This window comes from Hordeum vulgare, chromosome 5H (genome assembly GCF_904849725.1).
Source record: "Hordeum vulgare subsp. vulgare chromosome 5H, MorexV3_pseudomolecules_assembly, whole genome shotgun sequence".
Taxonomy (NCBI): domain Eukaryota; kingdom Viridiplantae; phylum Streptophyta; class Magnoliopsida; order Poales; family Poaceae; genus Hordeum; species Hordeum vulgare.
Window position 1 is genome coordinate 392799863 of NC_058522.1, and position 72089 is coordinate 392871951.

The window sequence follows — 72089 nt, forward strand, 5'->3', positions numbered from 1 at the left end:
CCTATATGCATAATCATTGCCTTGGATATCTTCATAATTATTCGCTTTTCTATGAATTGCTCGACAGTAATTTGTTCACCCTCCGTATTATTTTCCTTTATGAGAGAAGCCTCTAGTGAAACCTATGGCCCCCGGGTCTATTTTCCATATTATACATTCAGATCTATAAACCAAAAATACCAAAAATATTTTTCTGCAATTTATTTACTTTGGTGTCCGCAATCATTTATATATATCTCTATCATATCTCATCCTTGCAAATAACTTTGAAGGGATAGACAACCCCTTTTTAGTGTTGGGTGCAAGTGTTTGATTGTTTGTGTAGGTACTACGACTGGGGCCTTGCTTGTTCCTCCTACTGGATTGATACTTGATACCCTCGTTCTCAAAAAACAGAGGAAAATACTTATCTACTTGGCCGCATCACCCTTTCCTCTTCAAGGGAAAACCAATGCAAGCTCAAGAGGTACCAAGAAGGATTTCTGGCGTCGTTGCCGGGGAGGATACATAGCAAGATCAAGCCTACCAAGTAACTATGACAATCTCATCTTTTGCATTTACTTTATTTTCCATTTGCCTCTCATTTTACTCTCCCCGACTTCTAAAACTACTTTCAGAAAATACCAAAAAGATTTGTCGTTTTATTCGCCCTTTTTTCCGTCCGTCTTGTCGTTTGCTTAGGTGTTAGATCGCTTAAACTCATGGCTCGCTTTGCCACTATCGCTAGTATTCATGAGAATGAAGTTCTTAATTTTAAGGAAAGGGAGCGAGAAAATTTAAAAGATGCTTGGTATAGAATTTGCAATGCTCAAAATAGATCTATTCGTAGGCAATCTACTACCGTTCTCCTTTGCAATTTTTATGTGGTTGTCTCTCCTTGGAATAGATATGTTTTGGATACCATTATGAGAGGAAACTTCTTGGGTAGCCATACCTTTGATTCTTATAATGCTATGAAAAATCTGGTAGGTTCACCCCCACTCATGGTTAATGAAACAATCTTAACTTTGGAACATGTGATGTGAAGCCTTGATGCTATTAAATATAAAGTTGCTACCGTTGAGCTCACTGAAATCTTGGACAAAAATATTCATAATCATATTACTCAATATGGATCTAACGTAGGAGTTACTTTAAAAAACGTAAGGGAAAAGCAACCCATAGTTAACGAAAAATTAGATCAAGATTCTTGTAGAATTGGAAAGCTTGAGGACATTATTACCAACGTGGGTTCCGCATTTGCCTTTGTTCAAACCACTCCTCCTCCTAAAATTGACAAGTATGTTTATGTTCCTAAAAATAAGGGTGAATCCTCTAGAAAAGGTGATGAAGATCTTAAGATGATAAGCGTTCACGCCAGCTTTGTTAGGGAACTTATTACTACAAGTGAAATTCTAGATTTTTCACCTAGGAGTATGATTATTGATAAAACCAAAGGATCTCCTAGGGTTCACAAGTGTGCAATTGAGGAGTTGCATACCAAAGATGACAATACCAAGATATGTTGCATTATGCCTAGCTAGGGGCGTTAAACAATAGCGCTTGTTGGGAGGCAACCCAATTTTATTTTTACGTTTTTGTTTTGCTTCTGTTTTTGGGTGCTGCACACATTATTACATCTGTAATAATTGTTTTTTCTTGTTTTAATTAGTGTTTGAGCTAAGTAAGACCTTTGGGATGGTCTACGGTGTTTGCAAGTTGATTTTGCTGAAAAATAGAAACTTTCGCTCTTAGTCCAGAAATTTTGTAAATTTACTAGAACGTGCTTTTGATCTGAAGTTTTTACGCACGATTGGCTTACAAATTTCTGAGCCTGTCCTAATTGTTCCGAATTTTTGGAGTTACATAAGTATTCGAAGTAAACAGATTTCTACAAACTGTTCTATTTTTGACAGATTCTGTTTTTCTTTGTGTCGTTTGCTTATTTTTGATGAATCTATGGATTGTATCGGGGGGTATGAACCATGGAGTAGTTGGAATACAGTAAATATTACATCAATATAAATGAAAAATGAGTTCACAACAGTACCTAAAGTGGTGATTTATTTTTCTTATACTAACGGATCTCATGAGTTTTCTGTTGAGTTTTGTTTTGTGAAGTTTTCAAGTTTTGGGTAAAGATTTTGTGGACTATGAAATAAGGAGTGGCAAGATCCTAAGCTTGGGTATGCACAAGGCACCCCAAGCCATATTCAAGGATACCAAAGAGCCTAAGCTTGGGGATGCCCCGGAAGGCATCCCCTCTTTTGTCTTCAATCCATCGGTAAATTTACTTGAGGCTATATTTTTATTCACCACGTGTATGTGTTTTGCATGGAGCGTCTTATATGATATGAGTCTTTACTTTTTAGTTTGCCACAATCATCCTTACTGCACACATCTTTTGAGAGAGACACGCTAAATCGTGAATTTATTAGAATACTCTTTGAGCTTCACTTATATCTTTTGAGCTAGGCAATGTTGCTCTAGTGCTTCACTTATATCTTTTAGAGCACGGCGGTGTTGTGTTTTATAGAAATTATTAAACTCCCGTACCTCACATATATTATTTTGAGAGTCATATAAACATCATGGTAATTGGTTTAGGTTATGAATTTAGTCCTAATATAATGGGCATCCAAGAGGGATATAATAAAAACTTTCATATTAAGTGCATTGAATATGATGAGAAGTTTGATTCCTTGCATATAGTTTTGAGATATGAAGATGGTAATATGAGAGTCATGCTAGTAAGTAATTGTGAATTAGAAAAAAAATACTTGTGTTAAAGCTTGTGATTCCCGTAGCATGCACGTATGGTGAAACGTTATGTGATGAAGTCGGAGCATGATTTGTTTAATGATTGTCAACCTTTGTGTGCAGGTCAGGATCGCGCGATGGTTAACTCCTACCAACCCTTCCCCTAGGAGCATGCATCTAATACTTTCCTTCGATAACTAATAGGCTTTTGCAATAAGTATGTGAGTTGTTTATGACTAATGTTGAGTTCATGGATTATACGCACTCTCATCCTTCCACCTTTGCTAGCCTCTCTAGTACCGTGCACCTTTTGCCGGTACATTAAACCCACCTTCCTCAAAACATACACCATATATTTTCCTCAAAACAGCCACCATACCTACATATTATGGCATTTTCATAGCCATTCCGAGATATATTGCAATGCAACACCACCGTCTCGTTTTTTATGACACGCACCATCACTTCCATATTGCTTATAGAGTCATACTTTGTTCTAGATACCAAGTTGTAATCTTGTGAGTTGTAAGTAAATAAAAGAGTGATGATTTGCATTATTAGAGCATTGTTCCCTGTGAGAAAAGGATGATGGAAGCTATGATTCCTCACAAGTAGGGATGAGTCTCCGGACTTTACAAAAAAATAAAAGAGGCCAGCGAAGGCCATAAATTTTTTTAAAGAGGCCAAAGAAGCCCACCAAAAAAGAGAAAAAAAGAAAAACAAATGAGAGAAAGAGAGAAGGGACAATACTACTGTATTTTTCCACACTTGTGCTTCAAAGTAGCACCATGTTCTTCACAGAGTGTCTCCTATTTTGTCACTTCCATATAACTAGTGGAATTACATCTTTTGCACAACCACTTAGTTTCCTTTTTGAGCTTCCATACACTTATAGCTCTAGTGCATTTGTTGCATGGCAATCCCTACTCACTCACATTGATATGTATTGATGGGCATCTCCATAGCCCGTTGATATGCCTAGTTGATGTGAGACTATTTTCTCCCTTTTTTGCAACCTCCACCACACTCTATTCCACCTATAGTGATATATCCATGGCACACGCTCATGTATTGCGTGAGGCTTGAAAAGGTTTGAGAACATAAAAAGTGTGAAACAATTGCTTGATTTTCATCGGGGTTGTGCATGCTTTAAATACTTTGTGTGGTCAAGATAAGCATAGCCAGACCATATGATTTTGTAGGGATAACTTTGTAAGACCATGTTATTTCGAAAGGAAGCAATTGCCTTATTAGTATGCTTGAAGTTTTATTGTTTTTATGTCAATATTAGACTTTTGTTATCAATCTTATGGATCTGAATATTCATGCCACAATAGAGAATATTACATGGATAAATATGTTACGTAGCATTCCCCATAAAAAATTCTGTTTTTATCATTTACCTACTCAAGGACGAGCAGGAATTAAGCTTGGGGATGCTTGGTATGTGTCCAATGTATCTATAATTTTTTATTGTTCCATGCTATTATATTATCTGTTTTGGATGCTTTATATGCATTTATATGTTGTTTTATATTATTTTTGGGACTAACCTATTAATGTAGAGCCTAGTGCCAGTTTGTGTTCTTTCCATGTTTTTGAGTATTGCAGATAGGGAATATTAAACAGAGTCCAAACAGAATAAATCTCCGGAATGATTTTTCTTGGACCAGAAGAAACGCAGAAGACTTGGAGTAGGGGGCAGGGCATCTCGCGAGGGGCCACAAGCCTGCAGGGCGCACCCTAGGGGGGTGGTCGTGCCCCCATGGCTTGTGGGTCCCGTGCAGGTCTCCTAACCCTATTCTTTGGCCTATAAATTCCCAAATATTCATGTATCGCGAAAGAGAGCCACGAAAATACTTTTACGCCATCGGGAGCCTCTGTTCCTGTGAGATCCAATCTGGGAGACTTTTCCGGTAATCTGTCGGAGAGGGAATTAATCACGGAGGGCATCTACATCAACTCTATTGCCCCTCTGATGATGCGTGATTAGTTCACCACAGACCTACGGGTCCATAGCTAGTAGCTAGATGGATTCTTTTCTCTTTTTGATCTTCAATACCATGTTCTTCATGATCTTGATGGAGATCTATCCGATGTAATACACTTTTGCGGTGTATTTGTCGAGATCCGATGAATTGTGAGTTTATGTTAAGATTATCTATGAATATTATTTGAGTCTTTTCTGAATTCTTATATGCATGATTTCATATCTTAGCAAGTCTCTTCGACTTATTAGTTTGGTTTGACCAACTAGATTGGTAATTCTTAAAATGGGAGAAGTGCTTAGTTTTCGGTTCAATCTTGCAGTGTCCTCACTCAGTGACATAGTAGGGGTAGCGAAGCACGTATTCTATTGTTGCCATCGAGGCTAAAAAAGATGGGGTTTTCATCATATTGCTTGAGTTTATCCCTCTACATCATGTGATCTTACTTAATGTGTTACTTTGTTCTTCATGAATTTAATACTCTAGATGCAGGCACGAGTCGGTCGATGTGCGGAGTAATAGTAGTAGATGCGGAATCGTTTTGGTCTACTTAACACGGATGTGATGCCTATATGCGTAATCATTGCCTTGGATATATTCATAATTATTCTCTTTTCTATCAATTGCTCGACAGTAATTTCTTCACCCACCGTATTATTTTCCTTTATGAGAGAAGCCTCTAGTGAAACCTATGGCCCCCGGGTCTATTTTCCATATTATACTTTGAGATCTATAAACCAAAAATACCAAAAATATCTTGCTGCAATTTATTTACTTTTGTTTCCGCAATATTTTATATCTATCTCTATTAGATCTCATCCTTGCAAATAACTCTGAAGGGATTGACAACCCCTTTTAGCGTTGGGTGCAAGTGTTTGATTGTTTGTGTAGGTACTATGATTGGGTCCTTGCTTGTTCCTCCTAATGGATTGATACCTTGGTTCTCAACAAACTGAGGGAAATACTTATCTACTTCGCTGCATCACCCTTTCCTCTTCAAGGGAACCCCAACGCAAGCTCAAGAGATAGCAGTGGGGTGTGCATAAAAATGATTCTCACTATCATAAAAATGATATAACATGGGACTCTATATGAACAAAAGGTGCCACTTTGAGGCACAAGTGTGGTAAATGATAGTAGCAAAGTCCCTTCTCTTATTTTCTCTCATTCATTTTTTTGGTGGGCTCATTTGGCCTGCCCCATTTTTATTTCCTCAATGGGACAATGCTCTAATAATTATGATCATCACACTTTTATTTGCTTACAACTCATCATGAAAACTAATAGGATGATATGACTCTGAATGAATGCCGCTCGCAGTGTACCAGGATGTGCAAAGATCTAGCATGACATGTATCAAAAATAGGATGAATAGTGGCTTTGCCAGAAATACCATTTCAGCTCTATATGATCATGCAAAGCATAATGATGATGAACGAACTAGTCATGTGAAGTGAGGATGGCATTTGCATGGAAATATATCTCGGAATGACTATGGAAATGCCATGATAGGTAGGTATGATGGCTGTTTTGAGGAGAATATAAAAAGTCTTATGTGCAACACAGCGTGTCATGTCATGGGATTTGGATGCACCGGCGAAATTTGCACCTATCCTCAAGGTGAGAACGGGCGATGAACGGTATCGAAGAGGCTAGAAATATGAGGAGGTGAGAGTGTGTATGTCCATGGTGTCACATTAGTCATGAAGAACTCATATGTTTATTGAAAATTTTTATTAGTTTTATCACAAATCAAAGTACTACTCACATGGCCCGAGGCAGTGGGTTCGTAGGAATTAGCCATCACGCGACTCGGACTCAAAGCAGCACGCGATTTACAACGAGCAATAGAAATGCTCACACATCATCACCATACCTTTTTAAAAAATTTAGATGAACAAGAAGTTTAAGATCTCTTAATATCGACACCTATGTGAATAAATAATAATTCACTCACACCTTTTCCATATTACCACATTATTATCATTAACCCACAACTTCTCTATATGTGTTGCATAATGGTTTTTATCATCATTCATTGGATACTCGTTATTTATTATCTAGTCTTATGACCCATGCAAATTACCTTCACTTTTTATACAGATCTCAAACAAATATAAGTTAAGAACGAGAGCATAATATTTCTATAAAATCTACATGCCACCGTGCTCAAAAAGATATAAGTGAAGTACTAGAGCAACTGCTAAGCTGAAATAATATAAGTGAAGCACATAGAGTATTCTAACAAATTGTGATGATGTGATATCTCTCTCAAATAGGTGTGTCCAGAAAAAAATGATTGTGGTAAACTGAAAGTAAAAGCAAACAAAATAAAACAATTCTCCAAGCAAAACTGATATCATGTGATGAATAAAAATATAGCTCCAAGTAACATACCCATATATTGAGACGAAAAGAGGGGATGCCTTCCGGCGCATCCCCAAGCTTAGACGCTTGAGTATTCCTAGAATATTTTCTTGGGATGCCTTGGTCATCCCCAATATTAGTCTTTTTCAACTTCTATATCATTTGTCCATCGGGACAATACGCAAATCTTGAAAACTTCAATCACATAAAACTCAACAAAACTTCAGGAGATCTGTTAGTATAAGCAACATATCAAATACTTTCAGGTGCTGTTACATACTGATTCTTATTTTATTTTAGCATAGGGTATTGTAACTTAACTCCTCCATGGCTTATACCCACCGATATAATCCATAACATCATCAAAACATGCAAACTATACATGCAAAAACAGAATGTGACTGAAACGGAAGATTCTATAGTAATCTGTAATGAACCTATCCTTCTATAAATCAAACAAATTCGAAAAATTAGGAATACCTCATAAATATGTATATAAATACTGTGGAAAACATTTGGCTTCAAAATATATTCCAGTGAAATCATAGAAATTCTGCACTGGGCGTCAAATCTTTTGTTTTTTCACCATATCAATTCTACTCATCATGCAAATCATCCCAAAGGCTTTACTTGGCACAAATAGCAACTAAAACATAAGACCACAATAATTACGGAGGCAATAATCATGTTATCATACAAAAAAAAAGAAAAAAGAAAAATTTAAAGATAACTATTGGGTTGCCTCCCAACAAACACTATTGTTTTACGTCCCTAGCAAGGCATATTGCATAGTTTCAAGTGTTGTCATCTTTGTTATCAAGCTCCTTAATAATACAACCTTGGATATTGCGAACACGAGAATACTTGAGAATAGGATCCTTTATCATATCTATGAAATTGGGGTGAACGCTAATTGTTTTGAGATCTTCGTTTCTTTTGGTAGGAGGTGTACTAATGCTCTTAGGGACGTATATGAACTTGGGACTTTTGTCTTGAGAAACACTAGCATTAGTTTTAGAAGGTGTAAAAGCGGAACGTACTTTGTCGATCACCTCCTTCATTTTATCAATTATATTCAAACCTTGTTCCACCCTCTCATCAATAATAATGTCCTTATCCTTTAAATATTTCAAATTCATTACTACACGCGACCCAAGTTGGGTGATATGATTATGCAATTTTTTATGTAATTCCTCAGTTGGTTCGCGAGTAAGAATTTTCCTTTCAATAGCATCAAGTCTTTGAATAACATGTTCCAAGGTTAAATTGGTTTCATTAATGATAATGTGTGATGTTCCAACAAGATTTTCAATGGCTAGGCGTCCAAAGTGTGACACATAAGGAAATTCCCACCAGTGATGGTGTTAAGGACAAACCTATACCAAGTTGTCACACCAACATAAAAATTATGAAGCTAGGTAGTAGCAGATAGCTTATTAGTTGCTTTATTTTGAGTGTACAAAATCCTATACCATGCATCTTTCTGACTTTCTCCCACCCCTTGCTTAAAATTGACAACATCATTATTTGGAGTAACTCAAACAAAGGAAGAACAAGCCATGACTTCAAACAAGTAGAAAGCAAAGATAAATATTTTATATTTTTATATTTGTATGAGACAAACTAAATAAAATAGCAAATAAAAATAGGAACAAGTGAATGAAATTTTGTGAGGAGTTACTTGGTAGTTCGTGATGATATTCCCCGGCAACGGCGCCAAAAATCCTTCCTGGTACTCGTCATCTGCGTTGGGTTTTCCATGAAGAGGAATGGGTTATCATAGCACAAAGTGGGTAATTATTTCCCTTAGTTATGAACCAAGGTTTATTTAACCAATAGGAATATCAACCACAACCGTCTCCAGCGGCTGCACACAAAAGAACAAATAACTTGCACCCAACACGGGGAAGAGGTTTGTCAATCCTCTTATCTTGTTATTTGCAAGCAAGTGAGGTATGTAGATAATTGTAGATAGTAAGATAAAATAAAAATAAGTAAATGGTAGAAAGGTAACAAATTTTCATCAAGTGGTGAATATATCCACTGGCTATAGCTTTCCCTAATGGCATCTCTCATGGAAAAATAGCATACGGTGGGTAAACAAATTACTGTTGGGCAATTGACAGAAAATTGGTTAAACAAATGCGGTATTCATGACAATGCTCATGTGTATATAGGCATCACATCCATCAACAAAGAGGCCGACATTTGCCTGCACCTATTACTATTATTTAACTTCAAGAGTGCTTCTATGCTTGCATATCTACGTATTAAGTTCATGACGAATGAAGTAATGCATGGAGTAAGATGACATGATGTAGACAAAATAAACTCAGAAAATATAAATACACCCCACTATTTTATCCTTAGTCGCAGAAACACAAAGATGCATCTTGTCCCCTTCTGTCACTGGGATACAGAAATTCACCAGGTTGCACCTACCACAACACACCTCTCTCATCGAAGAAATACCGATCTAGTTGGCCAAACAATTTTAATAGATCGGAGAGAATTATGAAGCTATCATAATCATGAACATAACAATCATATAAGTATTCAAAGGTGACTCAAATATTTATCATGAATAATCTGAACATAAACCCATAATTCCTCGGATCCCAACAAACGCAACGCACGAAAGGAATTACATCATATGGATCAAAGCGAACATGCGATGATCATTGTATGAAAGATCAAAGAGAGAGATTGCCATCTAGGTACTGACTATGGACCCATAGGTCGGTTGTGAAATAGGCACACATCATCGTGAGGGCAACAAGGTTGATGAAGAGGCCCTTCATGATCAATCCCCTCCGACAGGGTGTCGGGACGGAGCTCCAGATGGCCTCCTATCATAACAGAGACTTGCGGCGGCGTAAAAAGTGTTTTAGGACTCCCTTTGGTGTTTTTAAGGTACATGAGAATTTATAAGCAGAAGAACGAAGTCGGGAGGGCCATGAGGGGGGCACAAGCTATCAGAGCGCGGCCCCCAGGTCGTGCCGTGTTAGCTTATGGGGCCCTCGTGAGGCCTCTAGCCTTCTTCAGATGCTCATTGGTCTTCTTTTTGTCCAGAAAAAATCATCAAAAAGTTTCAAGATAGTTGGACCCTGTTTGGTATGGAAAACCTGCAAAGTGAAAAACACGCAAAAAACATCAACTGGCACTAGGCACTGGGTCAATAGTTTAGTGCTCAAAAATGATATAAAATAGTAAATAAATACTCCAAAATCATACTAGAATGATAATATATCAGCATGGAACAATCTAAAATTATAGATACATTGGAGACGTATCACTAAGACACATAAAAAAATGCCGCAGTCGTGCTCATGGTGCCCCTATGATGTCTTCAAGTCCCATAAACTATTGGATGCATGCCCGCTTGCTCGAATCCGTCGACCACCACCGTCGAGTGCCACCTAGGTCGTTGCTGTCTGTGTCAAAACCGGTTGATCTCGAGTAGGGGGGGTCCAAACTATGGATCTCAGATCGATGGGTAACAGGGGACAAAGGAGAAGATGTTTTACCCAGGTTCGGGCCCTCTTGATGGAGGTAAAACCCTACGTCTTGCTCTTGTTGTATTGATGAAGTAATAGAGAGTACAAAGTTGATCTATCTCAAGATCGTATGTTGTGGTCTAAATCCTAATCGTGACGAGCTTAATGTGTCCTATGAACTATGGCCCCCTGCTTTATATAGATATCAGGGCTGCTAGGATTACACAAAGTCAGTTACAATAGGAAAGGAATATACCGAGTAATATACAACCTTGGATTGTATGCCAAGTCTTCAGAAGAGTCCATCTTGATTCCAAGACATCTAATGATGATCGAACAAGCCTAGGAGTCCGGCCCATGAGAACAGATAGGCGGCCTGAGGACCCCTTAGTCCCGAACTCCCTAAGTAGCCCCCGAACTACCCTCCAATGCTGAAATCTCCCACCTTTGGTTGCTTCATAAGGACTTTGGCTTGCGAGGCGAGTTCTTCTCTTCCTTTAACCAACAATAGTTCGACTGCTAATGACCTTCCCTCCTTCATATACATACATACATACATACATACATATATACATACATATATATATATATATATATAAATTTCTAGGCCGATCGTCCGACCATGAATAGTGCCTTTTCCTCCCATATCCGAGAGGCCGCGGTTGATTAAGGCCTATAACCTTTTATGAAAGAGTGGTTTGAGGCCGGTTTTACTAGCACGTTCCATCATCGAGATCGTATCCCTCTTTTCCAGGGATATAATTTATGATTTGAATTATCCCACGCCCTCATAATCGCATGATTTCATAGGGAAACGACGGAGTTCACGGCGTAGTGGTGGGGCTCTTGATGTTTTGGCGAGCCATAAAGGTAAAACCGTTATCACAACCCCTTCACGCACCTCAGATCTTGCAACACCTTTGTCATTCCCTGCCTCCAAAGCTCCAGTGCTAAAGCTTTTCTTCTCCTCTCATCCTTTCAAATCCTTCCATCAATCCGGTGATGTGTAGCTCCGGATCCAAGGGAAAGTGGGAGGCCTCCTCCGTTAGTGAAAAGGACATCCTGGAGCTGAAGAGCTCCAGTTACCTGCTAGAGAATATAGTCCGCCGTGGTTCGGAGAAGGGTCGGGTCATCCCCACACCAAAAGATGGGAGAGAGTAAATTTATTACTCATTTTATTCGGGGTTTAGGCATTCCCCTCCACCCATTTGTTCGGGGCTTCATGTTCTATTATGGGCTTGACTTCCATGATCTCCCGTCAACTTCATCACCCACCTATGAACCTTCATCATATTGTGTGGGGCATTCTTGTGGGTCCAACCCCACTTTTCCCTATGTCTGAAGGTTCTCAATGTCAACCCAAGGTCATCAACAACGAGAAGGCGGACTGTGGAGGGGTGATGATGAGCAAGCTTGATGGGGCCAATTGGCCAAAGGGCACATTCATACATATTGTCAAGGCATGGCAGAAAGAGTGGTTCTACATCATCGAGCCGCGCAATGCAGCAAGACAGCTCCTCCAGCGTTCACATCTGGCCCTCTCACACGTCTTGTATCCTGGACAGAAAAGGTCGTGGGTTGGGGGAGGCCACGGAGGTGAAGGAGCTTACAAAGAAGATCACTAATCTGCTTGAGAAGAAGATAAGGCTTACCAATGTAATCTAGGTAATGCGGCATCGCCGCCTTCTCCCCTTCCAGCACCGGTCCGTCCCAATGTGGGAGCACAATCTGGAGGATCCGGATAATGCGGCACGCACTGTGCGGAACTTTTTACACATTACTCACGAGAAGCTGTGGAAGGCGCTTTTCAAGCCGCAAAAGGCTTGGCCCACCGAGGAGGAAGACATAAGCCTTTCCATCCTTAACCCTTGTGATCCAATAAGGTTTTTATAATATCATTAGTTTTCATCCTGTCCTATTAACAAAGTACTCACTTATTCCTTCTCCCATGCTTGTAGGTCTGGCTGAAAAAGTCCAAGCAAATCAATTGTCTGGTGCCTTTGCCCGAAGACAACATGAGGCCACTGTTCGCGGCCATGTTGGTCGAGGGTCGTACATGTCTCCGAGGGTGAAGGAGGAGCAGAAGAAGGGAAGAAGAAGATATGTGAGGGTCTTCGGTCAAAGGGTCCACTGGACATTAGGTCCGAACAGACGCTGGCTCCCTCGAACCTGGAGGGAGAATAGGAAGAAGATGAAGAGGAGGTTAGCGACTCCTCCATACGAAGAAAGGAGTGGCGTCTGAAGACGCCAAGGGAGATCCAGCTCTTGTTGCTCCGAAGAAGCTACTTAGGGCCCCCACGACCCTATTTGAAGATATTCTGGACTCGGACAAGGAGACTGAGGATGAAGCACCGGTCTCCTCGAGGACCCTTAGGGTGAAACCCTGAGCACAAAATTACTTATAGAAAATCCGAACACTCCATTCTTTTAAGTGCCGTGTCTCCAACTAGGCCCATTTTTCGTATTGCAGCCCGCTGCATGACTTCCCGACCAATCAAATGTCGGAGGGGGATTCCTTGCCATCCAATCTGGCTGAAAGCGGGACTGGCTCGCCCAACACACCTCCCCCTGTTGTCGAGGAGATCGGGGAGGTGGTATCTAGAGAGGTCCCCTTGTGCCGAAAACTACGACCTGGGCGACGATATTATGGCTGAGGATGACACCTCGGCCACAATGGACTAGGAGAATGAACCCCTATAGACAAGAAAGGAAGGTGGGTCCAAACCTTCTAGATCTCCTCCGAAGACAACTCCAGAGGGTCCTCCCTCTCCAGCGCTGTTGGGGATATTACGTGCGGTGTAACCCACCCTAGATGGGTTGGGTTATCAGAAGGGTGAATCAACCATTGGTAGTACAACCCTTGGCCCAGAAGCCGGATGGCGGTTCAAGAGCTATGCAGAAGATAGACTGCTAAGGAGGTTTCCAGTCTTGGAAGACAAGGCGACTTAGAGATAGGGAAAGCTACGATTTGTAGCATAGCCAGGACTCTTGTAAACCCTAGGGCCTCGACCTGTATATAAAGGTGAGTCCCTGGGAAAGATAGGGAAAGTTAGATATCATCGAGAGCTAGGTCAGGCAAGTTACACCCTCCTTGTAATCAAAACCGTCATCAATCTACACAAAGCAGGACGTAGGCTTTTACCTCCACACGAGGGGCCGAACCTGGGTAAATCTGAGTCTCGCTTTCATTCACCCCCTTTGAGTCGCCACCAAGGTGCGATGGCTCCATCTTTAAGTCCTTTCATGAGGACATCTGCCGTGAAAAAACCATGACAGTAGGCGCCCACCGTGGGGCTAGCGCACAGTGGAGTTGAGTTCTCAAAGGGAGCCCTACCAGGGTCAGAAAGCTATGCGGTTGGCATCATCACAAAGAGCCGCCCCGGAAGGAACTACATCGACAACTCGTTGTGGGGGGGTGGAAGCCGATTCAGTCGAATTCGGTTATAGAGTCCCCTTCGGCAAGATCAACATCTTCATCGGCATGATTGGAACACCCGTGCCTGAGCCGGACACCTCCACTAACATCGTCGAGCCGGCCAGGTACATCCTCCGCATCACACGACATGACAGGGGTTGTTGTGCTTTCGTCGGTTGTACGCAGGGAAACGACGTACAAGACGAACCGACGAACCAGGAGGTCACCTTCGTCAATTCGGATGGCGAGTCGTCCATGGGCCAGACAGATTCAATTCATCCTCTTCATGAAGGACAACTCGGAGGGCTGTCACTGGCGATGGACCCCGAGATCCTTGAGAGATCCCATCGACAAATCGCCATCTATATGGCACGGGTGGCACAGCCTCAGCAAAACCCGGCCAGCAACAACGAAACCGGCGGGACGTCAAAAACCCTAGCTCAAACCATAGCGGAGTCAGCGGCGGAGGTCGCCAGTCTCATGGCGAACTCCGTCATGCCCGAGAATCATGAGTCGATCAATGCCGAGCTGGCGAAGCTACAGGAGGCGATGGCCAAAGCTCAGGGGGACATGGAAGCAAAAGCCGCCAGGGTAGAGACGCAGCAGGCTGCGATCGCAGCAGAGACCGAACGGCTGAACGCCGAAGACTGGCGGCTCGAGAGACAACAGCATGCGTCCGACGTCGTTCACCAAAGGAGACACCACGGACGCATCCCGGCCGACTTACACCCGACTCGCCTCTTTGACACCCCGCACACCCCTGGGGCGGGTCCTGATCGACATTTACAAACTGTTCCGAGGGGAGGACCGGTTAAACCACCTAACCCGCCACCGCCTCAACCAATGGATGCCCATGCGACTCGTTTCCAGACGCCACGAGGCCACTTCTCAAATCCCGTGGATAATGTGCTGGCGGCAACCCGCCACCTAGAGTCCCTCCCGATTTACGGAATCTCCCCGGTCGAGATAGAGGCGAGAAACGCCATCGAGATGCTAAAGACGGCCGTGGTCCAGCACGCGCAGTATTCTCATAGCCTCGACCGGTTACACTCCACGCCTGAGGCGAGTCACACCAGAAGTCTCCACGAGGATTACCCGCAGTAACCAGCAGGCAACGACGTCTTCCTCAAACCGACCCACTTGGGATGCCCGACACACGATCCCAAGACATCATGGACGCGGGGCGAGCTGCGCGTCAGATAGAAACAGCAGCCGCGGTGGGTCAGGTTTATCCGGCTTACACCCCGACACCTCCCGCGCCTCTCGATGCCGGAGGCAAGCACAGTGGAGTGTCATGTCTTGCGCCTGCTCTGCACAATGAGCGGATGCCGAAAGACTTCAAAGGACCCAGGAAGGTGCCTAATTACTCGCCAGATCTCGAACCAGGGTCATGGATCGAGAGCTACGAGCTCGCGATGGACATGCTCGACGTAAATGAGGCGATTTGCGCCAAGTATTTCACTATGATGCTCGAAGGAACGACACGTGCATGGTTAAAAAATTTACCGCCTAACTCCATCAACACTTGGGCAGAACTAAAGGAGCGCTTCATCAAGAATTTCAGAGGGACTTGCAAACGCCTGATGACCATTGTCGACTTACAACACTGCGTCAGCAGCCGGATGAGTCGGTCCATGGTTGGACTCGGTAAGCTGCAGAAGTTATTCATTCATCAGAGGGCATCTCGGTGGCTCAGGAAGTGTTGATCCTGGAGAAAAACTGTCATTACGAACCTGTGGTGCTGAAATTGGGGCGACTTAAGCGTAAAGTACAAGACATGGGTGAGTTGATGGATAGCCTCACCAGATATGCCGAGTCAGATGACACCAAGGATCCTGGAGAGGACGACGACAAAGGTAGCACCTCCAGGAGGGCGAGTCGTCGAAGGGCCATTCCCAGTTTCAGGGTCAGGGCAACCACCATCATGGTGGGCAAGGCAAAAGGAGACAAGAGGAGGGTCCCATAGATTTCGTCGCTAATACCAATACCGGCAACAGTAACCAGCGCCAGAAGAAGCGGGGTTTCAGTGGGAAGAAGCCGCGCAATTATCATGAGATGCTCAAAGGCCCTTGTCCACAGCATGCTACGACTGAGGGGCCGGCGACTCATTCTTGGGAGGATTGCTATGTAATGCAGGAGTTCCGTGTCGAGGCACTCAAAAAATGCCAGGGTGGCGATCATGGCCAGCAACAAGAGCAGCTCGGCACGCCTGGATCGCGCCAAAACCCGTCCGACGGCTTTCCTAACCTGGGTCCAGAGGGCGGGTCGCAACCCAACAGTGGACAGTACCAAGTTCACAACCAACACCAGTACAACCCGCGAGGAGTGTTTCAGCAACCACCCCCGCAAGGGGATCCCCAACGACAGGATGATCGTGGAGGTTTCCAGAATAACCCTAAGCAACTGAACGGTGGGCAGTATCACATGTTCACCACCAGCACCTGCAAGCAGGATCAGAAGGTGAAGCATAGAACCTTCAGCGTAGTCAAGCCGGCGCTTCCCGTGTACCTTCACTGGTTTGAACAGCCCATAACCTGGAGCAGGGAGGATCACCCGCCGCGAGGAGATAACCCTGGCGACTTGGCTTTGGTCGTGGCTCCCCAAGTCGGAGGATACACCCTTTCCAAAGTCCTCATGGATGGAGGTAGCAGCATTAACATCTTATACTTCAATACTTTCTGACAGATGAATCTCTTGGAGAAAGACTTGATGCCATCGTCCACGGTCTTCCATGGCATCGTCCCTGGTAAGTTGGCATATCCAATTGGGCGGATTAAACTTAACGTGGCTTTTGGCATAGAGTCCAATTACAGGAGCGAGTATCTCATGTTTGAGGTGGTCAAAATCAAAAGCCCCTACCACGCGTTGTTTGGGAGGCTGGCTTACGCCCGATTCATGGCTCGTCCATGTTATGTTTATCTCAAACTCAAGATCCTGGCCCTAAGGGACCTATTACAATCAGTGGAGACAGTAAGATAGCCTAAGAATGCGAAGAGGGAGACGCGGCTTATGCCGAGTCGGCTTGCGCGGCCGAAGAGCTCAAATTTCACCAAGCCAATGTTGATCTGACTGACATGACGCTGCTCAAGAGGCCAACGATCGACTCCGAGCCGCCCCTCAAGTTTAAACCAACGGATGATACCAAGGTCATAGACTTCACGCCTGGCGATTCCACCAAGCAGTTCACTATTGGGACGGGTCTGGATCCCAAATAGGAAAGCGCGCTCATCGAATTAATCCATGAGAATCGGTACATCTTCTCATGGAAACCTTGTGACATGCCAGGTGTACCGAGAGAATTCGCTGAGCACCATCTTAATACCGACCCCAAAGTAAAGCCAGTCCGGCAGTACCTTCTCAGGTTTAATAAGGAGCGTCGTAAGGCGATTGGAGAAGAAGTTGCCTGGCTTTTGGCCACCGGGTTGATCATCGAGGTTTTCCATGCTGAATGGTTGTCTCACCCAGTCCTGGTGCTCAAAAAGAACGGCACTTTCCACATGTGCATCGACTACAGTAACCTCAACATAGCCTGTCCAAAGGATCCCTTCGCCCTTCCCCGCATTGATCAAATCATTGATTCAACGGCGGGTTGCGAGCGTTTGTGTTTCTTGGATGCTTATTCAGGGTACCACCAGATCAAGATGGTGGTGGCGGACCAGGAGAAGACATCCTTCACAACCCCCTTCGGAGCCTTCTGTTACGTGTCTATGCCTTTCGGGCTCAAGAGTGCGGGGGCGACGTACCAGCGTTGCATCCAAAATTGTTTGCTTAACCAGATCGGTCGTAATGTCCACGCTTACGTGGACGACATTGTGGTCACATCTTAGAAGAAGGAGTCGCTCTTGGAGGATCTCAAGGAAACTTTTGACAACTTTCCCGTCTACCAGATGAGGCTTAATCCCACCAAGTGTGTGTTTGGTGTTCCTGCAGGAAAGTTATTGGGTTTTTTGGTGTCGGAACGAGGCATTGAAGCTAACCCGGACAAAATTGAAACAATTACTTCGCTGGGGAAGCCGGTTAACATTAACCAAGTCTAGCGCATGGCGGGTCGTATCGCAGCCCTAAGCCGTTTTATAAGTCGCCTCGGGGAGAAGGCCATCCCTCTCTATCAGTTTCTCAAGAAAACTGATCAATTCGTATGGACAGATGAAGCCAACGAAGCCTTGAAGCGACAATTAGTTAACCCGCCAGTATTGGCGGCTCCGATGGACAAAGAGCCTATGCTCCTGGACATCGCGGCCAATTCCAAGGTAGTTAGCATGGAAGTGGTTGTCGAGCGAAAGGAAGAAGGAAAGGAATATACGGTCCAACGTCCAGTCTATTTTATCAGCGAGGTCCTATGCCTCTCCAAACAACGCTACCCGCATTGGTAGAAGCTGGTCTTTGGGGTGTTTATGGCAAGTCGGAACCTGAAACACTACTTCCAGGAACATCCCATCACGATCGTCAGTTCTGCTGCCCTTGGCGACATCATACAAAATCGAGAAGCAATCGGGCGGATTGCTAAGTGGGCCATTGAGTTAGGGCCCCATCACGTGCGGTATACTCCCCGTACGGCAATTAAATCTCAACCACTGGTGGACTTCATCAATGATTGGACCGAGTTGCAAATCCCAGAGGATAGGCCTGATCATACTTATTGGACCATCTATTTCGACGGATCCAGGCAGCTGGAAGGCTCGGGGGCTGGCGTGGTGATAACTTCGCCTCAGGGTGACAAATTTTGCTATGTCCTCCGGCTCATGTTCCCATGTACCAACAATGCAGCAGAGTATGAAGCTTTGCTCCATGGATTGCGACTCACCAAAGAGATGAATCTCACACGAGTCAGATGTTTGGGCGACTAAGATTTTGTGGCAGAAAAGGTTTCTGGCACCTGGGATTCAAGAGATCCCTTAATGGCAGCTTACAGGCGAGCTGTGTCAGATGTAGCGGGTCAATTTCATGGCTATCAGGTGGATCACATCAACCGGCAACTTAACAAAGCAGCGGATTCTCTTTCCCGTCTTGGTTCACAGCGTAAGCCGGTTCCTCCCAATGTCCTTTTGGATGTATTACATAATCCTGCGGTAAGACTGCCTTCAAAGGAAGACTTGGCGGTGTCGGTTCTCGAGTCTCAACTCGTGGCGGCTCTCCGTGCTACTCCGGATTGGGCGGCTCCCTATATAGCTTATCTCACCCGAGGCGAGTTACCCGCAGATGAATTATTGGCTCACCAAATCGTCCGTCGGTACAAGTCCATGGTCATACACAACGGCGAGTTGCACAAACGAAGCACTTTAGGGGTATTTCAAAGGTGCGTCTCTCCTGAAGAAGGATGTATGATCCTCAATGAGACTCATGCAGGCGGCTATGGTCATCATGTCGGGTCATGATCTTTGCTTTCTAAGGCCTTCAGACACGGGTTCTATTGGCTGATGGCTCATGCAGACGAAGAAGAGATAGTTCGCCGATGTGATGGTTGCCAGAAGTTTGCACGTCAGATGCACGTGTCGGCTAAGGAGTTGCGGATGATTCCAATCACTTGGCCGTTTGCAGTCTGGGGGCTTGACATAGTTGGCCCTTTCAAGATGTCATCCAATAAAAAGACTCACCTCTTGGTGGCGGTTGACAAGTTTACTAAGTGGGTCGAGGCAGAGCCTATTAGTAGCTGTGATGTAGACACGGCTGTCAAGTTCTTGAAAAAAATTGATTTTCCGGTTTGGATACCCTCATAGTATCATTACCGACAATGGTACTAATTTATCGAAGGGTGCAATGCAAGAGTTTTGCAGTCTAGAGAATATCCGGCTTGACGTTTCTGCACTCGCACATCCTCAGTCTAATGGATAGGCAGAAAGGGTGAATCAAGAAATATTGCGGGGAATCAAGCCCCGACTCATGGTACCTTTGGAACGTACTCCAGGATGTTGGGTGGAGGAATTACCCTCAGTGTTATGGAGCATCAGGACTACTCCAAATCGCTCCACGGGTCTTACTCCTTTCTTTCTGGTCTACGGGGCAGAAGCGGTGTTACCAAGCGACATGAGACATGATTCACCGCGAGTCGCCGCCTATGTGGAACAAGAAAACGAGTTAGCACGACAAGACTCGTTGGATGCTATGGGGGAAGAACGTGACTTAGCCGTGTCATGATCGGTGATCTACCAACAAGATTTGCAACGCTACCACAGCCGCCGTGTCAAAAGCCGGACTTTTGAAGAGGGTGACTTAGTGCTCTGGTTGATTCAAGATCACACTGGTATGCACAAGCTATCACCTCCATGGGAAGGACCGTTTGTCATCAGCAAGAATCTTCGAAACGGCTCATACTACTTGGTGGATCTTCGCCCAGATCGGCCAACTACAGAGGTTGAGACAACTCGCCCCTGGAATATAGCCCACCTGCGGCCTTACTACACCTAGAGACATTGGCTCCTTTCTTTTTTCCAAAATTTCAGAAATTGTAAACCATTATTTATAAAAGCAATAAAGCCGGCGCCCACGAACTTTGAGGTCTTTTGTCGTTTCAGCTTCTCGAAAGCATGAGTCTTTATTGTTCTATGAGTCGTCCAAGCATGGACGCTATTAGGGCCAAAGAGCATATGTCGCCATGCTGCACTTATTTCAACACTGGGCCCTGGTAAGCCAAAGAGGACCAGTCGCCACGTTGCACGGTTCAATCATAGGTGCCTTATATGATTTTGAAAATTAAGCCAACTTACTTGGGGGTGCTATCCCACCGATAATAGCGCCAGAAGTTGACACGTTGACAGAGGCTGGGCTTGCGTTGGTTTTTCCCTTGAAGAGGAAAGGGTGATGCAGCACAGGAGCAGTAAGTATTTCCCTCAGTTTGAGAACCAAGGTATCAATCCAGTAGGAGAATCGCGCCAAGTCCAGAGTACCTGCGCAAACACAAACAAGCTTGCACCTAACGCTTCAAACGGGTTGTCAATCCCTTCAAGATTGTTTGCAAAGTGAGATCTGAAGGCGGAAAGTGCAACGAAGTAAAAAGTGTAAGGCTGAAAATATGGTGTGGTGTAGACCCTGGGGGCCACAGTGTTCACTAGAGGCTTCTCTCAAAATAGAAAGTATTACGGTGGGTGAACAAATTACTGCCGAGCAATTGATAGAACCGCGCAAAGTCATGATGATATCTAAGGCAATGATCATACATATAGGCATCACGTCGAAGACAAGTAGACCAATACTTTCTGCATCTACTACTATTACTCCACACATCGACCGCTATCCAGCTTGCATCTAGTGTATTGAGTTCATGACGAACAGAGTAACGCTTTAAGCAAGATGACATGATGTAGAGGGATAATCTCAAACCAATGATGAAAACCCCATCTTTTTACCCTTGATGGCAACAACACGATGCGTGTCTTGCTACACCTTCTATCACTGGGTGAGGTCACCGCACGGTATGAACCCAAAACCAAGCACTTCTCCCATTGCAAGAATCATAGATCTAGTTTTACCAGACAAAACCCACAACTCGAAGAGAATTACAAGGATATGAAATCATGCATAAGAGAGATCAGAAGAAACTCAAAAAAGATTCATAGATAATCTGATCATAAATCTACAATTCATCGGATCTCGACAAACGCACTGGAAAAGAAGATTACATCGGATAGATCTCCATGAAGATCATGGAGAACTTTGTATTGAAGATCCAAGAGATAGAAGAAGCCATCGAGTTACTAGCTATGGAGCCGTAGGTCTATGGTGAACTACCCACGCATCATCGGAGAGGTCATGGTGTTGATGAAGATGCCCTCCATGTCCGAATCCCCCCTCCGGAGGGCACCAGAACGTGCCCCAGATGGGATCTTGCGGAGACAGAAGCGTGCGGCGGCGGAAAAGTACTTTCGATTATCTCCTGATTTTTTTGGGATTTGTAGGGAATATATAGGCGCAATCCCTAGGTCAGGGGATGCTCACAAGGCCCACAAGCCTGGATGGCACGGCCTGCCCCCTGGCCACGGGGTGGGGGCTTGTGGGACCCCTGGGGCTCCCCTGCCTTGGCTCCCAAGCTCCCCGATCTTCTTCCGTTCAGAAAAAATCTTTTCGGGGATTTTCTTCCGTTTTGGACTCCGTTTCAAAATCTCCTCTGAAAGGGGTCAAAAACATGGAAAAAAACAGGAACTGGCACTTGGTACTGAATTAATAAGTTAGTCCCAAAAAATATATAAAAGGCACGGAAAACATCCAAAGTTTGACAAGATAATACCATGAAACCATCAAAAATTATATATACGTTGGAGACGTATGAAGCATCCCCAAGCTTAACTCCTGCTCGTCCTCGACTAGGGAAGTGATAAAGAATGATTTTTTGATGTGGAATGCTACCTAGCATAGTTGTCCTATGCAACTTCTTTCACGTGACATGAATGTTCAGATCCGTAAGATTGAAAGAAATAGTTTGCTATTGACATAAGAACAATAATACTTCAAGCAAACTAGCAAAGTAATCATGAACTTTCAAAATAACAAGGCTAAAGAAAGTTATCCCTACAAAATCATATAGTTTGGCTATGCTCCCTCATCCTCACACAACTAATGTAAATCATGCACAACCCCGGACTTGGCCAAGTAATTGTTTTCGCACTCTTACTTTCTCAAACTTTTTATAACTATCACGCAATACATGAGCGCGAGCCATGGATATAGCACTATAGGTGGAATAGAGTGTGGTGGTGGTTGTGAGACGATGGTCACATTGACTCGGCGTATCAATAGGCTATGGAGATGCCCATTAATAGATATCAATGTGAATGAGTAGGGACTGCCATACAAAGGATGCACTAGAGCTATAAGTATGTGAAAGCTCAAAACTAGAACTAGTGGGTGTGCATCCAACTTGCTTGCTCACGAAGACCTAGGGGAATTTTGAGGAAGCCCATCATTGGAATATACAAGCCAAGTTATATAATGAGGATTCCCACTAGCATATGGTAGTGACAAAGCAAGAAGCTCTCAATCATGAAGAGCATGGTGCTATCATGAAGCACAAGTGTGGAAAAAGATAGTAGCATTGTCCCTTCTCTCTTTTTCTCTCTCTTTTTTGCACTTGGGCTCTTAGGCCTCTCTTTTTTTATTTTCTTTTCTCTTTTTTTTGTTTTTGGGCTCTTCGGCCTCTTTTTTTTATTTCCTCACATGGGACAATGCTCTAATAATGATGATCATCACACTTTTATTTACTCACAGCTCAAAGATCACAATGATGATGACTCCATAGGAAATGCCTCCGGCAGTGTACCGGGATGTGCAACGATCTAGCATGGCGTATGACGTTGAAACATCTCGATAGCTATCTTACGATCATGCAATGGCAATATGAGAGTGATGGCACAAGTCATGAGATGGAACGATGGGAGTTGCATGGCAATATATCTCGGAATGGCTATGAAAATGCCATAGTAGGTAGGTATGGTGGCTGTTTTGAGGAAGGCATATGGTGGGTTTGTGTACCGGCGAGAATTGTGCGGCACTAGAGAGGTTAGCAATAGGTGGAAGGTGAAAGTGCATCTATACCATGGACTCACATTAGTCATGAAGAACTCACATACTTATTGCAAAAGTTTTTATTAGTAATCGAAACAAAGTGCTAAACGCATACTCCGAGGGGAAGGGTTGGTAGGTGTAAACCATCACGCGATCCCGACCTCAACACAAAGGATGACAATCAATAGATCAATTATGCTCCGACTTCCTAACATAGCGGTTCACCATACATGCATGCTACGGGAATCACTAACTCCAACACAATTATCTCTATATTCACATCACACTACTAACATAACTCTCAATATTACCGAATCCACGTCTCAAAACAAATTGAGAGGAATCGAAACTTCTCTTTCTACTCAATGCACATGAAGATGGAGGTTTTTGCATCCTCTTTGGGTACCTAGCACATTTGGGACTACTTTCATAGCATAAGCCAACTACCAAATCACGCACCGCCGTGCTCTAAAAGATATAAGTGAAGCACAAGAGCAAAAGTATCTAGCTCAAAAGATATAAGTGAAGTACTAGAGCAAAAGTATCTAGCTCAAAAGATATAAGTGAAGCACTATGAGCATTCTAGCAAAATCACCATGAGTGTATGTCTCTCTCTCTCAAAAAGATGTGCAGCAAGGATGATTGTGACACAACAAAAAGAAAAGACTCCTATGATACAAGACGCTCCAAGCAAAACACATATCATGTGGTGAATAAAAATATAGCTCCAAGTAATGTTACCGATGGATTGAAGACGAAAGAGGGGATGCCTTCCCGGGGCATACCCAAGCTTAGGCTTTTTGGTGTCCTTGAATTTGGCTTGGGATGACTTGGGCATCCCCAAGATTGCGATTTTTCCACTCCTTATCTCTTTGTCCATGAGAACATCACCCAAAACTTGAAAACTTCACAACACAAAACTTAAACAGAAACTTGTGATAACATTAGTACAAGAAAACAAGCTACCACTTCTTTTGGTACTGTAGCAAAATTGAGTTCCATCTATATTGATGATGGGCTACTGTATTCTCACTTTTACATGGCTAGTACCCCCCGATACTAACCATAGTTTCATCAAAACAAGCAACCAACTCAACAAAACAGAATCTGTCAAAAACAGACCAGTCTGTAGCAATCTGTATACTTCGTATACTTCTGTTACCTCAAAAAATCTGAAAAATTATGACGGCCTGGGAAAAAAGCATATCAATCAGCAGAAATACGAATCAACTCAAAATATATTTCTGAATAAAAATGAAAAATCATCTCGTGAGCAAAAAGTTTCTGTCTTTTTCTAGCAGGATCAAAGAACCATTACCAAGACTAGTCAGAAAGGCTTTGCTTTGCTCAAACACAAAAAACACAATCACAACAGAATTATGAAAGTGTGGACGCAAAAAAACAGAAAGAAAAAGATAAATTCATTGGTTTGCCTCCCAACAAGCGCTATTGTTTAACGCCCTTAGCTAGGCATAGAAGCGATAGAATCATGTATCGTCGTCTTTGGTGCTCAAACCACAAGTGGCATGATCACTAATCATCTTAAGGTTTTCATCTTTCTTGCTGGATGATTCACCACTACTTTTAAGGACAAAGACATACTTGGTGATTTTATTGTGAGCAAAATTTGGAGTATTCTGCACAGCGGCAAAAGCGGAACCCAAGTTGGTTATAACATCCTCTAGTTTGCTAATTCTAGCGGAATCATGACCTAGCTTTTCGTTAACTGTGGGTTCCTTCTCCTTTAAACTTTTCAAAACCATTCCCACCTTGGATCTGTACTGAGATATTTGATTGTGGATTTTTTTATCCAAATTATGAATAAGTTCAATCGTAGCAACTTTATTTCCAATAACGTCCAGCCTACGCATCACATGTTCCAGAGTTAAGGTAGTTCCATTAACCAAGAGTGGGGTGAGCCTACCAAATTTATCACAGCTCCGTAAGAATCAACAGTATGGCTACCTAAGAAATTTCCACCTATGATGGTGTCAAGAATATACATATTCCAAGGAGAAACACCCACATAAAAACTGCGAAGCAAGACGATACTGGATTGCTTATGAATAGATCTACTCTGAGCGTTGCAAATCCTATACCAAGCGTCCTTTAAGTTTTCTTCCTCAATTTGTTTGAAATTGAGGACTTCGCTCTCGGGAGTATCGTTTGAAGTGGTGGATCTAGCCATCAGGATAGACTATCCCACATAGACGATCAGTAAGCAAACGAGAGAAAAGGGCGAAAGATTCATAGATAATTTGATCATAAATCCACAAGTCATCGGATCTCAACAAACACACCGCAAAAGAAGATTACATCGGATAGATCTCCATGAAGATCATGGAGAACTTTGTATTGAAGATCCAAGAGAGAGAACAAGCCATCTAGTTACTAGCTATGGACCCATAGATCTATGGTGAACTACTCACGCATCATCAGAGAGGTCATGGTGTTGATGAAGAATCCCTCCGTGTCCGAATCCCCCCTCCGGCAGGGCACCAGAACGTGTCCCGGATGGGATCTTGCGGAGACAGAAGCTTGCGGCGGCGGAAAAGTACTTTCGATGATCTCCTGATTTTTTTGGGATTTTTAGGGAATATATAGGCGCAACCCCTAGGTCAGGGGACGCTTAGGGGGGCCACAAGCCTGGATGGCGCGGCCTCCCCCCTGGCCGCGGGGTGGGGGCTTGTGGGGCCCCTGGGGATCCCCTGCCTTGGCTCCCAAGCTCTCCGATCTTCTTCCGTTCAAGAAAAAATCTTTTCGGGGATTTTCTTCCGTTTGGAGTCTGTTTCAAAATCTCCTGTGAAAGGGGTCAAAAACATGGAAAACAGTAACTGGCACTTGGCACTGAATTAATAAGTTAGTCCTGAAAAATATATAAAAGGCATGCAAAACATCCAAAGTTTGACAAAATAATACCATGAAACCATCAAAAATTATAGATACGTTGGAGACGTATCAGGGGGCTACAAGTTACCAAGTCGTTTTGCAGTAAGAGCGTACATGCTTTTGCAATCCTATGCCCGACTTTTCCTAAATCATAGGTCACTTGGGGGCTTCCACTCACTGAGTTCAGCCTGAATACCCTCTTGGCTAGTGAAAAATTACCGCATTACAAATGGTTATACTGGACTATATGTTGGACAAGTCGCCACATGGACCTATGTACTCTGGGCGAGTCAATCCGTCATTTGGACCCTGAACTCGCCTTGGTTAAAACATAAAAGGTACCGGACGTAGCCACACATGGAAAATAGAGAAACCATTGGTTCACTGAAGCTTGACTCGCGCCTGATCATCCGGTCTAAACAATATGGGTTGTTGCAAAAGCCTTCTAAGGGTAACACTAGAGTTTTGCAAACTCGTCTTGTCCTCTCGCAAATTTGAAATCCTTTTATTTTCATCTATTAAAGAGTATTTAAGTTCTTGAAGTACTTGGAAGGTTTGTTTCAAATTGTCAACGAACAAATATTTTTTTAGCAGGATTTTATTATGCGTTAGTAAATAGTAAGATGAAGAAAAATGCGATATACTAGCTACAATAGCCCCTAAGGGCCCAAAAATTCAGCTCATTGAGCCGACGAATTTTATTCCTTGATGGCACAACCATAAGGTTTCATAATATCATTAAGTCGGCTTTTGTTCATAACTCGCCGTCACTCATTGGGACAGTTTGTCAACTGCGATTGGCCATAACCGAGGAGGCTGGTTTATTTTCTGCCATAATTCATAGAGTCCGCTTATGTTTTTCCTGACACATAGGTTGAAGGCTTTTCTGTCAAACTGTGACACTCCCTCTCTTATGAAAGCCGAAGAATTTTAAAAGGGCGATTCATGAATACACTAGAAGGGATAAGTTATTCAGGGATGTCGATCAACAGGCACGAGTGACAGATTGTTTCCCTACAAAATCTAACAAGCTATTACATGGCTCGCATGGCCAAGTCGGGTGTCATCCCCCAATAAAGAAAGGATCAGATTGTCTTTCAAAGGCAATGATTACATCTTGAGAAGACTCAAGCTGCCTCCGGGTCACCTTGCCTCGAGCTCTCCCCACCTTCAATTTGTAAGTCGCCTAGTTTCCAGTTACACTTGACTAGGGCGACGAACTCATCTTCATCATTAAGGAAGAGAGATAGATCTACGTCAAGATCAAAGGGATTCTTGGGTCGGCGAGGAGCCAAGCTAGTAATTTCGAACGAGGGAGGAGTCACCTTCTTGTTCTTCTCATCATATGCGGCTTGGTATTTGTTTAAATCCAAGCCGGCTACCAGCTGAGTCGCTGCAAAGCGGGATTCCTTGATCACTCGTTGGTATACCTACTCGGTGAACTCTGACCCGTCCTCTTTTAGTTCAGGATAGCCGGCAGCTACCTCTTCTGGTTTCAGCTCCAGAGCATAGGCCAAACACCGGCTTAGGGTATTCAGGACTCCCTACTGGGTGGCTGATCTCTTCAGCTCCTCTATTTGAGTAGGCAAAGTGGACAGGTAGCTGAGCATGTTCTTGATGGATTTCATTGGATCTTTGCTGCCCATCACAGCTTTAATCGTCAGCACACCCCCTGTATATAACTGCTCGGTGAAGGTATACATAGCCTTTAGTTTTAGCACGCAGTCATCTTGGAGATTGGCGGCTCATGAACCTACAAAGGATACATCCGTGTTTGTTGGCCTTGGGAAACTAGACTGATTTTTCCATGAAGAAGTTTAATACACACCAAACATGGCTAGAGTCATGTTGGAGATGTGCTTTTTCAAGCCGGAGAGCTCTTGCTGGGCGGCTTCCAGTTTTCCCTCGGCTTGTTCAGCCCGCTTCAGGATGGCGGCTTGGTCACCTTTGGCTTTCCTCTCCAGTTTCTGGTGATCGGCTTTCATTCTTTGTAGTTTAGCCAGAACCAAGTGATATTTCCTCTCAGACTCAGATCGTGCATTTTGGTTTTCGGCTAGTTTCTTCCTGAAGTCGGCTAAGGCTGACTCCGTCTGGGTCACAGATTCCTACAAAACAAAATTTGGGGAGACAAGTTTCAAAACTATTGCAAGCAATATTCCTCACACTTGGGGGCTTGTCGGGGGGATAACCCCGGGGTAGGCTCATCGAGCCTCCTCCTTCAATTCCTGCCCAAAGGGAATGACCAAGTACAGTTTCCCAAGGCACAAGTCTTCTGGCCGGCTAGGCTGCGCCTGCCGGCTGGAGGACGAGGCGGCCAACTTTTTGGCCGGCTAGAAGCGAGACGGCTACCTCTTCCTGGCCGTCTTAGTCGGCTAGGAACGAGGCAGCCGTGCCCAAGCCGGCTAGCCAAGCAGGCTAGCTGGCTGGGGATCTCAAGTCACATCAGATCGTAGGTCATGACGAGACCTTACGATTAAAGGTAGCTACGCGTCAGCAAATGTACTGGATCGGAGTGCCCGACAGGTACGAGCGTCGGCGGCCACGCCGCTGACCTACCCCGGCTCTGATCCATCACCTAGCATAGTGTCGGACCGTCAAACTGTCACTCCATTACTGCACTCGGCGTGGGGAACAGTGGAGGCGGTCGTACTACCTGCCCATGACGAATCTCGCTGGATGACGCTCGACGTACAGCGCATGCTCGGAGTCAACCTTGCGCGAGAGCTTCATTGGCCAGCCGGCGGGTCCCACTGCCACACGAGACCATGCAGCCGGCGGGCTCCTCAAGCGACAAGACAAGACCCTCGTGGGCCCCCTTGCCAGTCGGCGAGGCTGCTAGCTGGGTCCCACTCGTGTACCCTTTATCCATATTGTAGGCCGGTGGGTTCGTCTATAAAACCCCCCGGTCACCCTCCATACAGAGGGTCGGTCGAACAACACTTCACACCCACCAACCACATAGAGAGAGGCAGAGACGAGCCGGCTGCTCCCCTCTTCCTCCTCCTCAACACAGCTCCAGGAGCAACCTTGTAATCCATCCATATACATCATACACTCCGGCAGGATTAGGGGTCTTATCTCTACGGAGAGCCCTGAACCTGGGTACATCGTCCATTCCATCTGTGTACCAACCTCGTCCCCAGCGCCCTCCTTTGTCCCTTCGGTTCTCACCGACTTTAGCCTAGCTATGGCATATGTTGCAAGTATTCACCGACATTTGGCGCCCACCATGGGGCCGATCGCGGCATCGGCTAGCTTTACGCGCTGGGCGGGGGCCCGCACCTACACCACCGGATGCATCGCGTTCGGATCGATCTGCATGCCCGTGGAGCCGGCTTTCGATGAGACAACACCGACGATGATCTACGTCCCCGTACGCCATGCAGATTTGGACAAAGATTCTGATGACGAGGCGCTATCCAGCGTCGTCGTCACTGCTATGGAGAACCTTAGCGTTCTCTTTAGCGACCTGCGTCTCAACGATGGTCCTCGCTACTTTGGCGAGGACTTAGACGTGGAGGCGCTATGCGCCAGCTTCAGCAGGCTCTCTATCGCTGATATGCCTGCACATGACGTGTACCCCAGCAATGTACTCGTCTTCGACGGCCCTCCGCTGTCGGTGGGGTTCTTCACCCAATACCATGTCGCCGCCGTCTCCAACATCGTGCAGGTGATGGTTGTCGGCGCTGGCACCAGCGCGGCTCATGGCAAGGCGTCAGCAGACGCTGGTGAGCGTGCTGTTGCCACCGCTGACACTCTTCAGGACGCTATCGCCAGCCTGAAGACATCCATCGCTGCTTCCGCAAACCCTAACGATGCCCGAGCCTCACTGGAGGAGGCTCGCAAGCATATCTTGGAGGAGGGCATTGCCGTCGCCTCAGCAAAGCGTCGGATGGAGGCCACGCAGCGTGGGTATAACTCCGCATATGGCCTCACTCCGATTTCCGAGGCCCCTATCCATCTTGTATCGGTCCGTGGCTGCGGCCGGTTCATTGCTGAGATCTTAGGCGGCAACCAGCCCACCTACGAGGCCCCTGAGGCCAACTTTCGAGCGGCCCAAGCGGCCATGGAAGAAATGACAATCTTGGAGGGCGAGGAGCGCGCCTTCCAGGAGAAGCGGGTCGAGGATCTCCTTGACGCCGCCAATGAACAGCAGACTCGGCTTGACCCCGGTCAGGCCCAGTCAGAGTCTCTGGGACCCAACCCCGGAGCACGCCGCAACCCTAGCAGTCAACACCACGTGGAGGGATCTTCCTCGCATCGCACCTCCGACCGGAGTGGCGAGGGAAGTCAAGATCGGCCCTCCCAGCGCCAGAGCGAGCACACCTCGAGCAGGCGTCGCGGAGGCGATAAGAGAGATTCGGCGTGTGAGGTTCCTCGCCCGGGAAGGACTCATGTCTCCGGTTCGCCAGGTGCCTCTCCTCTCACTCATCGGATCGGCGCTCGCACTCCCTAGGGTGACCAGGACGCCCGCAGGCGCCTCATCACCCTGGCCCAGTCAGCCCTCCTGGAGGAGGATGGTCCCATCGGTCCGACCTACTTCGGCCCCCAGATCCGAGGGGAGCCATTCCCCCGAGGCGTCACCTTCCCTCGGGACACGCCCAAGTACAATGGCACTGCCAAGCCAGAGGACTGGCTGATCGACTACACCACAATCGTCGTCATTGCCAGGGGCAACAAGCGCGTAGCAGTCCGCTACGTGCCACTCATGTTGGCCGGCTCGGCCCGGACTTGGCTTAACAGCCTTCCGACCGGTAGCGTCAACTCCTGGGTGGACTTCGAGGAGGCGTTCGTCCGCAACTTCACTGGCACCTACAAGCGCCCTAGCCGGCCTCTTGAGCTGGCCATGTGTGTCCAGAGGCCCGACGAACCCCTTCGCGACTACGTCACCCGGTGGACGGAGCTTCGCAACTCCTGTGAGGGGGTGCATGAGGTACAGGCCATCCAGTACGTCATCGACGTTTGCCGAGACGGCACCCTCCTCAAGCACAAGCTCATGTGCTCCGAGCCCACCTCTCTGGCAGTGCTCATGGCCAAAGCGGACAAGTACGCCAGGGCCGACTCGGCGATGCGCGTCAAGGTGACCACCTCGGACAAGGCTGTCCCCATGCCGGCTACTCCCAAGCCGGATGGAGACGGTCGAGGCGGCCAGAAGAACAACAAGCGCAAGGCGGATCAGATGGATTCATGCTCCAACAACAAGTTGGTAGCCAGCATGGAGGACGAGACGTCGGCTCCTCAAGCCGGCCCTCAACGAAAGCGTCCCAACAGGAGCAACGCCAACTGGCTGCCCAAGCAGTCTTTCGAGCAACTGCTTGACGCCCCCTGCAAGATACATTCTATGGTGCAGCCGTCTAACCACACCCTTCGATAGTGCAGCTTCGCACGCCGGCTGTCACAAGGGGATGGCCTACCGGCTGCCCCAGGTGCGCAGGCTGCGCCTCATGCACCGGCTCCTGGCCCTGCTCCGGCTCCACCGCCGCCGCCTTGCGACGACGACTGCCTCCACGACGACTACCCCCATCAAGAGGGAGCATTCGTCGTTTTCACCAGTGAAGGCGATGACAAGCATAACCTGCGCCAGAGACGGCGTGAGGTGAACGTTATGGTTCCCCGGTTCACATGGAGCCGAGTAGACCATCCTGCGGTGATGCCCAACCCGGGCTCATACGCGCTCGTCCTCGACCCCACCTTTGCCTCCAAGAGGCTCACCTGTCGGTTCTCCCGGGTGATGGTCGATGGCGGCAGCAGCATCAACACCCTCTACCTCAACACTCTCCTCAAGCTCGGGCTCAAGGAGACGTACGTCCTGCCGACCAGCACTGCCTTCCATGGCATGGTGCCTAGGCAGTTCGGCTCTCCTATCGGCAAAATCCAGCTGGACGTCCTCTTCGGTGACAAGGCTCACTTCCGCCGAGAGTCCATATGGTTCGAGGTAGTGGACCTCAGCAGCCCGTATCATGCGCTGCTGGGCAGACCGCCTCTAGCCAAGTTCATGGCTATACCGCACTATGTCTACCTGAAGATGAAGATGTCAGGTCCAAAGGGCATCATCACCATTGCTGGCGACTACAAGAAGTCGCTCGAGTGCGCCCAAGATAGCAGCCGCCTCGCCGATGCCCTGGTGATCGCTGAGGAGAAGCCGCAGATCGACCGGCTCGTGTCCCAGGCTACCGAGAAGCCGGCGATTCCTTCTCCTCCGTCCCAGTCCGCCGGCGAGGGCTCCTTCAAGCCGGCCAAAGATACCAAGCAGGTCCCACATGACCCTGCCAATCCCAAGCAATGTGTCACCATCGGGGCTGGCCTCAGCCCCAAATAGGAAGGCGAACTCGTCGACTTCCTCCGTGAGAATCGGGACATCTTCGCATGGTCCCCCAAGGACATGCCGGGTGTTCCAAGAAAGTACACCGAGCACAAACTTCACGTGAGACCGGATGCAAAGCCGGTGAAACAACCTTTGCGCCGCTTCACCGAGGGGAAGCGGTGCACAATTGGAGAAGAGATTACCCGGCTCCTTACAGCCGGCTTCATCATGGAGGTTTTCCACCCGGACTAGTTAGCTAATCCAGTCCTGGTGCTGAAAAAGAACAACACCTAGCGAATGTGTATCGACTACACTAGCCTGAATAAGGCCTGTCCGAAAGATCCTTCCGCGTTGCCTAGGATAGATCAAGTGATCGACTCCACTGCAGGCTGCGAGCTGCTCTCGTTTCTGGACGCTTATTCAGGCTACCATCAAATCAAGCTGGATCCAGCTGATCGCCTGAAGACCTCCTTCATCACGCCCTTCGGGGCCTACTACTACACCACCATGACGTTCGGTCTGAAGAACGCTGGTGCGACGTTCCAACACTGCATGCAGCAGTCCCCACTGCCACAGATCGGCAGAAACATCCATGTCTATGTGGATGACATCGTCGTCAAGACGAAGCAGCACTTCAGCCTCCTCGACGTTCAACGGGAGATGTTCGCCAACCTGCGCGAGTACAAGATCCGGCTCAACCCTGAGAAGTGCGTCTTTGGGGTTTCAGGCGTCAAACTCTTGGGGTTCTTCGTGTCCGCTCGCGGCATCGAAGCGAACCCCAAGAAGATCGGCACCATCGAGCGGATGGTGCGGCCGGCTCGAATCCTAGATGTCCAGAAGTTCGTCGGCTGCCTGGCGTCCCTTAGCCGATTTGTCAGCCGGCTCGGTGAGAAGGCCCTTCCACTCTACCAGCTCATGAAGAAGACGACGAAATTTGAGTGGAATGACCACGCAGACGAAGCCTTCCGCGACCTCAAGCGGGTCATCTCGAGCCTGCCAATGGACATTGCCACGACCACTCGCGTGGTTAGTGTAGTGTTGGTAGTTCAACTCAAGGAGGAGGGCAAGGTACTGTTGGTACAACGCCCTGTCTACTACCTCAGTGAGGTCTTGTCCGCCTCCAAGCAGAACTATCCCCATTACCAAAAAATGTGTTATGGTGTTTACCTTGCTGAAAAGAAGTTGAAGCAATACTTCCAAGAGCATGCTATCACTGTGGTGAGCACTGCTCCACTTTCAGAAATCATGGGCAACCATGATGCAACAGGCAGGATCACCAAGTGGTCCATCACCATGGCGGATCACAATATCCTCTACGAGCCTCGCACCGCCATCAAATCTCAGGTGGTGGCCGACTTCTTAGTCGACTGGGCCGAAACACAGTTCGAGCCGCTGCCTCCAGACACTATGCATTGGCGGATGCACTTTGACGGCTCAAAGATGCGGACCGGTCTGGGAGCCGGCATTGTCTTGATGTCTCCAAAAGGAGACCAGCTCAAGTACGCTCTCCAGATCCACTTCGCAGCCTCCAACAACGTCGCCGAGTACGAGGCACTGGCTCACGGCCTACGGCTCGCCAAGGAGATTGGCATCCGGCGGCTCATATGCTTTGGTGACTCAGACTTGGTGGTGCAGCAAGTTTCTGGCGACTGGGACGCCAGGGACGCCAACATGGCAAGATACCGCTTCCTCATCCAGCAGCTCAGCGGCCCCTTCGAGGGTTGTGAGTTCCACCATGTTCCCAGAGCAGACAACGAGGAGGCTGATACACTGGCCAAAATTGGCTCCATGAGACAGGCTATCCCAGTCGGCGTCTCCCTCGAGCAACTCCGCAAGCCGTCTATAAGGCCGTCTCCAGAGTCGGCAACGATCTTCGTTCCAGCTGATTCTACGGTGCAAGCGCTGTCGGCTCCATCAGCTATGCGGGCTACAGCTCCTGTGCCGGCTATGCTGGCCATGCCGACTCCAATAGCGGCACCGGCTGAATCTATGGTGCAAGCGCCGTCGGCTCCACCAGCTATGCCGGCTACAGCTCCTGTGTCGGCTACGCTGGCCATGCCGACTCCAATAGCGGCACCGGCTACAACAACAACTCCGGCTCCGCCCTGCTTTGAATATTGTCATCTCGACACCCATTGGGTGGACGTCATGGAGGTAGACGATGAGTCAGCTGCTGCAACAGCACCACAGACACCTCGTCTCGAGCCCATGACCGATGCTTCATCAAGTGAGGGGGCTGCAGAAGCCCCTAACAGTCAGGTCGAGGCGGAGCCAGCCCTTGTGTCGGCTCCGTCATGGGCTCAACCTATCCTGGCCTTCCTCCCTCGCGGCGAGCTTCCTCAAGACGAGGCGGAGGCAAGGCAGATCCAGCGCCGATCTGCAGCCTACGCCATCATCAATCGCGAGCTGGTGCGGCGTAGCGTGACTGGCGTGTTCCAGCGCTGCGTCGAATCAGAAAAGGGACAGGAGATCCTCAGAGACATTCACCAGGGGGAGTGCGAGCATCATGCCGCCTCTAGAACCCTGGTGGTCAAGGCGTTCCGCCACGGATTCTACTGGCCCACGACCCTCGAGGAGGCCGTGGACCTAGTCGATAAATGCGAAGGCTGCCAATTCTTCAGCTCAAAGAGCCACATGCCGCCTTCGGCCCTCAAAATCATCCCCCTGTCATGTTCGTTCGCCGTCTAGGAGCTGGACATGGTGGGGCCCTTCAAGACGGCTCGTGGTGGCATGACCCATCTCTTGGTAGCCGTCGACAAATTCACCAAGTGGATTGAGGCCAGACCTATCAAGAAGCTTGATGGCCCCACGGCTGTCAAGTTCATCACGGACATCTCTGTTCGATATGGCGTCCCTCACAGCATCATCACCGACAACGGCACCAACTTTGCCAAAGGCGCTCCGGCGCTCTACTGCTCCAAGGTAGGCATCCAGCTCGATTTGGCATCAGTGGAACATACCAAGTCAAATGGCCAAGCGGAGAGGGCCAACGGCCTGATCCTGGCCGGCATCAAGCCAAGACTAGTGGCACCACTTGTCAGATCGGTCGGCTGCTCGATCGAAGAACTGTCGGCTATACTATGGAGCCTCCGCACCAAGCCCAACCGGTCCACCGGATTCACTCCGTTCTTCCTTGTATACAGGTCCGAGGCTATTATTCCTATGGATATCGAGTTCGACTCGCCTCGGGTCACCCTGTACACGAAAACGGAGGCGAAGGAGGCAAGAGAAGATGGTGTGGATCTCCTCGAAGAAGCAAGGGACTTGGCCTTTAGCCGGACGGCCATCTATCAACAGAAGCTGAGATACTACCACAGCAAGAAGATCAAGTCCCTCTCTTTCAGAGAGGGAGACTTGGTCCTCAGAAAAATCCAGCGCACCGCCGGCTAACACAAGCTCTCATCCCCATGGGAGGGACCCTTCATCATTAGTAGGGCGTTGCACAACAACGCATACTACTTGATCGATGCCCAAAAGCCAAGGAAGCACAAGAGGGACGACTCCGGCCAGGAGACGGAACGTCCATGGAATGCGGCGTTGCTTCACCCGTTCTACTTCTAGAAGGCAAGTATCAAACACGGAAAGAGCATGCACATATGTATCTTTCTCCCTCTTCAGGGATGCCCAATGAATCCAATAAAAAGAGCATGCCTCATGCTTATTTTTAAATTCATATCTAGAGTGCTCACTCTACGACGCCCCTTGCTAGCTCTGATAATCTCAGGGGCTCGCTAGCCGCCCGGACGCCTTCCTTATGTTGTAGAAGAACACACAGTGTACGCCGGACTGATCCCTGGTCACCTCGTAACAGCTTGCAGACCGGCTCCGGCCGTCCGGCTAGCGAGGCGACCACAGGTAAGGCCAGATGCATGCAAAGTTCGACTACAAAAAGGTCGCCGGCTTGGGTTGGCTCGATCTATTTTACGATCTCATTCAAGCCGGCCTCTGCTGGTTTATGTCTGAATCTTTAAGTCTTGATGGCTTCGAAAAATCTATGTCTTGTGTTCTAAGGCCAGAAACCTCGACCCAGTCACAGACCGGATCCCAGCTGTCGGGTTGACGAGGTGGAAACTTGGGGATACAGGGATTGGAATAAAAAGAAGTCAACCAGGAATCAAAAGATAAAGATATAAAACAACACGCATGGCAATACAAATATAATACTGACTACATACATTCAAAATGCATTGGCCCACGGTCGAGGTTCATTACACCCCCTAGTGGGTGGAACTGTTGGACTGACAAGAAAATTGCAGACAACAAAACAGGACACCGGCTACGGGGCTGCGGCCTCATCGGTCGCCCCGGCTACTGCTCCTGAAGTGGTGACTTCACCATTGCCGGCTGCTCCCGAGGCGGTTGCGTCGTCTCCTCCGCGAGGGCTCCCAGCTCCGTCCGCACCGGAGTCGGCATACGCCGCACCGCTGGAGGCGGCAGCAATATCGACTTCGTGGGTCGTCTCGTTGGAGCTGCCATCGGCGTCATTGGGCTGAAGGCCATGTAGATCTTCAGGGATCACATTGCCGCCTTCACCCGCTCCAAGTTGAGCTCGTCCCAAGCGGCATACTCGGCGATGTCGTTGGCCCTCACGCGCAGCGCCTCCTCCACAGCCTGCAGCTCCGCTTTCGAGCCGTCGTGCTGAGCGACGAGCTTGCCCAAGTCCAGGTTTCGATACGAGGACTTGGCCAAGCGCAGGGCCATGTAGGCGCCAGTACGTGCAGCCGAGGTGCGCCATGCGTCAAGGCGATCCTTGCCAGCCGCAAGCCAGCGGGCAAGACGGCTCATCGACGTCGGCTCCACGCCCTCCGGCCACATGGCCGCCACCAACGACGAGCCTGCGACCTAGAGCCGAGCCACAGACTCGCCCAGGGCACGCAGGTGGGCCCTGAGGCCCACTCCGATCTCCTCCATGCTCTTGCCGGAGGTAGCATCTACCTCCTGCCCAGCCGCGCGGCGCTCCTCAGGGCTCACCTCGACGGCCGTGTCAGCTTCCCCGTGTGTCTCACGAAAGAGGCGTGAGACGGCAAAAGGGGTGCAAAAACAAGTAAGAAGAGGAGACGGCCAAGGAAGTTCAAGACAAAATAAAAAAGAAGACTCATGATGGAAGGCGCCATCGGTCTGAGGAACGCTCTCCAGGACCTCGAGCTCTCGCACCTTGCTCGCTTGAGTAAGGTGGGCAACTTCCTCCTGGAGGGTCGCCGCAGATTCCACGGCCTTGGCCAGTTGCGTCTGCTTCTGGACAAGGGCATCCTCCTTCTCCCTCAAGGTGGCGTCCTTGAGCTTCATCTCCTCGAGATGAGCCGATATGAGGCGTTCCATGTCGGCAGAATGGGAGGTGTCCTTCTCCTGCAGCGTGCCACGCAGCTGCTCCAACTCGACTCGGTTGCCCGTCTCGAGCTCCTTCTTCTCCGTCTGGAGAAGAGCCAGTTGCTCCTAGAGCCGGTCGCCTACATCACGCAGGGCATCCCGCTCCATGTCGACTTCACCCAGCCGGGCTTGGAGCCCGGCAACCTGGCCATCGGCCACCTGGTGCTGAGCCCGCAGCTCATTGTAAGCCTGCACTTGGGCACGATAAATATCCTGTGAAAGCAAAGAAGAAGCAAAAGTAAGATTCGGCCTGGTTAAGTCATAACCAGCCCGATTCTCGGGGGCTACACCCAGTGGATGCGCTAGCGCGCCCCCACTAAAGAAGCAAAACAAGAAGAGAGGCTCAAAGAGATTCGGCCCGGCCGATGCTCGGCCGGCCCGATTCTCGGGGGCTACACTAGTGGGTGCGTTGTTGCGCCCCCACTGACGCAAGAAGAAGAAAAGGAAAAAATTCAAGACTAAGATAACACACTTAACCTGGTGCGCTCCTCCAGGCGCTCCAAATCGATGGCCACCATGCGGGCCGACTGCTCCACCTTGGACCGACTGCTGGAAAACAACGACACCAGCTCCGGGACACTAGTGAGCGCGGTGCCGGCGGGCAGTCGCGCGCGCGCCGAATTGGCCGCCTGCCACGACTTCATGGGCCGGCTCCCGACCCGGCCACCAGCTCCCGACGCAGTGGGACCGTAGTGGGGGACGACGATGGTGCCTGCTCTAGGTGCCGGCGCGGCGGCCGGCTCCGCCGATGTCCCGGCCGGCGTTGCCTCCTCGACAGGAGGTGGATGGGCCGCGTCCGGCGCATCCATGGTCACCCCTGGCACATCACGGGCCACGTCTGGCATGTCCAGGATCAGTTCCTGCACGTCAGGCGCCGCCTCGGCCCTAGGGGAGTCAGGGATCGTCTCCAGGTCCACCGGCGCAGAAGCGTCCGGCTCGGAGGGCTGGGCCCCCTCAGCCCTCGGGGCGTGCCTCGAAGCCGCCTCGCTAGCTGGCTCCTCCACGCGAGCATGCGCGGAGGGGTCATGTCTAGCCTTCGTACGCTTCTCCACCGACTTCTCGGCCCGGCTGGGGGGAGACTGTCCCTCGGCCGTCTTCCCCGCGGCCGCATCCCACCGGCGCTTGGATTGCTCCTCAAGCTCCCGCTGGGCAGCATCGACTGCTATCCTGCCGGCCCGGTCGGCTGCGGAGGCGGTGTCTTCCTCCACATCCTCCGCCTCCCTGTCGAACGACATTCTTGAGGAACAAGGCTTCCTACAAGAGAAATGAACAAAAGGGGTAGGAACCCTTACCCCGCGACCATGGGCACCTGCCTCCTGCCGGCACCACGGCGCTTCTTGGCACCGCCTGCCCGTGCCCCGGTTGGAGGACCCGGCGTCGGGCGCTTAGGAGCCGGCCTGGATGTTGTGGCACCCTTGCCCTTCTTCCTGGCCGCCTCATCAGCAACGGTCGCCCCGGTCCTTTGACGCCGACCGCGCGTGAGCGGCGGGCTGGTGACCTCCTCCACTCCGTCGGAGTCTTCCTCGATGGCTGCATCAGAGGGGAATGAGGAAATCTCATCGTCATCCGTCCAATCTGCGATGGAGGGCCGCGGATACTCACCCGACGGCTCCATCCCTTTCGACTCCAGTGCGTTCTCCGAGCCTGCGGAGGAGTCCGAGCGGGATTCGAGCATGCCCTCATCCTCGATCTCCGAGGCATCAGATGCTGCCACATCGGGAGCAGGCGGGCGGAGGGCTACTTGCAGCTTCTCGAACATCTGTGCAAAAGATTTGACATCCGGCTTAGCGAGACGGCCTATCGCGAGACAAACATCAAAGAACCAAAAAGAACACTTACCACCGGAGGCGGCCGGGACTGGTTGTAGGGGATCATCCCCCATGTCCATCTCCCGCTGTCGTCCATGCGGGCGGTGGAGATCAGGTTCACCCCTCGCGCCACCGCGCTGGGGGTGAATCTCTTGGTGGATGTCCTACAAGGGTCATGCCGTTCGCTCATCTGGCAGACCAGGTGTGGCCGCCTCTCCAGCGGCAGGATCCTGCGGGTCACCATGGTGGTGAGTAGGTCGCGGCCAAGGAGGCCGCCTTTCTCTAAAATCTAGAAGCGGGCGCTGATCTGCGCCACCTCGGGAATCAGCTTGGGGGATTTCACCGCCCAGTTCAACTTCGTCGGAGGATTGATGTTGAACGGGGGCATGTTGAGGGCTGATACGTCCATTTTGCATCATGCTTTCATGTTGATATTTATTGCTTTTTGGCCTATTATATTACTTGTGGTACGATATTTATGCCTTTTCTCTCTTATTTTGCAAGGTTTATTTGAAGAGGGAGAATTCAGGCAGCTGGAATTCTGGACTGGAAAAAGGAGCAAATCCTAGTCCACTATCCTGCACATCTCCAAATGCCGTGAAAAGTTACGTGGATTTTTTTGGGATTGTATCAAAAATACTGGGCGAAAGAACTACCGGACGGGGGCTGCCAGGGCGCCACAAGCCCTGACACCGCCACCCCCCTGGTGGCGGAGTGGGGGCTTGGGGCTCCCTGACGGCCCACTAGCCCCCCTCTTTAGCTATATGAAGCGTCTTGGTCCAGCAAAAATCAGAAGGGAGCTTTTTCATGGTTTCGCCACCGCCACGAGGTGGATCTTGAGCAGATCCAATCTAGAGCTCCGGCAGGACGATCCTGTCGGGGAAACTTCCCTCCCGGAGGGGGAAATCGTCGCCATCGTCATCACCAACACTCCTCTCGTTGGATGGGAGGCATCTTCATCAACATCTTCATCAGCACCTTCTCCTCTCCAATCCCTAGTTCATCTCTTGTAACCAATCTTCGTCTCGCAACTCCGATTGGTACTTGTAAGGTTGCTAGTAGTGTTGATTACTCTTTGTAGTTGATGCTAGTTGGATTACTTGGTGGAAGAGTTTATGTTCAGATCCTTGATGCTATTCATTACACCTCTGATCATGATTATGATTATGTTTTGTGAGTAATTACTTTTGTTCCTAAGGACATGGGATAAGTCATGTTAATAATAGTCATGTGAATTTGATATTCGTTCGGTATTTTGATATGTTGTATGTTGTATTTTCCTCTAGTGGTGTTATGTGAACGTCGACTACATAACACTTCACCATATTTGGGCCTAGAGGAATGCATTGGGAAGTAGTAAGTAGATGATGGGTTGCTGGAGTGACAGAAGCTTAAACCACAGTTTATGCGCTGCTTCGTGAGGGGCTGATTTGGATCCACTAGTTTAATGCTATGGTTAGACTTTGTCTTAATTCTTCTTTTGTAGTTGTGGATGCTTGCGAGAGAGGTTAATCATAAGTGGGATGCTTTCCCAAGTAAGGGAAGTACCCAAGCATCGGTCCACCCACATACCAAAGTATCAAAGTAACGAACGTGAATCATATGAACATGATGAAACTAGCACGATAGAAATTCCCGTGTGTCCTCGGGAGCATTTTTCCTCCTGTAAGACTTTGTTCAGGCTTGTCCCTTGCTACAAAAGGGATTGGGCCACTTGATGCACCGTTTCTACTACTTGTTACTTGTTACTCTTTCCTTGCTATGTTTCACCTCGCTACACAATCACTTGTTACCGCTACTTTCAGTGCTTGCAGTTATTACCTTGCTGAAATCCGTTTATTAGAGCCTTCTGCTCCTCGTTGGGTTCGACACTCTTACTTATTGAAAGGACTACGATTGATCCCCTATACTTGTGGGTCATCAAGACTCTTTTCTGGCGCCGTTGCCGGGGAGTGAAGTGCCTTTGGTAAGTGGAAATTGGTAAGGAAACATTTATATACTGTGCTGAAATTTATTTTCACTTGTCACTATGGAAACTGTTCGTTTGAGGAGTTTGTTCGGGGTATCTTCACCATGAACGGAAGCACGAGGAGTTGTTCCTCAACCTGAGGTACCTACTGAAAATACCTTTTATGAAATTCCTTCGGGTATGCTTGAGAAACTGCTGGCTAATCCTTTTACAGGAGATGGATCTTCACATCCAGACTTGCATCTAATGTATGTAGATGAAGTTTGTGGTTTATTTAGGCTTGCGGGTTTGCCCGAGGATGAGGTAAAGAATAAAGTCTTTCCTTTATCTTTGAAGGATAAGGCATTGACATGGTATAGGCTAAGTGATGATACTGGATCATGGGGCTACAATCGGTTGAAATTGGAATTTCATCAAAAGTTCTATCCTATGCATTTAGTACATCGTGATCGGAACTTTATTTATAACTTTTGGCCTCGTGATAGGGAAAGCATAGCTCAAGCTTGAGGGAGGCTTAAAACAATGCTATATTCATGCCCCAATCATGACCTCTCGAGAGAAATCATCACTCAAAACTTTTATGCTCGGCTTTCTCATGAAGATCGTACCATGCTTGACACTTCTTGTGCCGGTTCTTTTATGAAGAAGGATATTGATCACAAGTGGAATTTATTGGAGAGAATCAAACACAACTCTGAAGATTGGGAGCTAGAGGAAGGTAAGGAGTCAGGTATGAATTTCCAGTTTGATTGCGTTAAATCTTTTGCTGAGACAAACACTTCTAGAGATTTTAGCGCTAAGTATGGACTTGACTCTGAGATAGTAGCTTCTCGATGTGAATCTTTTGCTGCTCATGTTGATCTTCCCAAAGAGAAGTGGTTTAAATATCATCCTCTTGTAGAAATCAACATAGCCAAAACCAATCTAGTTGAGGAGAAATCCATTGCTTTTAGTGATCCTGTTGTTCCTTGTGCTTACACTGAGAAACCACCATACCCTGCTAGGATAAAGGATTATTCTAAAGCTCCAACTGTGATAGGTAGGCGTTACATTAGACCACTTGCACCCCCTGAGGAGATTAGTGTTGAACCTAGTGTTTTTATTATCAAAGATCTCTTAGCCGAAGACATAGATAGGCATGTTATCAAATTCTGTGAGGACTCCGCTAGAATTGCTAAACCTCACGCGAAAGACAAATACGGACCTGTAGTTGGCCTGCCCGTTGTTTCTGTCAAGATAGGAGATCACTGTTACCATGGTTTATTTGATATGGGAGCTAGTGTTAGTGCAATACCCCGTTCTCTATATGATGAAATCAAATATGAGATTGCACCTGCTGAGTTAGAACCCATTAATGTCACTATTACGCTAGCTAATAGAGACACCATCTGCCCTCTGGGAATTGTGAGAGCGTAGAAGTCCTGTGTGGTAAGACGAAGTATCCTACTGATTTCCTCGTTCTTGGTACTGCACAAGATAGCTTTTGTCCCATCATATTCGGTAGACCCTTTCTCAACACTGTCAATGATCATATTGATTGCATTAAGCAGACTATCACTGTAAGTTTCGAGGGTGTGTCTCATGAATTTAACTTCTCCAAGTTTGGAAGACAACCCCATGAAAGAGAGTCGTCTGGTAGAGATGAAATTATTGCTCTTGCCTCTATTTCCGTACCTCCTACGGATCCTTTAGAGAAATATCTTCTTGAGCATGAAAATGATATGCATATGGAGGAGAGAGATGAGATAGATAAAATTGTCTTAGAACAATATCCTATTCTCAAGAATAATCTGCATGTTGAACTGCTTGGGGATCCTCCCCCACCAAAGGGTGATCCTGTGTTCGAGCTTAAACAGTTGCCTGATACTCTTAAGTATACCTATCTTGGTGAGAAGGAGATATATCCTATCATTATTAGTGCTATCCTCTCAGAGCACGAAGAGAAGAAGTTACTAAAAACTCTAAGGAAGCACCGTCCTGCTATTGGATATACTCTTGATGATCTTAAGGGTATTAGTCCTACTCTATGTCAGCACAAGATTAAAACCAATCCTGACTTCAAACCAGTTGCTGATCATCAAAGGAGATTAAATTCTAAGATGAAAGAGGTCGTTAGAAAAGAAATATTAAAGCTTCTCGAAGCAGGAATCATTTGTCATGTTGCTCATAGTGATTGGGTAAGTCCAGTACATTGCGTACCTAAGAAGGTAGGTTCCACCGTCGTTCCTAATGATAAGGATGAACTAATCCCACAAAGGATTATTACCGGCTATAGAATGGTGATAGACTTCCGGAAAATGAATAAGGCAACCAGGAAAGATCATTATCATTTGCCGTTCATCGACCAAATGCTAGAAAGGCTATCAAAACACACACACTTCTGCTTTCTAGAAGGTTATTCAGGTTTCTCGCAAATACCTGTTGTGCAATCTGATCAGGAGAAAACCACTTTCACCTGCCCTTTCGGTACCTTTGCCTATAGACGTATGCCTTTTGGCTTATGTAATGCACCTCCACCTTTCAAAGATGTATGATGGCTATATTCTCTGACTTTTGTGAAAAGATTGTTGAGGTTTTCATGGATGACTTCTCTGTTTACGGGTCTTCCTTTGATGATTGCCTCAGCAACCTTGATTGAGTCTTACAGAGATGCGAAGAGACCAACCTCGTCTTGAATTGGGAGAAGTGCCACTTTATGGTTAATGAAGGTATCGTCTTAGGACACAAAATCTCTGAAAGAGGCATTGAAGTTGATAAGGCTAAGGTTGATGCAATTGAGAAAATGCCTTGCCCCACAGATATCAGAGGTATACGAAGTTTCCTAGGTCATGTTGGTTTCTATAGAAGGTTCATTAAAGACTTCTCTAAGATTTGTAGGCCTCTTACCAACCTCTTGCAGAAGGATGTTCCTTTTGTTTTTGATGAGGATTGTGAGGAAGCTTTCGAAATACTTAAGAAGGCTTTGATAACTGCACCTATTGTTCAACCACCTGACTGGAACTTGCCCTTTGAAATCATGTGCGATGCTAGTGATTATGTTGTTGGCGCTGTTCTAGGACAAAGAGTTGACAAGAAGTTGAATGTTATTCACTATGCTAGTAAAACTCTAGACAGTGCCCAAAGAAACTATGCCACTACGGAGAAGGAATTTTTAGCAGTCGTGTTTGCATGTGAAAAGTTCAGATCTTACATAGTTGACTCCAAAGTCACTATTCACTCTCATCATGCTGCTATTAAGTACCACATGGAGAAGAAGGACGCTAAGCCTAGGCTGATCAGATGGGTTCTCCTGCTACAGGAATTTGATTTACACGTCGTTGACCGAAAGGGTGCTGATAACCCTATAGCAGATAACTTATCTAGGCTAGAGAATGTCCTTGATGACCCACGACCTATTGATGACAGCTTTCCTGATGAGCAATTAAATGTCATCCGCACTTCACATAGTGCACCGTGGTATGCCGATTATGCAAACTATATCGTAGCCAAATACATACCACCCAGTTTCACCTATCAGCAAAAGAAGAAGTTCTTCTTTGGTTTGAGACACTACTTCTGGGATGATCCTCACCTTTATAAGGAAGGAGTAGATGGTGTTATTAGACGTTGTGTGCCTGAACATGAACAGGGACAGATCCTGCAGAAGTGTCATTCCGAAGCCTACGGAGGACACCACGCTGGAGATAGAACTGCCATAAGGTATTGCAATCAGGTATCTATTGGCCCACTCTCTTCAAGGATGCCCGTAAGTTTGTCTTATCTTGTGACGAATGCCAAAGAATAGGGAACATCAGTAAGCGTCAAGAGATGCCTATGAACTATTCACTTGTCATTGAACCATTTGATGTCTGGGGCTTTGATTATATGGGACCCTTCCCGAGTTCCAATGGGTACACTCACATCTTAGTTGCTGTGGATTACGTTACTAAGTGGGTAGAAGCTATCCCCACTAAAAATGATGATCACCACACCTCTATTAAGATGCTTAAAGAAGTCATATTCCCAAGATTTGGAGTCCCTAGATACTTGATGACTGATGGCGGTTCACACTTCATTCATGGTGTTTTCCGCAAGATGCTAGCTAAGTATGATGTCAACCATAGAGTTGCATCTCCTTATCATCCTCAGTCTAGTGGTCAAGTTGAGTTGAGTAATAGGGAGATCAAGTTGATCCTACAAAAGACCGTCATTAGATCTCGAAAGAACTGGTCTAGCAAACTTGACAATGCACTATGGGCTTATAGGACTGCCTATGAGAATCCCATGGGCATGTCGCCGTATAAAATGGTTTACGGTAAGGCATGTCATTTACCTCTTGAGCTGGAACACAAAGCTTATTGGGCAATCAAAGAGCTCAACTTTGATTTCAAACTTGCTGGTGAGAAGTGGTTGTTTGATATCAGCTCATTAGATGAATGGAGAGCCCAGGCATATGAGAATGCCAGGTTGTTCAAGGAAAAGGTTAAGAGATGGCACGACAAACGAATACAGAAACAAGAGTTCAATGTAGGTGATTATGTCCTGCTATACAATTCTCGTTTGAGATTCTTTGCAGGCAAGCTTCTCTCTAAATGGGAAGGTCCCTATGTTATTGAGGAAGTATATCGTTCCGGTGCCATCAAAATCAATAACACGGAAGGAATTTTTCCTAGAGTGGTAAATGGGCAAAGAATCAAGCATTACATCTCTGGTACTCCCATAAATGTTGAGACCAATATCATCAATGTCATAACTCCAGAGGAGTACATAAGGGATGTTTATCAGCCTGTTTCAGACCCTGAAAATGAAGATGTATCTGTTTCGGTAAGAAATTGGACTCCGATGCTTTTCCAATAGGAAATTTCCTCCGTTTTGGAATTTTTGGAAAATTAGAAAAATAAAAAGCAGTCGGAGAGCGAACGAGGCGGCCACAAGCCCTACCACCGCCCCCTACCCCCTGGTGGCGGAGGGCAAGCTTGTGAGCACCTTATGTGCCTCCCGGACCCCGTTTCTTGCGGAGGACTCCGTTTTCTTGCGGAGGACTCTACATCGCGTAGTTTTCCTCTGTTTTGGTTTCGAGCTTGTTTTCTGCCGTAGATTTAGAGCAAATATGTCTCAGGAATCTGTTGGGGAGGATGATCTTCACCAAGTTCATGAGGAAGTAGATGCTGATCTGAAAAGAGTAGAAGTCACGAAAGCCAGGGACCAAGCTCAGGAGAAAACCCAAGCTAGGGAGGAAGTTCAACCTATGTTCAACATTGAAGACGTTGAAGGACTAGATTTTCTCCAACCCTTCCTCCACGTGCTGTCTCCATCCTTGATTGAACTCTAGAGGTTTTGCGAAACAACTCGTGCTCGCAATATTTCTCTTTCTCGTGAAGTTGTTTTGCTGGAAAACCATGTCACAGATCACAAAGGTATAAATCAAAGATTGATAGCTCTCTTGGAATCAAAGGCAACAACAATAACACCATCACCACCAAAGGAAGACAACTAAGCATTGGTATGGGCAATCCCCTTGGGTTCTACCAAGCTTGGGGGAGTTGCCCTGGTATCGTATCACCTTTATATCTTTTGCTTTTACCTTTGTTTTAGTTCTTTCCTTTTCAGTTTTTATTTCTTCTCATAGAGGAATAAGTCTTTAGTTTTTAGTTTGAGTCTTTTGTTTTTGTCTCTCCCCCGATGTATTCGAGCTTATGAGCTATATAATAAAGAGTGTCTTAGTCAAGGGCTTTGCTTTGTGCCATGATCAAAAGTATGAAAAGAACGATAGCATGAAAGATCATGAGACGATCTTATGGAAAGTAATAAGTTCACCCATGACACGTATGATGATTGAAACTTGTCGAGAATAAATCAACATAGACCTCAGTCATTGTTGCAATTAATAAGAAGTAATAAGTAAAGAGAGGTTCACATATAAATATATCATCTTAGACACTTTTTACAATTGTGAGCACTAACCAAACTATTGCATGCCTAGGAGTAGATGTTGGACAAGGAACACAACATAATGAATTGTGTTTCTTGGTTCCAAACAATGTTATATGATTAGAGATACCTTAGCATGTGACGATTGCTTGCACCTCATATTAGCCAAAACTCCCGCACCTAGTAGAGATACTACTTGTGCATCCATAAACCTCCAACCCAGTTTTTCCATGAGAGTCCACCATACCTACCTATGGATTGAATAAGATCCTTCAAGTAAGTTGTCATCGGTGCAAGCAATAAAAATTTCTCTCTAATATGTATGATCTATTAGTGTGTGGAAAATAAGCTTTGTACGAACCTGTGATGAGGAAGACATAAAAGCGACAGACTGCATAATAAAGTTCTTTATCACAGGAGGCAATACAAAGTGATGTTCCTCCGCGCTAAGAGGACACGCATTCAAACCTCAAAAGCGCATGACAACCTCTGCTTCCCTCTGCGAAGGGACTATCTTGTACCTTTACTTTTTGCCCTTGTAAGAGTCATGGTGATCTTCACCAAATCCCTATTTTGCCTTTGTCTTGGCTACCGTCACATGCTTGGGAAAGATCTATATTCATATATCAACTTGGAGTTGAGTACTTATGCTTTATTGTTGTTGACTTTACCCTTGAGGTAAATGGTTGGGAAGCAAACTATAAGCCCCTATCTTCCTCTGTGTCCAGCTGAAAATCTGAAACCATGAGTACCACGTGAGTTGTAAGAATTGTGGAAAACAAAAGAGATGATTGAGTATGTGGATTTTCTTTACAAGCTCTCACTTGACTCTTTCTGATGTTGTGATAAATTGCAATTGCTTCAATGACTATGGTTTATTGTTGGTTACTTCTCGGTAAGGTTTTTGCTTCATGCTTTGCTTTGTGAAGGAATTGTTACTTTCCCATAAGAACCTTTATGATGTATTGCTGTTCTATGTGTGATCATGATGCCCTCATTGTCCGTATTATATTTTATCGACACCTTCATCCCTCAACATGTGGACATGTTTGTGGAACTTGGTTTTCGCTTGAGGAAAAGCAAGGTCTAAGCTTGGGGGAGTTGATACGTCCATTTTGCATCATGCTTTCATGTTGATATTTATTGCTTTTTGGGCTGTTATATTACTTGTGGTACCATATTTATGCCTTTTCTCTCTTACTTTGCAAGGTTTATTTGAAGAGGGAGAATTCAGGCAGCTGGAATTCTGGACTGGAAAAGGAGCAAATCCTAGTCCACTATCCTGCACATCTCCAAATGCCCTGAAAAGTTACGTGGATTTTTTTGGGATTATATAAAAAATATTGGGCGAAAGAACTACTGGAGGGGGGCTCCAGGGCGCCACAAGCCCTGACACCGCCACCCCCCTGGTGGCGGAGTGGGGGCTTGTGGGCTCCCTGACGGCCCACTAGCCCCCCTCTTTTGCTATATGAAGCGTCTTGGTCCAGAAAAAATCAGAAGGGAGCTTTTTTGTGGTTTCGCCGCTGCCACGAGGCGGAACTTGAGCAGATCCAATCTAGAGCTCCGGCAGGATGATCCTGTCGGGGAAACTTCCCTCCCGGAGGGGGAAATTGTCGCCATCGTCATCACCAACACTCCTCTCGTTGGAGGGGAGACATCTTCATCAACATCTTCATCAGCACCATCTCCTCTCCAATCCCTAGTTCATCTCTTGTAACCAATCTTCGTCTCGCAACTCCGATTGGTACTTGTAAGGTTGCTAGTAGTGTTGATTAATCTTTGTAGTTGATGCTAGTTGGATTACTTGGTGGAAGAGTTTATGTTCAGATCCTTGATGCTATTCATTACACCTCTGATCATGATTATGATTATGTTTTGTGAGTAGTTACTTTTGTTCCTGAGGAGATGGGATAAGTCATGTTAGTAATAGTCATGTGAATTTGATATTCGTTCGATATTTTGATATGCTGTATGTTGTCTTTTCCTCTAGTGGTGTTATGTGAATGTCTACTACATAACACTTCACCATATTTGGGCCTAGAGGAAGGCATTGGGAAGTAGTAAGTAGATGATGGGTTGCTGGAGTGACAGAAGCTTAAACCCCAGTCTATGCGTTGCTTCGTGAGGGGCTTATTTGGATCCACTAGTTTAATGCTATGGTTAGACTTTGTCTTAATTCTTCTTTTGTAGTTGCGGATGCTTGCGAGAGAGGTTAATCATAAGTGGAATGCTTGTCCAAGTAAGGGCAGTACCCAAGCGCCAGTCTACCCACATACCAAACTATGAAAGTAACGAACGTGAATCATATGAACATGATGAAACTAGCATGACAGAAATTCCCGTGTGTCCTCGGGAGCGTTTTTCCTCCTATAAGACTTTGTTCAGGCTTGTCCCTTGCTACAAAAGGGATTGGGCCACTTGCTGCACCGTTGGTACTACTTGTTACTTGTTACTCTTTGCTTGCTACGTTTCACCTCGCTACACAATCACTTGTTACCGCTACTTTCAGTGCTTGCGGTTATTACCTTGCTGAAATCCGTTTATCAGAGCCTTCTGCTCCTCGTTGGGTTCGACACTCTTACTTATCGAAAGGACTACGATTGATCCCCTATACTTGTGGGTCATCAAGGGCGTCCTCGGCAGGGTCGGCGTTCTGCACGTGGAAGAAGCCCCTCTGTCACTTCTTGATGGACTCTTGCAGCAGCAGCTGGGGGAAGGTGGACTTCGAACGATGATGCACTAGTGCGGCTCCACACGGTGTCATCGGGCGCGGTCCGACGAGCTTCTCCACCTCAGCCTTCTCCATGGCGATGGACTGCTGCTTGAAGAAGAACAAGCGCCGCCAGAGATCGAGGCGGGGCTCGATCCCCAGGAAACCCTCGCATAAGACCACGAAGGCCGACAGCTGCAATATGGCATTCGGCGCCAGGTGATGTGGCTGTAGGCCGAAGAAGTGGAGCCACTCGGAGAAGAAGGAGCTCGTCGGGACCCCGAAGCCCCGGTAGAAATGCTCATTAAATACAACAACCTCCCCTGCGGCAGGTGTTGGGGAGGTTTCGGCGCCACGGACTCGCACCAGCACCTGCGAAACCGGGGGCAGCAGCCGGTGATGGCGGAGCGCATCGATATGGCCCTGGCAGATCTCGCTGCCCAGCCAGGCTCCCTGCAACGAAGAGTTCTTCGAGGAAGAGCCGCCGGCCATGGCTACGGGCGGCTGGAGCTCGAAAGGGCTGGTGGCTCGACGGCGATGAAGGCGATGAAGTCGAAGAGGACGGGCGCTTTCTCTCTGGGCTCAGGGAGGAACAGGGCGTCGATGCGGGGCAAGAAGGGGGGCTAATGGCCTCCTCGGAACCCCCCGCATCCTACTTAAACCCCATGAAGCGTCGTGGGGAGGGGATCCGGTGCGCGCGGAACCCCACAAACCCCGTGTATTACGGACGGTAGCGCTTCCCTAAGCCCAACCGTCGTGGAGTAAATCCGCAGAGGATCTCTCGCGCGGAGGCCGTCACCAGTAATCACCATCATTACGTCAGGCACGGCCTGGCACGTGGCGCGTTTCGAGCGATCTACGACGAAGCCGAGGCGTCGCTTCTAAGCCAACCTGCTTCGGAGCCGGCGTCCCCTGCCGCGGATGGCAGCAGAAATACCAACACCAAATATTAAGCCGGTGAGGCCGCCAGTCCGCAGACGGCGGGCCTCTCCATCTTTTGGGACTACTGTCAGGGGGATAACCCCGGGGTAGGCTCATCGAGCATGCTCCTTCACTTCCTGCCCAAAGGGAATGACCAAGTACAGTTTCCCAAGGCACAAGTCTTCTGGCCGGCTAGGCTGCGCCTGCCGGCTGGAGGACGAGGCGGCCAACTTTCTTGTCAGCTAGGCAACCCCTACTGGCTCGAAGCGAGACGACTACCTCTTCCTGGCCGTCTTGGCCAAGCCTGTCGGCTAGGAACGAGGCGGCCGTGCCCAAGCCGGCTAGCCAAGCAGGCTAGCCGGCCGGGGATCTCAAGTCACATCAGATCGTAGGTCATGACGAGACCTTACGATTAAAGGTAGCTATGCAAAGGTACTGGATCGGAGTGCCCGGCAGGTACGAGCGTCAGCGGACACGCCGTTGACCTACCCCGGCTCCGATCCATCACCTAGCATAGTGTCAGACCGTCAAACTCCCACTCCATTACTGCACTCGGTGTGGGGAACAGTGGGGGCGGTCGTACTACCTGCCCATGATGAATCTTGCTGGACGACGCTCGACGTACAGCGCGTGCTCGACGTCAACCATACGCGAGAGCTTCATTGGCCAGCCGGCGGGTCCCACTGCCAGACGAGACCATGCAGCCGGCGGGCCCCTCAAGCGACAAGACAAGACCCTCATGGGCCCCCTAGCCAGCCGGCGAGGCTGCCAGCCGGGTCCCACTCTTGTACCCTTTATCCATATTGTAGGCTGATGTCAGCTATGCTTCCCTAGCAACGGCGCCAGGAATAGTCGTGTCGACGGCACCAGGAATCCTTCTGATGCGGCTACGCCTTAAGGGACTTCCTAGGCAAATATGCAAAGGATTTCCCCCGTGTCCTTGGAGCCTTGCGTTGGTGTTCCCTCGAAGCGGAAAGGGTGATGTAGCACAGCGGTGGTAAGTATTTCCCTCAGTTTAAGAACCAAGGTATCAATCAAGTGGAGGAGTATCACAAGATCCTGCACAAACACAAAAGCTTGCTCCCAACGCTATGAAGGGTTTGTCAATCCCTTATAGATTATTTGCCAAGTGAGAACTGAAAGCAACAAAGTAACAAAGCAAAGTAAAAGCGGAGGTGTAAACGATGGATGTGAATAGACCCGGGGGCCGTAGTGTTTACTAGTGGCTTCTCTCATGAAAGCAAGTAGACGGTGGGTGAACAAATTACTGTCGAGCAATTGATAGAACCGCGCAAAGTCGTGACAATATCTACGGCAATGATTATATCTATAGGCATCACGTCCAAAACAAGTAGACCGATACTTTCTACATCTACTACTATTACTCCACACGTCGACCGCTATCCAGCATGCATCTAGTGTATTAAGTCCAAAAGAACAGAGTAACGCCTTAAGCAGGATGACATGATGTAGATGGACCCATCTTGTTACCCTTGATGGCAACTACTTAATGTGTGCCTTGCTGCCCCTACTGTCACTGGGAAAGGTCACCACATGGTAGAACCCAAAACCAAGCACTTCTCCCATTGCAAGAATCATAGATCTAGTTGGCCAAACAAAACCCAAGACTCGGAGAGACTTACAAGGATATCAAATCATGCATATAAGAAATCAGCAAAGACTCAAATATATATCATAGATAATCTGATCACAAATCCACAATTCATCGGATCTCGACAAACACATCGCCAATGAAGATTACATCGGATAGATCTCCATGAAGATCATGGAGAACTTTGTATTGAAGATCCAAGAGAGAGAAGAAGCCATCTAGCTACTAACTACGGACCCGTAGGTCTGAAGTGAACTACTCACGAGTCATTGGAGGGGCGATGATGATGATGAAGAAGCCCTCCAACTCCAAAGTCCCCTCCGGCAGGGCGCCGCGAAGGGTCTCCAGATGAGATCTCGCGGAAACGGAAGCTTGCGGCGGCGGAAAAGTATTTTTGAGGCTCCCCTCATTTTTTGTTGTATTTTAGGGAATATATAGGCCAAAGATCTAGGTCAGGGGGCGGCTAGGGAGGCCACAAGCCCTGCCACCACCGCCTCCCCCCTGGTGGCGGAGTGGGGGCTTGTGGGCTCCCAGGAGCCCTCCTGGCTTGGCCCACATGCCCCCTGATCTTCTTCCGTTCGGGAAAAAATCATTTAGGGGATTTTATTCCGTGTGGACTCCGTTCCAAAATCAGATCTGAAAAGAGCCAAAAACAGAGAAAAAACACGAACTGGCACTTGGCACTGAATTAATAAGTTAGTCCCAAAAAGATATAAAAGGTACATAAAACATCCAAAGATGACAAGATAACAACGTGAAACCATCAAAAATTATAGATACATTTGAGACGTATCATAGGCCGGTGGGTTCGTCTATAAAATCCCCCGGACACCCTCCATGCAGAGGGTCGGTCGAACAACAATTCACACCCACCAACCACATAGAGAGAGGCAGAGACGAGACGGCTGCTCCCCTCTTCCTCCTCCTCGACACAACTCCAGGAGCAACCTTGTAATCCATCCATATACATCATACACTCCGGCAGGACTAGGGGTCTTATCTCTACGGAGAGCCATGAACCTGGGTCCATCGTGCATTCCATGCTTGTACCAACCTCGTCCCCAGTGCCCTCCTTTGTCCCTTCGATTCTCACCGACTTTAGCCTACCTATGGCATATGTTGTGAGTATTCACCGACAGGGCTAATATATGATTCTATTCGAAGGCATACAAAATTCAAGACCCGGCTCATCTTTCAAAAGATGACCCGGCCCTTGGGGGCTACAGGTTGAAGTTTTTATCTAATTCAAGACCCGACTCATATTTCAAAAGATGACCCAGCCCTTGGGGACTACAGGTTGAAGTTTTTATCTAATTCAAGACATGGCTCATCTTTCAAAAGATGACCCGACCCTTGGGGGCTACAGGTTGAAGTTTTTATCTAATTCAAGACCCCACTCATCTTTCAAAAGATGACACGGCCCTTGGGGGCTACAGGTTGAAGTTTTTATCTAATTCAAGACCCGGCTCATCTTTCAAAAGATGACCCGGCCCTTGGGGGCTACAGGTTGAAGTTTTTATTTAATTCAAGACCTGGCTCATCTTTCAAAAGATGACCCGGCCCTTGGGGGCTACAGGTTGACGTTTTTATCTAATTCAAGACCCGGCTCATCTTTCAAAAGATGACCCGACCCTTGGGGGCTATGGGGAGACACGGGGCTGATAGACATTGCAACAAACATACTTTCATCAAGCAAAGACTAGTCTATTGGAAGGCTGATGGGTGGAAGAGAATACATAATAGACGTACCTCATGTTTAACTTTCATCAGATGGATCAAGCTTTTGTTCATTTCGTAACTCGTCTCTAGGCGACTTGCGAAGCCAGAGCAGAGTTGATCAAATTCCAGCTTCTCATATTGGTGAAGTTTCAATTTACTGACGCCTTGTTCGGTGGAAGGATGGGATTCCTTGGACGTGTGCTTATATAACACCGCCGCCATAGGTGTGGAGTAGCCAGTACCAGTGATTATGACGGCATATGGGTCTTCAGTCACCTTGAGAGGGCTCGGCGGGTTAACCTTGTCAGCAGTTTCCTTCAAAATGCCTGGCGAGTCATCCCGGACGTCGGGGATATCATCCACAGGAACATCATGAGCTGCCACTTGGTCCTCATCAAGTTCTGGGACAGAGGCGCTCGTGCCTAAGACCTGAGTCGTCTTAGGAGCAGAAGATGAGTCGCCAGTCTTTCTTTTCTTCGCTTGTCCTCTGAGATAAGGGCACCAAGATTAGGGAAAATGTTGTTATTGGGAAGAGAGAGAGTTAACAAAGGAACTCACCCTTGCACACGAATCATAGGCGGGAGAGCTAACATTGCTGAGTCGCTAGATGAAGGGGGAGAAGTCTGACAGAATAAAAGTTTGAAGACTGAGGGAGTTGAGAATCGTATTTTCTACAAGGAAGAGTGTGTTTAAACAAAAGTATACCTCGCTTGTGCGTTTTGGACCGGTTGTCTTCTCAGGCAGCCCGGAAATTAAGTCACCAGAGTGGCTCCGGGTTTTGCACTTGGGAGTATATCTCACCTTCTTCAAAAGGAAATCCGGGTCCATATAAGCATATGGGTGAGACATGGGAACTTTCCCACAGATTCGCCTGGCTGGCCTAGGTGAAGAGGAAGGTGAGTCGGAAGAAATAGAAATTACCTCAACTGCATCATCTTGGCTCTCGTTGTCATCGCCCTACGCATGAAGACACATGTTATAAGCATGAGTCGGAACATAAAGTTGATAAGTAAAGGTGAAGTTTTACCTCTGATGGTTCTTCAACAGCTCGTGACTCGCCGACGATGGATGAATCCTTGACGGCGGCTTTTCCTTTGCCTGCTTTCTTCTTCTTTGGTGGTGGTGGTTTGGTGTTTTTTAGGCTGTCACTTTTGGACCCCTTCGCCAAAATGGATCATCTTTCTGATGGACAGAATAAAATTTCAAACATGGAGCGTTGGCACGTGTATTTATAAGGTAAAGGAAGGCGGCTCAGATTCTTACCGTCGGAATCGGGTTGGAGCGGTAGAAGGCCTTGAGCCCGATTTTTGCACAATCTTCCAAAGACTCGCCGGTTAGCTTCTTAATTACACCAACGATGTCCCTGTGAGTTTTCATGATGGAAGCATTGCGGATGGTCCACGCTACCATCGTATTCACACATCAACCCGTCCCGGTGACTCAAAGGAAGAATGTTCCATTCCACCCAGCAACGGAACAGATCAATCCCAATGAGCCCGTTATTGGTCAAGGACCGTAACTCGGAGAAGATGGGGATGAATTCAGATTCTTCTTCTTCTGTGAGCTTCTCGGGCAGCTTGAAATCCATGGGCAGGAGATCCTCTCTGAAGCCCGGAAGTGGGTTCTCGACAGGAGGAGAGGTGTCGCGACGGTAAAACCATGACTAGGCCCGGCCTTTGGGATGGCTGGGCAGGAGGACTGATGGAAATCCATGCTCACGGCCTCTCTGGATGTTGACTCCTCCAAGTTCATGATTGGGTCCATTGGTAAATTTAGTCTAGCGATTCAAATGAAATAAGTTCCAAAACAAAGGAACTGTGGGCTCTCTTTGCAGGTATACCTCACAAAACACTTGAAACTGGCAGAGATTGCTGATGGAGTTGGGTCCCAGGTCTTCAGGATGAACGTTAAGGAAATGCAGAACGTCTCTGAAAAACTTTGACCCGGGCAGCCTAAAACCTCGTTCAAGATAGTCGGTGAAAATGACTACTTCTCCGTCGGCAGGGTTGGGGATCAACTCGCCCGGGGCGGTTTGCCAACCGATGAATTCCTTATTGTCGAGGTGACCCAACTTAACTAATTTCTCGAGAATAGCATCATCAATCTTGGTTGGTAACCATTTGCATTTCGAAACAACAACCATGACTACAAAAAAGGAGGGAGAGGAAACAAGGCGGATCAGTGGGGACCATAAAGTACGGTAACTCGCCAGTTCGGGATCTACGATGTGTCTGAGAAGGACTTTGTGACTCGCCAATGGGTGACAAAATATGGATGTGAAGGCATTCTAACTCGCTAGTTGGGCGATTTATGAAACATCTTTAAGGTATTGCAACTCGTCCCTCAACCGGAAAAAAGGGCGTAGCTATGGTGATAAGTCTAAGTCGCTGTGGTGGAAGGAACTGAGCGGCGACTCTCAAAGGTCTTTTTCCTTAGGGATATTCCCGGAAGACAGACAAACATGTTTCTAAAAACAAGCAGTGAATTACAAATCTACAAACGGATCGAATTAGAAGGATAATACTTGATAAAATGGCGAAGGCTGCGGCAGTGCTATTATCTGGATCTACGAAGTAAAAAACTTAAGTGGCGGAGAGGTGCAATGAGCCTACCATGGTTTGATGCTACAAAGATCTATCGCAAAGATACGAAGTAGATCCATAGCAAAAAAGATGTTCGTTGCGTTTTGGAGCTCACTTACAGGAACAATGGCGTTCTTGGTCTAACCCTAATGGGGAAATGCGTTTACCTGGGAGAAGAGAACGGCGCCGGAGATGGGCGCGGAGAACTTCGCGCCTTCGATTGGCTCGGGGACGCCCAGGGACTCACGGCTGGCGATGAAGCTTTGGGGGCCAGTGAGGAAGCCGAGGCGCTGGCACGAGGAAGACGAAGGGTGCAGGGAAGATGAAGGTCGCAAGGAGGCCGAAATGGGGGTAGGTGACGGTGCCCTCACTCCCCCTGTAGTCATTTAAAGAGCTAGATCCGGAATCGAGGCGGCTAGAGCGGGAATCGAGGCGACAACTCGAGAATCTACAATGATGGCACTTGGATTTTCGGGATAAGTAAATGTGAAGCAAAAGATCTGTTGGGTCGTTACGGCATTAAAACCCCGGAATTAAAGGGATAAGGTGATGTCATCAAAGATTACATGGCGGGTCAACAAATTCATGATGCATGGCGGCTTATCATCCGTCGAAAGGCAAGGATGGTACAAGTCGCCCGAAGTGGGTGAAGGTTTATTGGCGTGAATAAATTCAAGACAATATGGGGCCTAATGTTGGGGATATTACCTGCGGTGTAACCCGCCCTAGATGGTCCGGGTTATCAGAAGGGCGACTCAACCATTGGTAGTACAACCCTTGGCCCAGAAGCCGGATGACGATTCAAGAGCTATGCAGAAGATAGACTGCCAAGGAGGTTTCCAGTCTTGGAAGGCACGACGACTTAGAGATAGGGAAAGCTACGATTTGTAGCATAGCCAGGACTCTTGTAAACCCTAGGGCCTCGACCTGTATATAAAGGCGAGTCCCTGGGAAACATAGGGCATGTTAGAAATCATCGAGAGCTAGGTCACGCGAGTTACACCCTCCTTGTAATCGAAACCATCATCAATCAACACAAAGCAGCACGTAGGCTTTTACCTCCACACGAGGGGCCGAACCTGGGTAAATCTGAGTCTCGCTTTCACTCACCCCCTTTGAGTCGCGACCAAGGTGCGATGGCTCCATCTTTAAGTCCTTTCACGAGGATGTGACGTCTCCAACGTATCTATAATTTTTTATGGTTTCATGCTATTATCTTGTCAAACTTTGGATGTTTTGCATGCCTTTTATATATTTTTTGGGACTAACTTATTAACTTAGTGCCAAGTGCCAGTTCCTGTTTTTTCCATGTTTTTGACCCCTTTCAGAGGAGATTTTGAAACAGAGTCCAAACGGAAGAAAATCCCCGAAAAGATTTTTTCCGTAACAGAAGAAGATCGGGAAGCTTGAGAGCCAAGGCAGGGGAGCCTCAAGGGCCCCACAAGCCCCCACCCCGCGGCCAGGGGGAGGGCACGGCCCACAGGCTTGTGGCCCCTTGGATGCCCTCTGACCTAGGGGTTGCGCCTATATATTCCCTAAAAATCCAAAAAAAATCAGGAGATCATCGAAATTACTTTTCCAACCGCCGCAAGCTTCTGTCTCCGCAAGATCCCATCTGGGGCACGTTCTGGTGCCCTGCCCGAGGGGGGTTCGTACACCGAGGGCTTCTTCATCAACACCATGACCTCTTCCATGATGCGTGAGTAGTTCACCATAGACCTACGGGTCCATAGCTAGTAACTAGATGGCTTCTTCTCTCTCTTGGATCTTCAATACAAAGTTCTCCATCATCTTTATGGAGATCTATCCGATGTAATCTTCTTTTGCGGTGTGTTTGTCGAGATCCGATGAATTATGGATTTATGATTAGATTATCTATGAATCTTATTTGAGTTTCTTCTGATCTCTCTTATGCATGATTTCATATCCTTGTAATTCTCTTCGAGTTGTGGGTTTTTTTTTGGCCAACTAGATCTATGATTCTTGCAATGGGAGAAGTGCTTGGTTTTGGGTTCATACCGTGCGGTGACCTCACCCAGTGACAGAAGGGGTAGCGAGGCACGCATCATGTTGTTGCCATCAAGGATAAAAATATGGGGTTTTCATCATTAGTTTGAGATTATCCCTCTACATCATGTCATCTTGCTTAAGGCGTTACTCTGTTCGTCATGAACTCAATACACTAGATGCATGCTGGATAGCGGTCGATGTGTGGAGTAATAGTAGTAGATGCAGAAAGTATCGGTCTACTTGTCTCAGACGTGATGCCTATATTCATGATCATTGCCTTAGATATCGTCATAACTTTGTGCGGTTCTATCAGTTGCTCGAAAGTAATTTGTTCACCCACCGTGATATTTGCTATTTTGAGAGAAGCCTCTAGTGAACACTATGGCCCCGGGGTCTACTCCACACCATATTTTCAGCCTTACACTTTTTACTTCTTGCACTTTCCGCCTTCATATCTCACTTTGCAAACAATCTTGAAGGGATTGACAACCCCTTTGAAGCGTTGGGTGCAAGCTTGTTTGTGTTTGCGCAGGTACTCTGGACTTGACGAGGCCCTCCTTCTGGATTGATACATTGGTTCTCAAACTGAGGGAAATACTTACTGCTCCTGTGCTGCATCACCCTTTCCTCTTCAAGGGAAAAACCAACGCGAACATAAGAAGTAGCAAGAAGAATTCCTAGTGCCAAGGAAGGACTTTAGTTACCGTAGGAGAGGACATCTGCCGTGACAAAACCATGACAAGCACCGTCAGTAGTAGTCTCTTCGTTAAGGGAGACTGCTACGGTGCACCCGGAGCCATCCTCAATGGAGCAACTCCGAACTGACGCCCTGCTCGAAGGGAGGAGGGTCTCAATGACTCTTCAGTTCCTGAAGAGTGTCACACTCATATGAGTGTGGTATTGCAAAGGACTTAGTTCGTTGATAACAATCTGAAAGAAGCTTTCGATGTGCTGGTGGGAAGCATCAAGGTTATCCACATACTTTTTTCCTTTGCAAAGTGATTCTATTTTTTTGCATTCTCTGTAAGCAATCTTATGCTCAGTAGCCCCTAATATTGTGTGAGTGAAAGAAAAACTCATGCGGGGTCAAAATAGCTTGGAAAAAGTTGCGTGTAGCCCCCAAGACTCTCACGGGATGATAAGAAACACCCTAGCTGAGGATTTCGAAAAAAATTGAGAACTATAAAAGTCTAAGAAATGCTTATCTGAAGGTCTCTACTTCATCCGCAGCCCCCAACTCCATGGAGTTGGCGCAAATGAACCGGAAACTAAAGGTTTTCGTGGAGGAGCTGGACCACATCAACAATCAGTTTGAAGACGCACAAAGTAAGTGTTCAAGCCTTAGTTCTCTCATTGAGGTGTTTGATATTTTTGTCTCTAAGTGCAAATTGTTTGAATAACCATCACAACTGTTGGTGTTGATGTTGAGCGGCTTAAAGCCGAACTAGACAAGGCCAAGCAGGAGGCGGCCAAACAAAGAGCGGTGGATGCATAGGCCAAGGCTGCTAGCGAGAAATACGAGGACTCGGTTAGCAAAGTCCAGCAAGAGCTCATGGAGGTCATCACAAAAAATGAGGCCCGTGAGCAGAAGAACAAAGAAAACTCTTTCGAGCTGACCTCGGTAACTGCCCCACTCCAAGAAGCGCAGAAGTAGGCACACGATCTTCAGAGAGAGATCCATCAAATCAAGAAAATTGCAGATGGTAAGAGATATTTACTATAGTGGCGGACGAAGATTTGCATTGCTTACTCAAGTGTGGAGTTCTCCAGGTGTGATTGCACATGTGCCTAAGTATGCAACAGAAGCTATGAAGCACTATCCATCCAACGACGACACCGCCCAACAAAGGATTTTCTCGGCACAATTTCAAGCCCCGAGCAACCCCTGCTTGTCTCTGATTAGTTGAAACAACTATGGAGCTGCACAAGATGACAGAACTGGCCATTAAAGACATCTGCATTAGGATTTGGCCTACTAAGACACTGCCCAACAACTATTTTGGCATGGTGCAAAAGTTGATTGCTGTTGCACCCCAAATGGACACCATGAAGCACTCTGGCAGCATCGAGGGAGATCGTATGGCCTTTGCAAGGACGATGATGCACTGCCCAAAGGTGGAGCCTATGAAGATAGCCACCGCTCCTCCACATCCCGAAAAGGAGCATAGAATCCCGGAGCTATATTTCTCCTCTGGCATGGAAGGTGCTCGGGCTATAGAAGCCCAATGCTCCAAAGATTTGATCTCTGATTGAAAATATTATCTTGTAAAATGTAGTTGTATGATACAATGTTATTTAATTTTTTGCATGCCAGACCATCTATTTTTTAATGGAACTCCTATGTGGTTGTTTTAATACTGAAAGTTTTGAGTCGTCAGCTTCATCCCCATGCCAGATACTAGCGGGGGTGTTTTCGGCCTCCGTATTGTTACCCTTAGCCAACGTCTTGGCGCCCTAAGGCGGTAATGCGGGAGAAAACCAGGCAACCGGACTATGTGGATTTACATCTTTCATTTAAACATAGGAGCTTGACTGTGGGTGCCATTTAGAGCCCCTTTGAAAATTGTGATATTCGGCTTATGCCATGGTCTAAGAAGCTATAATCACTTTGGTGTGAATGATTTCAAACCTTTCGTAGAATGCAATGAACCCCAACGGTTTTTTAGTTTAGCACTTTGTCTTTGGATCGCAGATGAGTTCTCGCATATTATGCCAGTCAGTTTTGGCTTTCTCCCTGAGGTACTTATCCAAAGTAACTGTAAGTACAATCGCAGCGGTTCTCCATTTACCCCTTTAGCCGAACTAGCAGAACATAAAGGGGTAAGCACAGGATCGGGGCAACCAAACTTTAGACCAAAGACATAACTCAAAACCGATGCATATAACGCGAATCCAAGACTCTGCACATCGGAATGCCAAATAGTATTGTAATGGTTTGAAGGGTGGTCCTGACGGACAAGCCCCCCCCCCCCGGTCAATTTAGCCAATATCTAAGATGTGCATGAAAACAAGCTTGTGTTGGTGTTCAGAAAACAGTTCGGAAAAAGGAGGCAAATGACTTTGCTAAGCTCGTGAACCACAAAGAGCGTTCCTTATTTTTGAAAAACTTTTAGTCATACAATTCAAACTCAGAAAGCGGTTGTATGTATGTGTGTGTGTGTATATATAAAGAATTAAATTTTATAGCGTAAAGGTCTACACAGGGTTTGGTATAGCTCGCATGATGCTCCTTAAACGCCACGTTGCACGTGTGCGCCTTCACTCTTCGAGAAATATTCCTTGAAAGGGGAGAACTTCGATGAAAAGTTCTTTAAACAATTGTGGTCTTGAGAAGCCGCTGATGTATGGGTTTGCTTAACATAGAGATCGGTCCTTAACGGTACCTATATGTGTCTAAAGACTATACTAGCCATGATTCGGTTTACCCGAACACTGAGTTGTATATTTTTAATCCCCATAGCTTCCCATGGTATCTTAAGCATAAAATTGTGCCTTCAAGGCACATACTTTGCTGGAGGTGAGGTGCTGCTATGGGGAGCGTATCCTATTTAGTTGGAGTTATATCTAACTGCCGCAGGGTGCGAGCTCGTTTATGCTCCTTGACGGTTAGCTTTGACTTGAGAGTCAAGTCTCCAGCCTGTACTTCACTACCAAAGCTGCAGTGTGCTCCTCAGTCCGGATGGATTGCTCGGTGTTACCATTGACTGTAATGACACCCTTAGGTCCTCGCATCTTCAACTTGAGGTATGCATAATGGGGGACGACATTGAAGCGAGCAAACTCCATACGGTCGAGGAGTGCATGGTACCCGTTGTGGAAGGGGATAATGTTGAAGATCAAATCTTCGCTACAAATATTGTTGGGTGATCCGAACACTACCTATAGGGTTATTGTATCTGAACAGCGAGCTTCGACGCCAGGAATTACTCATTTGAACATGGTCTTGCTGGGTTTGATTCTTGATGGATGAATGCCCATTTTTTGCACTTTATCCTCATAAATTAGATTCAGACTCCTACCTCCATCCATGAGGACCCGTGTGACATGGTACCCATCAATGATGGGGTCGAGTACCAAGGTCGTTCATCCCCCATGTCAAATACTGGTAGGGTGAACTGTACAATCATAAGTGATTGAACATGCTGACCATGGGTTATACTTTGGGGCTACTGGTTCTATAGCATATACGTCCCAAAGTGCCCGCTTCCTCTCCTTTTTTTGGTAACTGGCTGACATAGATCATGTTCATGGTTTTTTACTTCAGGGGGAAACTACTTTTGGCCGCCATTGTTCGGGTGACAAGGTTCTTCGTAATCTTTGATACGGTGGTTCTTGGTCTGGTCTATAGTCATGCTCTTCCTCACTGCCTTAATCACCCGACAGTTACGGTTGGTGTGAGTAGCAGGTTTGTTCTGAGTACCTTGTATCTGATAGGGCTTCTCGAGTATTTTGTCCTGCATGGTCGGGTCGTCCCGATTTTTGGGTCTAGGCCTGGAAATGTTGAATCCTGCATTGACTGCCATGTAATCGGCTTCACTACTCTTGTGCCGATGCTTATTCTTGTTGTGTCATGAATTTCCATTACTGTTCGGGACTGTGAAAGTGTCGTGGTTTGAGGGAGGTTGTTCCAACGGGCTAGCCAAGTATCCTCACCCGTGCAATGACAGGTCATGAGAGAGGTAAGGGCGGCCATTTTCCTCGGCCTTTCATGTCCAAGTGTCCGGGCTAGCCATTCGTCTCGTAGGTTGTTGCGGAAGGAAGACAATGCCTCGACGTCCAAACAATCAACAATTTGATTTTTCTTGGTGAGGAATCTGTTCCAGAATTGCCGAGATTACTCATCGGGCTGCTGGATGGTGTGGCTCAGGTCATCGGACCCACGTGGCCGAACATAAGTGCCCTGAAAGTTGTCACGAAAGGCATCTTCGAGATCCTCCCAACTCCCGATGGAGTTTATCGGGAGGCTGTTCAACCAGTACCTAGATGGCCCTTTGAGCTTTGGTGGTAAGTATTTGATGGCGTGGAGGTCATCTCCGTGAGCCATGTGACTGTGGAGGAGGAAATCTTCAATACATATGGTTGAGTCTATTGTCGTGTCTTACTGCTTGATATTTACGGTTTAAACCCTTCACGGGACTAATGCCACATCATCTCATTTGTGAAGCACATTCGGTGGGTGGCGCCCCTTGTTCGAGCTGTGTCATGCTGGAGATCGAACAAGATCCTATGGCGCTGCTCATCCCGAATTCCATCATTCTAATTGGCTCGGGCTTCATATGTGTCTTGTCTCACGGGAGTGTAACTCCTAGATCCGTAAATAGATCTAGTTCATCCTGCTCTAGACTTAATGTTCTGCCGCAGATCAAATAGGTCACCGGGTTGAGCCAGTTCCTTTCTCCTATCATGTCCTCGAGGAGGACGGTCTCGCTGATTGTCGTGAATCTATGTGGTGTAGGCTCCAAGGCCTCATCTTCAAATTCTGGCAACAAACAACAACGCAGGTAGCTTTTAGTTTGTCCTTATCGTTCCTGTCTATACCGCTCGTCGACAGTAAGGAATTTTGTCCATCTTTCAGTGATGGAGTGATGTTCGGCTTATAGTTGCCTCTGCTTCAGCTTAAGACTCCCAGCAGTGGCAATGAGCTGCCGCCTGAATACTTCTTCAGCGAGTGGGTCTTCGGGCACGATGAAATCCTCGTATCCCAAGTTGTCCTCCTCCTCGATCGGAGGGACGTAGTTGCTGTCTTCGGAATCACCAATATCCTCAGGCTTGTCTATATCCATGTAACCTGGTAGGTCAAGGACGTATTCGGGGTCTACAAGTTTTGGGGATTCGACTCAATTTTCTGTATCCTCAGGGTTTAAGTTATCGCCGGTTTTTGCATTGCTTTCTTTGCCCTTACGAGCTTTACGATTTTTGCACTGGTGATGGTGCTTGACGGGTTCGTCGCCACTCTTTTCGGCCGGGGTGTCATCATTGCTTTTCCCTGTGGTGCCCTCGTCCCTAGGGGTGTCCGCCATATAGACATCGTACGTGGAGGTGGTAGTCCATAGTAACATTATGGGAGGACTGGGTGATCGAATAGCCGTGTCCATATCTTCGGCTTCTTTTGAGGAGAAGTCTAACAGATCGGTTAGATCTTCGATAGTGGCGATGAAGTGGGTGGTGGCTGGGGAATAAAGTTCCTCGCACCTAGTATCAGAGCCGTAAGGGTCTTGGATCGGGATTGTTCTGGTCGAACCGTCAGTGGTTTGGGTTTGGGTCATCGTCTCGTTTGACCATGAGAGATTTGCTGGACTAATCCTCGGAGCCCTGGTGGAGTTGAAATTTGGTGCTTCAGCATAGGGAGTGTGTTCGGACGGGATTACCCTTGGGCCTCCGAACACCATGGTCAGATCCTGGCTCGAGTCCAAATAAAGGTTAGAATATATCCCAAACTCGAGGTTGGGAAGAAGACCCGAAGTTAAGGTTTCGGAGTTTTCGAGCTCTCTGGCCAAAGCCGACACGTGGGAGAGGATCAAATTACCTTGGGCATCGGCAATGAATTCCAAATCACTGAACTGGAATCCCTGGCCCGGAGGGAACCTCCTAATGTGGTGATGAACCGCCTTGACATGTGGGGTGGTACTGCTCAAAGTACAGAGTACAGAGTTGATCTATCTCGAGATCATATGTTGTGGTCTAAACCCTAATCATGATGAGCTTAATGTGTCCTATGAACTATGGCCCTCGTTTTTATAGATACCAGGGATGCTAGGGTTACACTAAGTTAGTTACAATAGGAAAGGAATTTGCCGATTACTACGCCGCCTTGGATTGTACGCCAAGTCTTCGAAATAGTCCATCTTGATTCCAAGACTTCTAATGATGATCAAACAGGCCCAGGAGTTCGGCCCATGAGAACAGATAGGCGGCTCGAGGACCCCTTAGTCCCGGACTCCCTCAGTCGCTCCGCTTGACTTTGGCTACCCCTACATGCGCTGCTGGTACTACTGAATAAGACTCATCACACTCGTTTGAATGTGACCCTTCACTAACAAAATGCTCGTCGGAGCTGCGGTTCCGGCCGTCGCCGTCATTCTTTTGGTCACCGGAGCGCACGTAGTTGTTCAAAACATCACCAGCTTTAGTTACATGTGGGCCCAAGTCGTGACACTGACAGTGGATCCCACTACCACATGGGTTTATTATATTAGGTATTATTTTCTGTTTTTGACTTAGATTAGGTATTATTTCTATTTTTGACCTAGATTAGTTATAATAGGCAATGACAAGTGGGCCTAATCCCCCGTTGGCCCACTAGTCATACACTATGGATATGGTTTTTCTACTTCCGTTTTTTATGGTTGATGGGGCCTACCCGTAAGTGAAATTTGAGAGGAGAGAAACCTTTTAAAAATATCTACGGATAGCTGGGCCCACCTATAAGTCACACATGAAGATAGGGGCAAAATGTCGAGCAAACATCCTAGTGACAGTCAAAGCCCGTTGACTGGATATTAACGGCACAGAAGGGCATTTCTATAAGGAGAACTAAGAGCAAAGGGGCAAATTTGAACACACTTCAAAATTAGGGGTAAATCTAAGTATGTGGTTCGAGTTAGGGACAGAAATGCAAATGACCTTTAAAACTATGTCATGGAAAGGGGGTAAAATCGTTTCTATAGGACGTCGCCGCACTAGTGCTCTCTCTCTCTCTCTCTCTCTCTCTCTCTCACACACACACACACACACACCATATTCAACTTATTCCTTCTTTGATGGGTTCAATACGATGTAATTTTGTGGTGTGTTTGTTGGGACATGATGCGTTATGATTTTATGATTAGTTTGTTCACTAAATCTATTTGAATCTCTTGATTGGTACATCTTCAGATGGACTGGTGCATAACAGTGGCTTTAATATTTGTGGTGGTTTCTATATCCTAGTGACAAAACAGGGACAAGACACATATTTGTATTTTTGCCACTAAGGGGAAAACGGCAGGGTTTTATCATATTGCTAGGTTTCTTCGTGTCTACATTATGTCATCTTCCTTAAATCATTACTCCATTTATTTTGAACTTCATACTTTAATATGAATGTTATATAGCGGTCTTGGGGTGGAGTAATAGTAGTTGATATTGTTGGATTAACGGTCTACTTGTCTCAGATGTCCTTATAGGGATTATGCAATTAATGGTCATAGTCATACTTGTTACTATTCTTGTCAATTGTGCAGCTATAATTTTTACCATTCTGTTTGCCTTCTTTCTAAGAGAAATACCTCTAGTGAATCTATGGCCCCTAAGTCCATTCTTCCATTAATACAAGATTCAACAAAATTGTTCTTTTACTTTTTCAGTACCGTTATCTACCTATTTGCATTTAACCTTGTAACTAGCAAGACAAGGAGCTTGAAAACCCCCTTGCCAAGTTGGGTGCAAGTAGTTTTATGTTTCTATGCCTGCACTGTTGGCCTTGTTAGCTTTGTGATTCCTACTCATTCGATTAAACCTTGTTTCTCAATTGAGGGTAATACTTTGCTTATGTGCTATATCACCATTCCTCTTTAGAGAAAAACCCAATAATTCCTACGGGTGTGGTACTCAACATGGCTCTTGATACTTGTGATCTGTGTTGGGTTTTCCGTGAAGAGGAATGGGTTATAGCAGTTAAATGTGGGTAAGTGTTTCCCTCACTTATGAAACCAAGGTTTATCGAACCAATAGGAATATGAACCACAACCGTGTCTAGTGGTTGCACACAAAAGAAAAAAACAACTTGCACTTGTTATTTGCAAGCGAGTAAGGTGTGTAGATAATTGTATATAGCAAGATAAAGTAAAAAACAAGTAAATGGCATCAAGGTATTGAAGGTTTTGTAAATACGTCGTGAATAGACCCGGGGGGCATACTTTTCCCCAATGACATCTCTCATGAAAAATAGCATACGATGGGTAAACAAATTACTGTTGGGTAATTGCCAGAAAATTGGATAGTTATGCGATACTCACGGCAATGATCATGTGTATATAGGCATCATGCCCATAAATAAATAGGCCGACTCCTGCCCGCACCTATAACTATTAAACCACTCATCGGCCTCTATCCACCATGCATCTAGAGTATTAAGTAAAACAGAGTAATGCATGGAGAATAATGACAAGATGTAGACAAAGTAAACTCAAGCAATATGAATAAACCTCATCATTTTATCTTTAGTAGCAGCAACACAAAACCGCATCTTGTCCCCTTTTGTCACTTGAATATAGAAATTCGATTGGTTGAACCTACTACAATGCACCTCTCTCACTGACGAAATATCGATCAAGTTGTCCAAACTATTTCAATAGATTGGAGAGAATTATGAAGCTATCATAATCATGCACATAAGAATCATATAAATATTCAGAGAAGACTCAAATATTTATCGTGAATAATCTGAACATAAACCCACAATTCATCGGATCCCGACAAACGCATCGCATGAAAGGAATTATATCATGTGAATGAAAGTGAAGATGTGATGATCATTGTATTGAAGATCAAGAGAGAGAGATTGACATCTAGGTACTAGCTATGCACCCGTAGGTCTATGGTGAACTATTCACACATAGTCATGACGGCAGCAAGATTGATGAAGAGGTCCTCTGTTATCGCCCCCCCCCCTCCGGCAGGGTGCCAAAATGAAGCTCCAAATGGCCTCCCGTCAGAATAGAGAATTGCGGCGGCATAAAAAGTGTCTCGGGCCCACTTTTGGGAGTTTTAGGGTATCTGAGAATTTACAAGCCAGAGAATGGAGTTGGGAGGGCCTCGAGGGGCCCACAAACCAACAAGGCGCGACCCCCCAAGACATGACGGCTTGGCTTGTTGGGCCCTCGTGTGGCCCCGAGGCTTCTTCCTATGCTTGGTGGTTTCCTTTTGGTTCAGAAAAAACCTCTAAAGAGTTTCAAGTCAATTGGACTTCGTTTGCTATGGAAAACCTGAAAAGGGAAAATCAGGTAGAGAACAGCAACCGGCATAGTGCACTGGGTCAATAGGTTAGTGCTGAAAAATAATATAATTTGGTAAATAAATACCCCAAAAGTATTCTAGAATGATAATACATCAGCATGGAACAATCAAAAAATTATAGATATGTTGGAGACGTATCAAGCATCCCCAAGCTTAATTCTTTCTCGTCCTCGAGTAGGTAAATGATAAAAACATTTTTTTTATGTAACATGTTATCCATAATGTAACCTTATGCATGTACGATCATTGAGAAACGATGAATTAACCAACATTAACATAGCAATACATATTGGTATAAGCAGCAAAATTATCAATCTTTCAAAGTATATGATCCTCAAAGATTGTTTTGCCCCCATTCATCTTATTATATTAGCAAGGCATGGCTACATGTTCACCACATTAATACATATGTCAAGCACCTCGGTGTCCAAGTTAGGCAATTGGATCGTACTTTTTCAATATGCATCAACTTTTTATTCTTCATGCAATACATGAGAGTGAACCATTACACATAGCATATATATGGAATAGAATATGGTGGTAGGTTTCAAAGGGGTGCAAAGTGGACAAGATAGTCTTACATCAACTAGGCATACCAACGGGCTATGGAGATGCCCGTCGATAGATATCATTGCAAGGAGTAGGGATTTCCATGCAAATGATGCACTAGAGCTATAAGTGTATGAAAGCTCTACTGAAGCTAAGTGGGGTGTGCATCCAACTTGCTTGCTCATGAAGACCTCAGGCATTTCAGGAAGCCCATCATCAGAATATACAAGCCAAGTTTATGAAAAAGTGATTCCCACAACCATATGAATGACATAACATGAGATTCTCTATATGAAGAACAAGGTGCCACTTTGAGGCACAAGTGTGGGAAAGGTTAGTAGAAAAGTCCCTTCTCTCATTCATTCTTTTATGGTGTGATCATTTGGTCTCCCCCATTTTTATTTCATCACCTGTACAATGCTCTAATAATGATAATCATCACACTTTTATTTACTTACAACTCAATATGAAAACTGATAGGATGATATGACTATGTATAAATGCCTCTCGCGGTGTACCACGATGTGCAAAGATCTAGAATGACATGTATCAAAAATATGATGAACACTGTCTTTGTCACAAATACTATGTCAGCTCTATATGATCATGCAAAGCATTATGATGATGAACGAACTAGTCATGTGAAGTGACGACGGAATTTGCATGGAAATATATCTCTAAATAGCTATGGAAATGCCATGATATGTAGGTATGGTGGGTTTTTTTAGGAGGAAATAAGAAGGCTTATGTGTAGCAGAGCATGTCATGTCACGGGGTTTGGATGCACCGACGAAATTTGCACCGATTCTCAAGGTGAGAACGGGCGATGCACGGTGTTGAAGAGGCTAGCAAATATGAGGAGGTGAGCTTGCGTATGTCCATGGTGTCACACTAGTCATATAGAACTCATGTACTTATTGCAAAGTTTTCTTAGTTTTATCACAAATCAAAGTACTACTTTCATGCTCGGAGGGAGAGGGTTGGTTGGAATTAACCATCGCGCGACCCCGACTCAAAACAACACTAGGATTTCAACGAGGAATAGAAATGCTCATACATCATCACCATGCACTTTTAATTTTTTAGATGAACACGAAGTTTAACATATGTTAATATTGAAACCTCTCTAAATTAATAATAGTGCACTCACACCTTTTTCATATCACCACATCAATATCATTAACCCATAATTTCTCTATATGTGCTACATGATGGTTTTAATTATCACTCATTGAACACCTATTATTTTGTATTTGATCCGTGCAAATTACCATCATTTTTAATTTAACTCTCAAACAAATATAAGTGAAGAAAGAGAGCATAGAATTTCTATAAAATCTACACGCCACCGTGCTCAAAAATATATAAGTGGAGTACTAGAGCAACTGCTAAGCTCAAAATATACAAGAAAAGCACATAGAGTATTCTAACAAATTATGATGATGGTGTATCTCTCTCAAATAGGTGTGTCCAAAATACAATGTTTGTGGCAAACTGAAAGTGAAAGAAGACAAAAGCAATTGACGCTCCAATCAAAACTCATATCATGTGATGAATAAAAGTGTAGCTCCAAGTGACATACCGATGGATTAAGACCAAAAGAGGGGATGCCTTCCGGGGCATCCCAAAGCTTAGACGCTTGAGTCTTCCTAGAATATTACCTTCGGGTGCCTTGGCTATTCCAAAGATTATTCTTTTTTTGCTCCTCATTCCTTTGTCCATCGGGATAATATCCAAAACTTGAAAACTTCAATTACATAAAACTCAACAAAACTTCGTAAGATCCGTTAGTATAAACAACATATCAAATACTTTCAGGTACTGTTATAAGTTGATTCTTATTTTATTTTAGCATAAGGTACTGTATTCTAACTTCTCCATGTCTTATACCCGCGATACAATCTATGGCATCATCAAAACAAGCAAACTATACAAGCAAAAACAGAATCTGACTGAAATAGGACAACATGTAGTAATTTGTAATGAACCTATACTTCTCTAACTCCAAACATTTTGGACAAATAGGAATACCTGAGGAATTTGTGTAGCAATACATCCTAAAAAATTCAGCTTGAAAATACGTTCCAGTTAAATCATTGAAATTCGGCACTGGACGTCAAAGTTTTTGTTTTTGCGTCGTATCAATTCTACTCATCATACAAATAATCCCAAAGGCTTTACTGAGCACAAACACTAATTGAAACATAAAAACATAATCATTACATAGGTAATAATCAACTAA